The sequence below is a fragment of the Daktulosphaira vitifoliae genome, unplaced genomic scaffold (genome assembly GCF_025091365.1).
Source record: "Daktulosphaira vitifoliae isolate Bord-2020 unplaced genomic scaffold, ASM2509136v1 Scaffold_2, whole genome shotgun sequence".
Taxonomy (NCBI): domain Eukaryota; kingdom Metazoa; phylum Arthropoda; class Insecta; order Hemiptera; family Phylloxeridae; genus Daktulosphaira; species Daktulosphaira vitifoliae.
Window position 1 is genome coordinate 46960243 of NW_026099573.1, and position 67192 is coordinate 47027434.

General features: G+C 32.1%; 1 protein-coding gene across 7 annotated transcripts; it reads left to right on the forward strand.

The window, feature by feature from the left end:
• Positions 1 to 28337: 28337 nt before the first annotated feature.
• Positions 28338 to 59010, forward strand: LOC126899137 (uncharacterized). Of its 7 annotated transcripts, none has more exons than XM_050673705.1 (3): positions 28338 to 29182; positions 33529 to 33551; positions 58028 to 58998. In XM_050673705.1, the coding sequence occupies exons 1-3, from the start codon at positions 28338 to 28340 to the stop codon at positions 58900 to 58902; spliced, it is 1743 nt and encodes a 580-aa protein (XP_050529662.1). In that variant the 3' UTR covers positions 58903 to 58998. The 7 variants fall into 7 exon arrangements, with proteins under 7 accessions (XP_050529662.1, XP_050529666.1, XP_050529660.1 ...); XM_050673709.1 differs by lacking the exons at positions 33529 to 33551; positions 58028 to 58998 and adding exons at positions 45672 to 46408; positions 47461 to 47647; XM_050673706.1 differs by lacking the exons at positions 28338 to 29182; positions 33529 to 33551 and adding exons at positions 39738 to 40227; positions 56333 to 56751 and having other exon boundaries at positions 58005 to 59006.
• Positions 59011 to 67192: the final 8182 nt, after the last annotated feature.

Consider the following 67192-nt stretch of genomic DNA (forward strand, 5'->3'; position numbering starts at 1 on the left):
AGTCTTTTCTTCGTTGATACACACACTTATGTTTTTGCTGGCTTCTATTAGTTTAGAAAGTAAGTGGGTAATATCATCCCGCGTATTCTCTAAAAGAACTAGGTCATAAGCATATGATAAAACAGTTTTTTCACCAATAACTTCTATTGTTCGGCCTTCATAAGATTCCCTTATAACTTTTTCCAGTACAAGGTTTAACAAAGTTGGGGATAAAGCATCTCTCTGTCTCAGTTCTGAATTAAACTCAAAGGTTGGCGATTATCTCTGTAGGAAACATACTTTAAGTAACGTCTTGTAATTACATATTTTTACTAAATTTGCATAATTTTGTGGGATTCCAAGATATATCATTACTTTTCATAGTTCTTGTCTATTCATACTATCATAAGCTTGTTTGTAGTCAACAAATATTATATATAGGTCCTTATCGAACTTATAGTATTTCTCCATTGTTTGTCTTAAGGTAAATATGTGGTCGACGGTGGATTTCCCCTTTATAAAGCCACATTGGTATCTTCTATTATTTCTTCTGCGTACGGCATTATTTATAACAGATATCCAATAAGGAAATAACTGTAATTTTTTGGGTCTAGTGTGTCTCCTGTTCTTACAGCTTCCGATTCTTCTCTCCTCAAAACATGACCAAACTATCTAAGTCTATTTTCTCTCATCTTATCCACAATTGACGCTACATCTATACTCCCTCTTATATGCTCGTTCCTTATTTCTAAGTCACCCTTGAGGAGAGGAAGCTGTGTCGCAGTCGTCATCCAACGAAAAAGCCAGAAGTGCGATGCGACGTGTCAATATGGTCTTTTTAATACTTTGCTCAGAGTTGTTTTCAAAATAATGGTGTAAGAAGAAGTGACTAGTTCGCTGAAATAGCTCTCCTTGGATTCATTTATAAAATATGGTATCCCTTCAATTTATTCAACCAATGAGAATGCCGCATTTCATTTTTTGTTCATTACTTGGGATACGTTACAATTTTTGTGTCGTTTACTAGACGGTATATAATCGTAATTGTCTTTTTTTATAGCACTGATAATGACCGATTTATCGACGTTTTATTTCGATACATGATATCAATAAATTATTCCCGAAAATAAATATCTGCGATTTTTTAGTTTTTTTTTGTGGCTTTTTATGTTAAATATTTTTTAGTTTTTGTACATTTTTATAATTAGGAACTCAAAATGTTATCAAACTTCACTAATATAAGTTCCTATACATCGAAAATTGAAACATTACAAGATACAAATGATACTCTGAAACATCGAATAGAGGATTTAACATCAGAATTGGAGAATCGAAAATGTAGTAATGCTAGGCTACATGATTTGTATAATTCCGTAGTTCAAAGGTGTAAAAATTTAGAAGAAAATGGTGATATTCAAAATGTAAATTTTTATAAGGCAAAGATAGACAAAATTACAAAAGAACTTGAAGATGTTAATGAACAAAAAAATTTAATCGAAAATCAGTAATTATAATATTTTATATACAATACATACATGAAAATGGGAAATAGGTTCCTATTTTCATTAGCATTCCAAAGTTAGTTTGTATTTTAAAAAATCTCCTCCTTTTTCAACTTCCTCCCATAATCCCAACTACTTGGGGTCGGTTCCTTATCCTAAACATCCATTTGACACGATCTACCACATATTCTACGCTCCCATCAGCTGTCCTCATATCGCATTCATTAGCATCCCTCCATCTCTTTTTGATCTTCTTCTACCTCATCTTTCTACACCATTAAATTCAATAACTGTTCTTATAGCTACCGATTCTTCTCGTTTCAAACATGACCAAACCATCTAAATCTATTTTCTCTCATCTTATTCACGATTGACGCTATACCTGTACTCCCTCTTATATACTCGTTCCTTATTCTATCTTCTATAGTCACTCCACTCATCCATCTAAGCATTCTCATCTCTGCTACACAAATTTTCTGCTCTAATTTCTTATCAACCGCCCAACACTCTGAACCATACATCATAGCTGGCTTCACTACAGTCTTATAGAATCTACCTTTCAGCCTCATTGAAATTCTTTTATCGCATAAGACGCCAGACGCTTCTCTCCACTTCAACCACCCGCACTTAATTCTGTGTCTTACATCCTCGTCAATACCACTACTCTTTTGCACAACTGACCCTAAATACTTAAAACTTTTTACCTCATCAATCCCTTATATATTGTACATGTATATAACTCAACAAAATTTGAATCTTTAAACGTTTATGTCTAATAATAAACAATAAAAATATGTTTATATATATATATATAATATTAATGACACGCACGCATACGGGTACAAAAATCAAAAATAAAATTATACAGAATAGTGTCCCCGGCGTGTGGTGAATGCGCTACGACAGTCTAGTCTCAAGGCCATAGACGACGCAATACGCGAGAATAATAACACATGGCACGTGGAGATTTACAAACAAACATACAGGTGAAACTAATATAAGCGTGTTAATAATAACATAAGCCGCACTTTACCGCCAGTTTACATTGAAAAATCTTAATAACTTCTGAAACAGTCTAATTTATAGACATATTTATGTTCAATATCATACTTCTTAAGTTCATAAATAATTCATTCTTCAATCAACTATATTATTATCAAAGAACAATATGTCCAGATTCATCAATTACTTCTTATAGTAATTTTGTTGTAAATGCTTTTGAGTAAGGTTCCCTAAACAATGCTTTCTCTACCAATAAGAAAAAAGATATCATTGACATAATCATAAAGTTCTATTTAAAATATTTAAAGTAAATGGTTTTGGTGACCTATTTTATCTAGATTGACTGTTATATAAATTGATATTTCATGATAACAATAAGAAAATTTTTCAAGTTACAATTAAATTTTGTAAGATTTTTCTAAGAAAAAATATCGAATTCAATTATAATAGTCTTACCTTTCAATTTGTATGATTATTATTTTTTTTTTTTTAGCTTTTAACGCCCATTTAGGGCCAAGCGGTCTCCCCCAAAGGAGGAGGTTCCTAAACCAATGATACTCCGGACGGGTGGTTAATCCGTCGACAGAGAGAGGGATGACGACTCTAATTACTGAACTGATCTCTCATTTGGCAGATGAAGCCGCCCGTGACCGAGTTTCCAACCCGAGGCAGTGCGCGTTAAGCACTGCCACGTTACCGACTCGGCCACATTGTTCCACTAGTATGATTATTATACGTGAATTATTATGTAATTACAGACACTTAGTATTGAAAACCACTAATGACAATTTACATAAAGAAAAAAGAAATATGATAAAGAATTTTGACTTGAAAATTTTGGATATAACTGAAAAATTAAATTCACTAGAAGAAGAGTTAATAGACTTTTTTAGAAATTATTTAAACATTTATTACTAATATCTATTGTATTTTAGAAAATTTGAAAGAAATAATTATCAAAAACAACTAGAGGAATCCATTGAAAAATTCCAAAAAGCATTGACTAGAAAAGATCAATATATCAAGCAAAAGGAATTTGAAATAGAAAATCTTATGAAAGAAAAGCGAATATTAGAAAAATCCGTTGCTGTAGAGACCTATAAAAATGAAGAATTTCATACTTATCAAAGTCAAATTGCAAATCTAGCTTCATCTATTTTAGAGATGAAAAATGCTTTTGTTATTACTGAGTCAGCCTACAACAAAGAAATCAAAGAAATAAAGTATGTTAAAGAAATTTATTAATGACAATCTAAAAAGTTATTCAATAAATATAAGGAACATACTTTTTATATTTATAAAAAATATATACAAGTTAAATTATGACATGATTATAGAGGTAATATTTAGTAGGACCCAAAAATACTAAATTAATAACTACAATTTCCTATCTCTAAATTTGCAATTTTTTCGGTAAACTACTCTAAATTTTATTTAAATTTAAAATAAACATCGCCATGGCTTTTTTAACAAAATTCTTATTCAAATTGATCAGTCACTTGATTTCTTGAAAATTTCACATCCTTCCTCTGAATATTAGACTCAATTATGGAAAAAAATTTCAATTTAGGGTGACCCATCAAATTGTCCTGAAATTTCACTAGGAGTCCCGTGATATGATTTATTTTTATTTTATACAATTATATAACGATTCAAACCGAAAAAATCCTCTCATAAGGTGATAATTGTTTAATTACACAATTTTATTACGGCTTTCATTATTTATCCACGCCGATTATTATTTATCTTCCTGAAACTGTAATATAACTGAACTATTAAAATTAAAATTTTTTATTACCGTCTAATATGGGAAAATAAAACCAAACCACTATGGGCAGGTAAAGTGTCAGATTTATGAAATAAATATATCAAATGATAGGAAAAGATATCGTTTAACTAATAAAAAAAAATATATTGATTTTGTCATTTTTAAAAATGTTATTGCAATTTTAAGTAAAAAAAATTGAAAAAATGACAAAAATTTTTAATTTTTAAATTTGTAATTTTTTTGGAGATTTCTCCCATTTACGTGGAAGGAAGGTAATTTTTTCAATTTTTGAGGGTAATATCTTCGACTAGATACAATTTGTGATCTTTTGACGTATCGTTGAAAGAAATCGGTTCGGTGAGAGCTGAGAAGTGGTTATAAACACACATACTAAAAAAAATACATCATCGTAAAACTAATACCTTCTCATCGAAGATAAAAAGGGTCCAGTGTAACGACAAATTACTTAAATTAAGGGGTAATATTCACCAAATGCTTAAAAAAACAAGGCTTTTTCATGATTTTTTTTAAAGGACATTTGAGATGTAAGGTATATAACTAATATATCATTGGATTAAGCAACTCTTGGAGAATAGAAAAAAAATTTTTATTGTTATTTTTTTTACAAAATGGCGGCTGTGCAGCGATTGCCGTGAACTGTTTTCTAAAAAAGTTCTTCCGCGGCGAGCAGTAGAAGTCGTGCCCAACTCCACCTATAACAAAAGAAAATTTTTTTTCATTATCTACACGAGTGTCGCTAGTGAAGTACACATTATTATATTTATAGATTTTTTTTTTCGAAAAATGGCGACGGTTTGAAAAAAAATTTTTTTATCGACAAAAAAAATCGACTATAATTGTTTATAACTTTTTTTGTTGTTAACCAATCGCTAAAATGGTGTGTATTGCACTAGATAATCTAATGAAGAAGATACAGTTAAAATTTCAAGTCAATCGGATGTAAACTTTTTCAGTTCTACTGTTCGCCAATTTTGATAACATGGTTTTGATAAAAACTCGTTTAAAGTTTCAAAATGCTATAAATCTTAAGAATCGCAATAATATAGTCCTTAATAATTTTTTTACCTTCAATCAGCTATCCCTGCGCCGTAAAGTTGTCCTTCCTGGTCCTTATTTTCCTCTTCTTACTTTTTTTTGTCTGATGTAAGGCTGCTCCTAGCCTCTTTCGCGATATCGGACATACGATGATCAGGGACTTTGACGCGATTGGCGTCCTATCCCACGCAAAACTCGTACATGTTCGGTCAAACATACATGATAAACCTTCGTTGAAGGTAATAACGGCCACATCAGTCGCAATATCAACTATAGTCTTATCGCTAGATATCGTTTTTGGAGCAATTAACCACACTACAGCATTGAAATACTCGTTACTATTTTGAGAATACGCACCCAAGCAGCGTGACTGAAGGTTGTCGGAGCTGAGTTCTTTATAAATGGGTTGTATCGCCTTGAAAACATCCTGATACATTGGACTCTTGAGCTCGTATGTTGCAAGAGTACCAAGCGCTTTACTGCGCTGTCAAGAACACCAAGAACACTCTCTTTGTGCGAAGGGTACACCTCCTTGTACTCAGCAGAGCAGTACCTTCTTTTTTTTGCCAATATTCACACACTTTACAGTACTTTGATTTTACACACACATCTAATACCTTGCCAGTGTGTCAACCAATAAAAGTAACTAATCCAAACAAAGATGAGAACCCTCTCTTACGCCAAGATCTATTGCCTGAAACCGTAAGACTTCCTTCTTCACCTCGTTCAATAGAACGTTCTTTCTCTTCAATAGCTGATTTTTTCATAGAAATAATTTTAATAGATGAAGTAGCAGTGCCAATATTGGAAATTATCATACTGTAAGTTGTTTGAAAAACAGGCTTTGCGAGATCCATCATCGCTCAGGACTTTTTTATACCTTTGGTGCCTATGCCAATGACGCGCAAAAATAATACGGCAATTGATCTCATAAGCACGATCATGTATTAGAGGACAGTTAAAAATATCGGCATCACCGCAGTTCGAACAAGACACAACAATCTTGAAGCCTAGTCCACGCTTGCTCGAGTGTGAAAACCGCAAATCACTATTACATTTTTTACATACTAATAATTCAGAAAGAGCAGTAAATACAGCGAAAAAATGTATGAAATAGTAGCCGAAATCCTTATCAACATCGCAATCAGGATTTAAATCAGAAGTTTTTAATTTTTTCGCCGAGGTACTAACGTACTTCGAAAAGCCTTCGAACGCATGGCGGTTAGGCGGGTGTCGGTTACTAATTTTACTCCGGGTTGTTCTGGTACTTCTTGTTTTACTGCCTTTGTGGCCACTGTACAACTTATCACTCATAATTAAGTACTTTTGAATATAATTCACAGTTAAAAAGTATAGCAAAACTAAGAACGTACACAACTAGAACGGCTAATCGACTAAACAAAGGGAAATCGTGAGTAAACACGTGCTGTACAGACGCTGTAACGATCAAAATTCTATACTTCAAATTCAAAACACGATATCGATCATAGGTAACTTCTACTAATTTACAAAGCCGCGAAATTAAAAAAAAAAAATTGAGCATCGCTAAAATAAGCGAAATATGTGATTTTGGAGCATAAAAGTTGTTCAGTAAAAATTGATTTAAACGAATTTTGAGTTTAGATCAGTACTTGGGCATTGAAGATTTTGATTCTAGGATAGTTTAAACATGATTTAAGCCAATAAAAAAAAAATGAAAAAAAAAAAAATTGGTGGATATTACCCCTTAATTTTGTTTTATTAAAAATACTATTATTAACACTATTATAGCAAGAAAAATAACTTCTAGTACATATTATAAGCTTTATGTTTAACATATATTTAAAAGACGCAGATTTACCGAAACATTTACAAAAGTTAAGTTGAAAAAGTTCTACATTTTATACAAAATTTTCAAGTTTTCAAAAATTCAAAACAATTGTAGTTTTAGGGGGATTTCCGTTATTAACGGGAAACGAGGGACAAATTTTCCTATTTTTAAGGTCATGTCTTCAACTAGATACAATTTTTAATCTTTTGACGTATCGTTGAGAAAAATCCGTCCAGTGAAAGCTGAGAAAAAGTAGTCACAGCCACAAAAAAATAAACACATCATGGTAAAATTATACCTTTTCAGCTTCGCATCGAAGCTAAATATAATAAATATTTTTCCATTTAAAATGTATACACAGTATGAAGAAGTAAAGCTACATAGGTCTATATTTTTATTTATTTATTTATTGAGGACGCCTCCTATAATTTTAAAAATAAGTGTTGTTTCGTAATGATGAAATAAATATTTCCCGTGCAACAAGATGGGTTGAATTTTCATAAACTGGGGTGAAAATTAGTTTTTGACCCATTACAAAGTTTTTAAAACAAAATTTATTTTAATATGTATTTTATATAAAAAAACTTCTTGACTTTTACTCTTTATTGCATAATTCAAGAGATAATTAAAAAATCATATTTTATTTTTATAATTCTGTTTCTACTAGTGTAAACAAAATATAAAACTAAATATATATATATATATACAGAATGGAATATTATTTAACTGAAAACTCTTACAAATTATGATATACATAACATTTTACACTTTTATTGTTTTTAATCAATTTTTATACTATACGACTATTTCGATTATGTTATTTTTCGTAATTACAAAAAATAATTTTGTTATTAAAATTTGAAGATAACCACTTATTAGATAAGTTTTAAAGAAAAATTTTGATATCAAAATCTCCTATTTTAATTATATTGTTACGTTTCTATAGCATTTTGAAAATTCTTCAATTTTGAACTTTTTTACAATTTTTCTATGATATCAAACATCAATCTATGTTATGTTTATGTACAGGACAGAATTAAACACTATCTTATTACGTTATTTACTGATGACAATACGCAATTGATTGAGGTTTTCTTTTTTTGTTTTGAATTAATGTTCAAACCTAATACAACTACTGTTCCAAGATTTCCTATTGTGTTTGACTTATATAATTTTAAATGTAATTGAAAAACCCCATTTCTAATATACTTCTATTGCGATAATGATTCACAACTTCTAACTTATAAAATTTCTCCTGAGTAAAATGAATTGACTTAAAAAAATTTACATCACCATTGTTTGACCTACTTGATAATCCAGCAAACTTCGGAGTTATATGAAAAACTTTTTTTTTAAAAATATATCAGCTCCAATGAGTCGTATTTTCGTCTTGGTCGGCATCAGTTTGTTTAACATATAATAGGTAATATTTTTTTCTATTATAATTATATAATAAAAATTAATCACTTGTAGCTAATATTATTTAAAGTTAAAAATCACAAAAAGAAAATTACTAAAAAATCGCGGATACGTTGTAATGTTGCAGAATTTATACTAGTTTGTTATTATGAGTCTTATCAGTTAGTGGTTTGTGCATTAGGAGAAAAGTATTTTTGATAGTAGTGTATGGGATAACCTCCACCAGTCAACCGGTCCGATATCTGTTATTCTATTATCATCAGCTTACTGTACACTGTGCACCTGTTTCAATATTCTCGTACTTCCCTCCAATTACTTATTCAAAGTTGGCATCACCACCACCGGCCTCTATACTATGCCATGACTACTCGATACTTCCCAGCTATACTACCAAGGCGACAAGTTGGTTTTTTATGTGTGCATATTTTTCTACGTTGAGTTGATCAGCTGCCACTTTTGTTCCTCAAACTTGTTGGTTACAAGGCTGTTTTTTTTGTTCTCCGTTTTTTTTTTTTGATAAACGAAAACATTGAGACATGAGAATAAATATATATATATATATATATATTTTATTAAATTATAAATATAAATTTTAAATAATTAAAAAATATGTTATTATATTATACAAGGTCTATGTTTTTTTATCATACTTATCCCTCATTTTTACCATCAATTGTTTTTTTTTTTTAAATCAAAACCTAGTAGCTCCGTCAACAAGTACTAATCTTGCTTGGCTCGGCTACTAGGTCACTGTTCAGTGTTCCCCTGGATAGTGTGTAAATAGTAAACCCTCTGATTCGACTGAAACCTTACAACGTGTTTCGAGAACACATTTTAATAATTTAAATTGTACTCTGATATTTTTGGTTATTTTTTGAGAACAAGTAGCTAACTGAGTACACTATTGTCGATCACCAATCCCTGTAATGACCTGTGTGTAGGCTAATTAGACTCGACCCTAAATGCACTCGCATAGAATCACTTCTTCTTTAAATATTTACCTTTGTTTCATAATATTCATATGCACATTACCAAACTATATTATTTCATTTAAAGTTTACTATGATTATTAATTACTCATTGACACAACACCATTTAACGTTATTACTGCTACACCCACCCCAATTAATCTATTGCCTAGTACGTCAATATCCTCAACAACATACAATGGTTGACTGGACGGTGTTATGACATTACCACATTCTATTGCCACACTAGCTCGAACCAAACATATTAAACATAGCGTATCGATTAATCCCCTTAATTTTTTATCTTCTAACATAAAATCTTATTTATGTGTATGAACAGGTATAACTTGTTGTGTATTGATGTCCGTCTAAAGCCTTTGAACTACTTTTAACTGAGTAGCAAACTGTTGGATAGTATATCCAATTTTCTCAACATTCCGTTGGCGTTTCCTTTGTCGCGTTGAACAATCAAAACAAAAATATCCTATCCTAGGACAATTATAACTGCCTCTAGTTACTACAGCCGTTGACTTCGACTCTTCGTGTTGATCTTCAACAGGTTTTATATTATATATTTCATGTTTATACAACAAATGATGTTTTGATAAAAGATAAAGCCAAATTTTTAAGAAATAATCTGACATTTAATCACTACATTCCTGGGTACGCTTTTTCATAGCATTCCATATGTCAGATTTACTTTCAATTTTAACGACCAGCAAAGGGTTAGACAGTTTTATCCAAAATCACCTGGAAATCATCAACGTCTCGTTAACGTAGTGAATTTTTCAACTAGTTCAGATAATAATATATAAGTGATTCCTTCGAAGACATTTCTAGTAGTAATAATCACTAGTTATCTCATTATATAAAATGTTTGACCGCTTGGTATATATCATGAGGCAACAAACGTCATCGACCAGTAGCCACACACTATTGACCTTGACGAAATTTAAAAGTTGGCCAACTCACGGGTAAAACCAGTTTCGCACTAACTTTTCCCGTACAATTAAAAATTAAGTTGTATTGCACAACAAGAATCAAAACATAAAATACCACACTATCAGGTGACAATGAGCGTTACAGCATAAGATATTCCACTTCTGTATCAATAGAGATAAATGAAAATAATAAACATCTGATGTTAAATAAATTATTGTTTGAAGTTAAATTAATATACATATAAATAATGAAATATAATATTAATAGTATCATAGAAATGTAAAATAGTAATAACTTCACTTAACAATTTATAATTTTATAAATGGGAAAAGGACGCCAAAAGCGTATACAAACTTACTAAAAAGTACCCAACAAACCCTATTACATGTTTTCTTCCTTCTTATATATCAGTTTACAATTTTTTAACTTTGAAGCAGGCGCATGTTTTTTCTTAACGTTCATAGTCGTATGGAGTTCTATCAGACACCATTTATAAAAATGTGTAAAATATGTATAGAAAATTAATTTTTTTAATCCAAAGGAATAATGGTTGGAATAAAAGTAATAATGAATAACCCAACCATACCATACAATGCATAAATATGGGCAAAAATATAAAAATAAAAAATTGAATTAAAGTAAACACTAAATTTTGAGCCTTACTAAAAAATTATAAAAAAAAGACCTAACTTTAAAATTGTATAATATAATGTTGGTTTGTAAAAATCTTATTTCGTAAAACAATAATCAAAAGGTTTTACTTTAACAGAATTTATTTTATACTAATATGTCTCATATATCCCAAACGATGTGTATATTTATTAATTTTTTGTGTATTTCATTTATACTACCATTTCTATTAATTTATTTTTATATTGTATTATTATTACAAAGCACTTTTTTATTATATTTTTAATTATTCTGAATCTGTTAAACAACGATTTTCCTCTCAATAATCATTACATACTGTTTACATATATTTATGACACATGTAAAATACATGTTTTTGTTGTTTTTATAACTTTGTTCCTTGGACAAACAGTACATCTTCATCATATTCCTAGAGCTTTAGAACATTCAGGAAGTTTTTCTTTGCCATCAAATTTAGACGCATTTTGTCTGAGAGATCTGTGAAAATATTTTGAAACCGATCGTTTTTTTAGTTGAACTTGAAGTTCTATATATATATACGAGGTCTGTAAAATAAGTAATGAGACAAACAACGTTGCGTTTGATCTAGCAACACTGGAGGCGCTATGTTTGGAGGGGCGACAGAGGAGCATGTGATCCGCCTTTAGTACGAGTTTGACCTTGCTCGAGTTATTCGGTTGTGCATAGCGATTTCTTTTGTGAAACGGTTTTTTCTATTGTGTTCTAAAAATGAGTGACAACAATTTCGAGCAACGTTGTGCTATCAGGTTTTGCTTTAGACTGGGTACAGTGCAACGGAAACACTTGCTAAACTTCAGCAGGCTTACACAGATAGTGTTTTATCAAGAGCACAGATTTTTCGATGGTAATGATGATAATATTGACAGAATCTGGGATCTTGTGTTCAGATCGTCGGTTGACAATCAAAATGATTGGGGAAGAGTTGAATTTGACTCAAACTGCTGTTCATCAAATTTTGACCAATGATTTGGGGATGAGAAAAAGACTGCCAAAAATGGTTCCGAGAAACCTTTTGCAAGACCAGAAGAACATCAGGAAGGAAAGATGCCTTGACTTTTTGGATTCAATTGAAAATGACCCCCATTTTCTGGAACGTGTCATTACTGGTGACCAAACCTAACCCAACCCAACCAAAGCTGATAGCACACCGTTGCTCGAAATTTTTGTCACTCATTTTTAAAACACAATAGAAAAAACCGTTTCACAAAAAAAATCGCTATGCACAAGTGAATGACTCCCTGAAATCTGTAGTTTTTGACCCAGTCATTAGCATTATTTTGAGTACATGAGTATAGTTTTGATAAGATATGATTTTGATTTTCGGATATCAATTTTACATATATTGTTAATTAAATTTATACATTTTATAATTTATTACATTTATTTATATAAATTATTTACTTATAAAAATAAGTAAGAATTTAAAAAAATTGACTTCCTAGTATTAAGATCTGAAAGACGCATTGTTAATTATATAATTTTTTTATAATTAATTGTAACTGCTAAATAATTGGTAAAATAATGTTATTGTGTAAGAGGTTTTAATATCTTGGTACATCAAAACTAATTTTTGGAACATTCCTCTTTCATATATTCTTTTGTTGTACAATCATTATCAATCTTTTATTATAAATTGTCATCATGATAAGAAATCATCCAGTTAATCACTACAGTACTTATCAACAATTCAAAGTGTGACAGGTGTCTGTTGAATATGCGTGGACTGATGTCAACATTGTTCTCTTTTCGGTTGGGTTGGGTCGACGTGTAGTGACCTGGCCGTTTGTTTCAAATGGTTTATTTTCGACTAATCAATTTTTCTCTACAACCACCTACATCTTATTTTTCGTTTTGTACAATTAAAATTGTAGTGGCTGTTTAAATTTCATTTTTTGGCTCTGACAATCAAGCCATAGGTGAATACTCATTTGTTGATAACTGCTTGGACATCATTTGTATTATGATTGTGGTAACTTTAACGCGGTCGCATCAGTTTATCACTGGTTGGAAACAGTGACATTATTAACTCTCTCCGTTCGACAGATCACTCAACGCCGAGTGACCACGGGTGACTCGAATCGGTCCGGCGACGGTTACTTCACTTACTTACGGAAAACCACCGTAGTATTTCTACGTCAATAATCAATTTTTTGCATAATAATACGGTTAACGTCTTCGGGTACTCGTCATTCATCAAATACAGTATTACCACTATAGAATGGCGGGTGTTCACCCCAAATAATTGACCAGATTTAAGCAGTTAGACTTAATTTGCAAGACGTTGGTACATTACGGGATAAAATTCCCTGCGTCACTACATTGTTATAATAATATAGGAACATTCTACATTCTAAAGTTATAATTTATTGACTTCCAAATGTCTTATTTCTAGATTGTGAATCATGACTATCATGTACTTTGTTTTTCTCTCATTCATTATTAATCCATTTTTTTCAATCTCTTCTATTAGTAGATCTTTATTACTACTATTACTAGTATTACTAGTATTTCTCACTCTCCGCCATTATCATAACATCGTCTGCGTACCCTTCCTCTACCAGTTGCTGGCCACTTGGATTCTTGTTGCTCCAGTTAAGGTTTCACTCATAATAACTGTCTTAACCCTGTTCTTACCACAAATTCTTCTGATTCCTCCCCTCTGTACTTTATTTTAAATTTAAACCAATTCACACATGTTCGAATCATTCTTATGATCTTTCTTGGTATCCCCAATTGGTCCATTATTTTCCAATGTTTTTCTCTATTAACTGAATCATATGCAGCCTTGAAGTTAACAAACAGTAAATGGACGTCTTTGTGAAAGTCATGACTTTTTTCGATTATCTGTTTGACAATATGAATTTGGTCTTTCATAATTTCTTTTATGTACGGCTTTAAACTATTTTTTATTGTATTTTATCTATTATTTACGTTGTACGAGGTATTGAGTAGGGAGATCTCTCTTTAATTTGTACAGTTCGTGGTGTTTCCCTTTTTAAAATGACAAAATTTCCGCTAGCTTTATGAAGTAGGGGTCAACAAATTCGATTAAACCCAATGCCAGAAGTTACAGAAAAATATAATGAATGAATATTTATGACTAGGTGACAATAAAGTAGAGGATAACAAATTTTATTAAACAACGACAGAAATTATAAAGAAAAGTTTGAATAGATCATTATCATAAAGCAATAGTATAGGTAGTGAGTAGTGCAAATGACGTTCTAGATAGGAAAGAAGCGGGGTGAATGTATATTTATTCACGAACCGGTCCGAATTAGTAAACAGCTGAATATATCGGCCGCACACAAACAAATCACACTACCTTATGGGGATTATTTAAATGATAAACGCCATCACAACACGTAATCGGCTCAACCAAAAGATACGGGATCTTTTCGATCATGTCGACACTTAAGCTGTTTAACTTACAAATATTGAAATTCGCAAATAGTGTTTCGGGAAGGTCTGGTCGAGAAGCGATTAGAGTTTAAGCTTATATAGTAGCTGACTTTGATTTTAATAATTATAACATCTATAATATAACTGATGTTAAGTTCGTTGGATTTCAGAGTTGGCAAACACAAAACGACTTTTTGGATATACAAAAAGAGTTAGATGGAGGAAACTCTTTAAATTGGTTTAATATAGAATTTATTATTTATGTTGAAAAAACCCAGCACTGTGAGATCGCGGCACAGTAGGGACGTGGCATAGTTGAGCCCAGTATAGATTTAATCTAACAGTGATTAAAATCACTATCATAAGAAACGCTTAGATGCAAATCTGTAGATAATGTTTAAATCTAATAAATTGGTGGATAATTACAAAAGCAACTATTTCCTTAATTATATCTAGTTTAGTAATTCTTAGATTCAAAAATATAATATAAGCTTCTATAGCCCATGTAGGGCTTTCGCTGCTTCTACTATTTGATGCCATCTTTCTCTATCTACGCACTCTTCTAATTTTAATCCTGGTGCACATTTTCCAAGGTCTGATTTGAATATGACTATCCACCTCTGCCTTGGTCGCCCTCTAGGCTTTTTCCCATTGATAGTGCCAATCATTACATCTTTTATTATACCAGTGGATCTCCAGGCATGTCCTGCACATTCCAGCTGTTTGCCTCTTATAAAGGATTTAATATTGGGCTTTGAGTATATTTGGTAGATTTCTCTATTGATTCTTCTTCTGTATTCCCTATTTTCTATGATAGGACCATAAATACGTCTCAATACTTTCCTATCGAAAGTCATAAGTTTGTCTTCATCCCCCTTTGAGATCGACCACGTTTCGCATCCATAGGATTGAACTAGTCGCAGATAGCTTGAGGAGTAAAGGGTGGATTTTGATTTTATAGATAATAACTTTGATTTAAATAGTTTTTACAGAGCAAAATAACCTTTGTTAGCGGCAGCAATTCTTAGCTTTATCTCATTATGCATATTATTTGCCTTATTTATATTTGTTCCTAAATATTTAAAGTCAATTATGGCCTGAAAAAAATAATTGCCGACTATTAGGTCCTGTGTATTTCCAGCTTTTCTGCCTATGATCATATACTTGGACTTATCTTGGTCTATTTCAAGTCCCATTGGTTTAGCCGCTGCGATGAGGTCAGCCGTTTTTGTAATAGTTTCTTCACGTGAACACCCAATCACCATGATATCATCCGCATAAGCAAGTATCGTTTTGTTTCCAAATAATTCCATTCCTTGATGAACTGGCAAAAATTTTATTACTTTCTCTAGAGCAACGTTAAACAAGATTGGTGATAGAGCATCACCTTGTCTGAGTTCTGTACCTACTTCAAAACTTTCTGATATTTTTTTCCCAAATTTAACTTTGCAACAGCTGTTAGAATTACATTCTTTCACCAGTTGAATTAATTTAGCCGGTACTCCAAATTCTTCTAGAACCTTCCATAACTCTTCTCTTATAATACTGTCATATGCCTGCTTAAAGTCTACGAAGCATATGTGTATTTCTTTCCCAAATTCGTAAAATTTTTCCAATAACTGTCTGATTGTGAATATGTGATCTGTTGTCGATTTACCTTTTATGAAACCGGTCTGATAGCTTCCTATTATGTCGTTTGTATATTTCTCTATCTAACCTATGTAGTACAGCAATTGAAAAAATTTTATAACACGTATTAAGGAGCGCCATCCCCCTATAGTTTGTACAGTCCATTGGATCTCCTTTTTTGTAGATTGAGCAAATGATCGAAGTTTTCCATTCTTGAGGGATACTTCCATTTTCCCAAATATTTTTAATAATTCCGTATATTTTCGACAATATTTCTGGGGTCGTTATTTTGATTAATTCTGGGTTTATATTAACTTCTCTCGGTGCCTTGTTATTCTTCAACATTTTTATGATATCTTTTATTTCTTCAAAGTTAGGTGCCAGTATTTCTGGATGTACCATATAGTAGATTGGGTAGCTTTCATTCTTCTCAATAAAATTCTCTTTTGTTACGTTCAGAAGGGTGTAAAAATGTGCCTTAAATCTATTCACAATATTTGTTTCATCAGTTAACAAGTGGCCCTTGTCATCTTTTATCATCGTAGTTTGAGCTTTGAAACTGTTTTTAATTGATTTACACTTCCTAAAGAAGGTTCTAGGGTTGAATCTATATTCTTCTATACTTTTAAAAAATTCCTTTCCGGCTTCTCTTTTTTCTTTCCTTATTGTTTTACTTCTTCTGTTTCTCTGTAAAATATATTCTTCTTGGTTTTCTGGAGTTGGGTTCTGTTTCATTTTTTCCTTGCTTCATCTCGTTTTTGTAATTCTTCTTTGCATCGTTTATTAAACCACGGGTTCTTATTGTTTTGTGGACTAATCTGAAATATTTCAGCAGCTTTATTGACAGCTTCTTTAAAATATATTCTCACAATATTTTAAAGGTATATTTCTAAAATTTTATAAAAAAAATATTGTGACAATATTTTTAAAATGTTTTATGAATATATTAAAAAAATGCAAAATTCAAGCCCGCTTCGCAGGACTCGAACCCCGTATTTCAAGTGCTTCAGACTCGTGTGTTACCAATTGACCCATAGATTGCTACGATCAGTTTGTGTTCGACTCCCAACTGAGCAACACGTTTGTTACTTCCGAGCGAACCGCATTTATAGGTATCGATAGCGTACAGATGAATCTACACTACAGAAATCAGGTATTATGCAATTATTTCATATCACAACACACTGCTCACTAAAATAAACCAGTTTCACAACTTACTACAAAACAAACGGCCGCCGACGGTACGAGGTCAATTACTTGAACATCTTATATTCTATAATTATCCCAACAACTTAAACAAATAATTCAACTATGAATACTACAAAAAAAAAACTATTTCACCGTTAGTCTTATCTAAATCAAGATTTTCCCAGTCTGCCGATAAATCGCTCTTTGAATTCTCGGATAGCGAAAATGACTGGCAAACAGTCGATAAAAATAAACGCATCAGATTGCCTAATAACGTCTCACCCCAACCAAAAAAATCTGATACGAGTATATTCATCTCTCAAAACAGATACACACCAATCTCTCCTGCGACTGAAAACGTTCCCATGGACAGCTATAATGACCAAAATGTAGAAAATATCACTAACAAAAAAAGTCTACCTCCACCTATATTCATCCAAACACAAATAAATTACAATTCTTTTTGCCTCAAAATGAAAGAACTTACCGACACATCTAGTTTTTCCTGTAAAAGCTCTACCAAAGGTGTTAAATTACAAACATTTAGCCCTGATTCATACAGATCAGTCATTAAATTTTTCAAAAGTGAAAACATCTCCTTCCATTCCTACCAGTCAAAAGAAAACAAACCGTTCAGAATTGTCATCCGCAACCTTCACCCTTCTACTGATAAAGATTTTATCTCTGACGAATTAACTAATCTAGGGTACCAAGTCAAAAACATAACGAATGTCTTCCACAGATCTTCTAAAACGCCGCTGCCCCTCATCTTTGTTGACCTTAAGCAAGCTGAACTGAATCAAGAAATATTCAAACTCACTTCCCTCTGCTATTCTAAAATAAAAATTGAAGTCCCCTACACCAAAAAAGAAATACCCCAATGCCAACGTTGCCAGTCCTATGGCCACACCCGTAGTTACTGTAATCACAACCCTAGATGTGTTCGCTGTGGTGAAGATCACGAGTCCTCTGTTTACACAAAAAACCTGATGTAATCGAGGTAATTAAGTAAAAAATTTAATGACAATACTAACGCAATAATACTAAAATCGTTTATTCCGTCGGTATAACAATTTATAAGTTAATATTAATTAATAACAGTAATACAATATATTTCAAACAATATTCTTAGTCAATGTGACAGATGGAAAAAGACGATAATTGAATTAAGTCACAGTGTCCGTTGACGTGATAAGGTGAATTAAAATTCTAATCAGTCTCTAATGTTTTGTCCAGCGCCGAGCGACCGGTTCTCACCGCCCGTCGGTCACCGCGAATAGCGCGACCTGTCGGACGTGAAGAGGAAGCGCCGCGATCGCCATTAGGTGGTAACACCGGAAATGAGATGCGACCGCGACAAACCGAAATGAACCGGCCAAATGCGCCCTATGCGGAGGCNTACTCCCCCCCCAGTCCGACCGGTCGGCCCTACAGTGTGCCTAGGGCAACTGGTCAGGCGGAACGTCCTCCAGCCCTTCAACATCCGACATATAGATGGGGGGCGCGTTCAGTATGGAGTCGACGTCCGGCTCCACCTCCATCTGCTCCACCGTGTCGGGCTGTATTAACGTACATAAGGTCGCATCTGGCCGGTCACCTCCCACAAATACGACCGGCAGACTATGGCGACGGTTTCCGTTCGTATCTAATACGTCCGAAACCTCGTGTCGCCCTCCGACCACCCTCTCCGAGATCACTCTCTGGCAAGGTATTTGACTTGGTGGCACAGTAATTGTCTGGGTTGGTGCCCCAGCGTGTAATAGCGCTGGTTCTTGAATCCTTGTTCGAGCTGGGGACTGTGTCCGTTCCGGAGTCTGGTTGGAACGAGGACGGAAACGACCGTTCTCGTCGCGCACATTGAGACGATTAGTCACCGGGCGACTTACTGATGCAGGTGGTCGATCGAGACGTTGTTGAGCCGGCTGCCGGGTACGCGGGGTGTGAGATATCGTACGTCTCACTTGCGTTCTCCTGCCCCGTGGTACGTGGCCTTCCATGACTCCTGAGCTGCGACCACTATCGGCGACTCCCCTATCGTAGATGGCCCAGAGTAGAGGGTTGGCTCGGATTTCCCATAACTCCGCCCGCCTTGCCCTCTCGACCGTCCATTTCGTCGGAACGTCGTCGGCGGGTTCCCCCATTAAGGTGGATACCCCTCTCCTCATCTTCCGCATCACGATTCGCATCATCGCGACGACCTCTGCACTGGCGGCACGTGATAGACGATTGGGTCGGTTTTGGCCTCCCGATTGCCTGGAGCGTTGTCTTGAGACCGTCGGCTGGTGATCTGCCATTCTGTAACCAATCAAAATCGTTAGAGTACTCCAATTGAGCTACACGTTTAAGGGCCGAAACGTGAAGCTTCAACTGACTTTTACCTTTGGTTACATAGACCCCCTCACCTAATCTTTTACCAATTTGCACTGGACCTAGCCATTTTGGTGCAAAACCCGCATGAAATTTCTTTTCAGCGCTAGACAGTGGATGTGCGCGGTAATAAACCCAATCCCCTTCCGTAAAACGATCTAGGTGATTTTTTAGCCGGGTAGGTGTGGTCCTGCGATGACTTTTACCGAAGTTCAATCCGAGTTCATCGGAGGGTTGCTCTCCCCCCCCNTTCATCAGAGGGTTGCTCTCCCCCCCGGATAAAATTTATTTTTCCACCGGATCGTAAGCTGTTTTCAGATTTTCCCGGTTCCTCTGTGGAAAATTGAACTTTTTCCGGTAATTCTTCGGTAAAAGTTTCTGTTCTACTGGACAATTCCTCCTTTCTTTGGGTATCTCCTAAATTTTCCGGTTTTTTACCCGTAGAACTGATGTCCAGTAGCCAATCACCGGGAGCTTTTGCTTCGCGTCCAAAAGCTAAGACTGATGGTGTGCATCCCGTCAGTCTGTTCCTGCGGTTTCTCACTGAAAAAAGAATACTTGGAATGCAACTGTCCCACTGGCTATGTGGTTTTTCAATCAGCGCAGTCCGTAATCCTTTTTTCAAGTCCTGATTTCGGCGCTCAACTGGATTTGCCCTGGGGTGATAGATCGGTGTCGTCCAACCTTGTGTTCCCCACTTCTCCAGTGCTTTCTCCATTGCTTTGGAGACAAATTGCGTTCCGTTGTCAGACAAGAGCGCTCGAGCGTAACCGAAACGTGAGAAGAACTCTCTTTCNTCGTGAGAAGAACTCTCTTTCTAACCGTTAGAATCTAACGTATCGGTGATTGACTTGGTAGTGGCCTGGCCAAGTGGATAGGCCTCCACCCATCTACTATAGCAGTCCGTTGCTACTAGTAGGCATGTTTTCCCGCGCGCAGTCCTGGGATATGGGCCCATAAGATCAATACTTATGACCTCCCATGGCTGGCGTGGCTTTCTCGGTGTCATCGGATCTTGCGGTTTCCGATTCAAAGGCTTGACACATGCGCAAATGTGACACCTCGCGACGTATTGTCTCACCGATTCCCTAATACCGGTCCAGTAGAAACGCTTACCGATGCTACGGTAGGTTTCTTTCCAACCTGGATGCCCGGCTAGTTCATGGTCATGATACCTCCATAGTAGGTGATCAGCCATGTCCGACNTATACCTCCATAGTAGCTGATCAGTCATGTCCGACGGAACGACGATGATGTTTTTGCCGGATCCCTCTGGTCCTTTTAGTAAAATACCGTTTTTCAGATGATATTACCGAAAATGTACCATTGAATTGTATTTTTACCCCGGAGTGTCCGAACATTTATGGGTAAACTTTTGTCTTCGGTTTGTCACTGTTTAATGTCCGAAACACTAATATTTTCCGGGTGGTTTCCGTCAAATATTGCCCCTAGTGATCTTCTCCAGAAAAATCATTTGTTGATGGTGGATCAAGGAACTTTTCGTCCAAACTTCCCTCATTTACCGGTACTTGATCCACGGGGCTTCTCGACAACGCATCTGCGGCTTGGTTTTCGACTCCAGGCACATATTGGATGTTGAAGTCGAACGATCCCAGTTGTAACGCCCAACGAGTAAGCTTACTGTTGGTGTCCCTGGTGTGATGAAGCCATTTGAGCGCTAAGCTATCGGTAAGTAATGTAAACTTACCGGTCTCTAAGTATGGACGGAAACGATCAACGGCCCACACTATGGCTAAACACTCTCGTTCGACGGCAGAGTACCTTGTCTGAGCGGGAGAAAGTTTTCGGCTGGCATATGAGATAACCCTTCTCTGGCCGGTTTCTTCCCGCTGGAACTGTACGGCACCTACTCCTACTTCACTTGCGTCCGTTTGTAGAAAGAACGGATTTCCTTGAAGTGGAGAACAGAATTTAGGTGCGGTAGCCAGCGCTTCCTTGAGCTTGTAGAATGGTTCTCGCTCCCGTACTGTCCATCGCCATTTAATTCCTTTTGCTAAAAGATCTGTTAACGGTGCGGTGATTTCCGTGTAGTTTGAAGCAAAATGACTATACCAACCACATACCCCGAGAAACTTTTGCAAATCTTTTACCTTTTTTGGTTCAGGAAAATCGGCTATTGCGATTAACTTTTCTGGTTCCCGATCAATTCCGGTTGAATCAACAATGTGCCCGAGAAAATTGATCTGTGAAACCCCAAAATTACATTTTTTTGGTTGAACAGTTAACCCGTGTGTTTGTAACCGTTCTAGGACTCGTTGTAGGTGATTGAGATGTTCGTCCATACTCAATGAATACACCACAATGTCATCCAGGTATACAAACACGAATTTACCAACGTATCCACGCATAACCTCGTTCACCAACCGTTGAAAAGTAGCCGGGGCGTTTTTAAGGCCGAAAGGCATTACTTTAAATTGGTAGAGGCCCATCTGTGTGCGAAACGCGGTGAGTGGTCGTGACGCTGGTGTCAGACCTACTTGCCAATAACCGGACTTCAGGTCGATGGTGCTGAAGACGTTAGCGCCACCCATCCCTCTGACCATGTCATGTAAGTCGGGCATTGGATGTGCGTCGGACTCCGTCTGAAGATTGAGTCTTCGGTAGTCGACGCATAACCGCTGAGAGCCATCTTTCTTTTTAGCGAGAACTACGGGAGCTGCCCATGGCGAGGTACTTGGTTCTACAAACCCTTGCTCCTCCATTTCTCGCACCATATTAGAAATGATGTCCTGTTTCTCGCGATTATATGGGTATGCATTTAAGGCANCGTCCTGTTTCTCGCGATTATTTGGGTATGCATTTAAGGCAGCTGGCGTATTTTTGTTTAACCGGATATCATGTTCAATGATACGGGTTCTTCAGACTTCCCCGGAGAAAACTTTAGGGTACTTTCGTATAATTGACCGCACTTCTTCAGGATACTCTCCTTCCGGTACAATTACTTCTTGAACAGACCCTTTCTTCGATTTATGTTTTCTCCAGCACACCGTTGTACGTTTTTCAGTACCCATGTGAATGGTACACGCCTGGTAATCCCATGATACTTCCTGTTTCACCAAAAAGTCATGTCCTAGGAAGATGTCCCCAATCAAGTGGTCGAGTACTGCGGCTCTGAACGTCACCTGAAGTTCAGACACCCTTGCTGTGAATTCAGCGTACTCGTGAACCTGCACGGTCCGGTTGTCAGCCATAGTGACCACATGTGGTTCTTCTTCTACCAATTTCCCATATTTGCGTGCTACCCACGGTAAAACGTAAGATCTCGTGGCTTGAGAGTCTAACGGCGCAACAACTATTCCCGTAGGGAACTCCAGTTCAATTGCCGGTAATGGCACATTGTAACTTTTTGGTGTCCCGGTTGATGTCGCTTTTTTACCGTTCTTGGTTGGGTTTGAATGACGCATGGTTTCTACCGTGATCTTCTCCGGTTCCGAAAACATATTTGAATCCTGGTCGGATTCTGTTCGGTTCCCGTTGTCGATAGAAACATTTTCTCCGGAGAAAAGTTTAGCTGCCCGGAGACGTATATTGTATAACGAATCCGTGTCTGATTTTCTCCGTCGATTTTGAATTCTGCGGGAAGGAGTGAACTCCTCAAAGAGTTTTACCGGGAAAGACTTCGGGACTGACAACAAAGTACTTGTTAGAAGGTCTTGTTCCGGGTCTTCCGGGATTTTTTCGGTAAATGGTCCTCGGAATGTGCTGTTAATGTTCCTTGGTCAGGACGCGTTGAGCTACATTCCAGTATTTCCGAAACTTCTCCCTTTTCGGTTTTCTCCCGAAAATTATCCTTTCCTTCGGANCTCTCCCAAAAGTTATCCTTTCCTTCGGATCCAATTGCGGCAAACTGCATTTTGGTTTGTCCCTCCGATCCCTTTATGTGTCCTTGAGCAGAACTTTGGACTTTGGGACTTTTTTTTCGGCGGTTTTCGGGTTTTAATACTTTCTGTCCGATCGATTTTCCGTGGATCGACCGGAACTCTTCCNTGGGCTTTGGGACTTTTTTTTCGGCGGTTTTCGGGTTTTAATACTTTCTGTCCGATCGATTTTCCGTGGATCGACCGGAACTCTTCCCGTTTCCCGAATCCTTCCGGTTTTTATCCGGGCAGTTCGCCCACCAGTGACCGTACCGATTGCAGTTTTTGCATCTAGCCGCTTTATCAGGCTTTTTCTCTGGCAGTTTACCGTTTGAACTCGGCGGTGGTTCTTTATTAGGCCATCCTTTATATAGGGCCGTACCCACCAGGCGAAAACCTATTTTCTTCGGGTTGCCGTGAGAAGTCTTCATTATCCAGATCGTTAGCCAGCTCAAACAGATTGTCTATTGACTTCGGTCGCCTAACACGCGCGTGTATCCGATAGTCTCTGTTAATCAGCGCCAGGATAAGATCGACTAGCTCGTAGTCCGTAAGCCTAGAGTCTAGTCGGCGGGCTAGCTGGCACTTCCACATAATGAACTCGACTAACGACTGGTTCTCTCCCTGAGTACCATTGTGGAAGTCGTTGCGAATTTGTGTCCGGATAGACTCGCTATTGAACCTTCGCATAAACTGTTGTCGGAACATATGCCAAGTTGGGTTCATACAGCGTATGGTTCCCCACCATGTTCCGGCCTCCGCCTTGAGTTGAGGTGCTAGAACTTGTACCCATTTGTTTAATGGTAATCTAGCCTCATCAAGGACCGCTTCAGCCTCCGATATGAACGTAGTCGGATCTTCCTGTCGTTTGCCGGAAAACTCCGGCAGAGAAGCTCGTGCTAAAGACAGACTGTCTAGCGAAAGTAGCGAAGACTCGTTAAAAGTCACTTTTCTCCTATTCTGAGTCTTTTCCTCAGCGTAAAGGTGACTTTCCTGGACATTTTCTCCGTGGATTCGGGTTGATTCACGGTTTGCACCGGAGAATCGTAAATTTTTTCCGGAGAAATTGTCATTTTGACCGGAGTAAATAGGTTCCGGCTGACTCAAACGGGAAAACGATGGGTTTTCCCGGAACGGAACGATGTTTCCACCGGAGAAATCCTTATTTTCAGCAGGCTCATTCCTTAGCCGTGAAAATCCACCGGAGAATATAAAGTTCGTCGGTGCCACAGGTGGGGGGGTGGGAGAGGGATTTCGACTTGTCCGGTCAAAATCGCTCTGCGTACCCGTACGACGGTTTTCCCCCGTTTGGAACCGTGGTTCTCCCGTCCTATCCGTCGGAATTTGCTGTACAGAGCCGGATTGAGGGACGGTTCCCTGGTTCGTAGTACCTGTGACCCCCTGTTCATCGTAGTTGGACAAGTTGACCTGCTTGATCAAGTTGTCCAACTTTGCTTCGAGCTGGGCAATCTGTTCGCGTTGCTGGGCGACTGTTGCTTCCAGTACCTCGTTCCGCTTGGCGTTGTCCTCGACGTACCCACATAATAGCATATATGTGTCATATGACAGTGACCAACTGTCACGGTCATCTTCGGAGCGCCTATCCTCTTCCGTGTCATCCGGTTGCCCGGGCCTCCCGTTAGGGATATGTTCGTCCTGGGGGGGAGGATTACTCAGTGGGTCGGGGTGAAATCTTAGATTCGCCGCGTTTGTCCCCTCCTCCTGTAAGATATGGTCTTCCAGCCGAACCATAAGGTCAGCCTTGGAGCCCCCAGTTGCGAGTCCCCGTCGCGTAAGCTCCCCTTGCAATTCTCTTATTGTTAACTCAAGTATGGTCTTACCTGACATAATGAGTGGTGATATAACTAATAATAGAATGCAAGTAGGTCAATGGGAGATAGCGATGCACTGATCACGTGTACGGGAAGTGTGGGTTTGCCTAATTTATTTTTAGCTCAAACCACTTTTATGGGCTATACTTAATATTGCCTGGAATTACTTACTTATTCACTTATCTACCCCAAAAGTTTAAGACTTATCTTAATTTGGGCCCTTTAAAGATTAAGTCAATAGAAGCTTTAAGTTCCTTATTTTGCAAATATTTTATTAAGGGTGCTACAAATAATAATTGCTGTAATTATTTAGCACTGACCTTAATAAATTCAGAGTCTGCAAAAAAAATTCCTTATACGACTGCGCCACTTGATGTGTTCGGGGTAGTAAATATAAGAATAATGACAAAAATAATAACAATAATAATAAGTAGTAAACCAATAGCGTTTTTTATTAGTCACTACAACAATAATCTTAATTATACAATAATTAAATAAAGTTATCTTTTGTTCCTCATAAAAGGTCAACGTGACAGATCGAAAAAACGAGTGTTGTCCAGCACCGAGCGACCGGTTCTCACCGCCCGTCGGTCACCGCAAATAGCGCGACCTGTCGGACGTGAAGAGGAAGCGCCGCGATCGCCATCCGGTGGTAACACCGGAAATGAGAAGCGACCGCGACATAGTTTTTAAATTTAGTATGAAATTGATATTTAATAATTTAATATTGTAATTTAAACGGAAAAATTATAAAAATACTAAAGAAGTTATATTTTGCTTTACTTTTACGTGTATAAAAATTTAAAGGGCTTGATACAATAATTATCAATAAAAACTGTTTGTTACTATAAATGAATGCACTGGACTTCAAGGAACTTTCATCAGAAGCAAAAATATACTTTTCTAAATCAAATTTTCGCGTTGTTTTCAAATCTGCAATTAGACTTTATGTATCAGTTCTAATTTTTTTATATTACTACTAATTACATATAAAAAATAATTAAAAGAAAAAAAAATTATTTTCAAATTATTACTGATTTGATTTTTAATATGTTAAAAATAATCAGTCCAAATTTTCATTTTTAACCTATTTTTTTGGTTCTTTAAAGTTGATGAAAAATTTTTGATAAAGATTTATGAAAGTTTATAGTAAAAAAAATTGAATATATTACCATAACTTTTAGCTCAATTACAAGTTTAAAATTGACATCTAGGCCAGTCAACAAAGGAAAAATTTCTTAAAAAATTCCCAACCAAATTTTGTTTTATTAATAGTTGAATTAAAATATGTATAATGACATACTAATAGTCCTCATTGATTGAAATTGAGCATTTTTTTACAGCCTCGCAAAAGTTCAAAAATATGAGCTTTTTTAATTTTCTTAAAAAATATTTAACTTTCAAAAAAAGTTTCGTACAAAAGTTGTTTAAAAGACAATTAAAAACAAAAAAATTATCTCATATTTTTTCATTTAAACAAATATTTTTCGAGTTACATTACATTTAATATGAGTACTAAAATTTATATTCCATTTTTTTCATTTTACGGTTGCTTTTTATCATGTTATACATTAGACACAATGTTATAAATGCATACGCGTGTATGTGTGAGTTNTTAGACACAATGTTATAAATGCATATGTGTGTATGTGTGAGTTTATTTATTTATAGTATCATTAAAGTGTAGTGTATATTAATATACAAGCGATAGAGTAGGTAATTGATTTGACGCTATATTGTTTAAACCCAACTAAACGCTGAATTGTACATTCCCAAACAACAACCATATTATGTCAATTACCACCGGAATTTCTGGTAATATTTTTCTTTTTCTTTGCCTTAATCCCAACTACTTGGGGTCGGGCACCCTTATCCTAAGATTCCACTTGACACGATCTCCCACATCTTCTACGCTCACATCAGCTGTCCTCAAATCGCATTCAATAGCATCCCTCCATCTCTTTTTTGGTCTTCTTCTATCTCTTCTTCCTTCAACATTCATTTCTATAACTGTTCATACAGCTTCCGATTCTTCTCTCCTCATAGCATGACTAAACAATCTATGTTTATTTTCTGTCATCTTATCCACGATTGACGCATCTCCTTTACTTCCTCTTATATGCTCGTTCCTTATCCTATCTTCTCTAGTCACTCCACTCATCCAACTAAGCATTCTCATCTCTGCTACACTTATTCTCTGCTCTACTTTCTTATCAACCGCCCAACACTATGAACCATACATCATAGCTGGCCTCACAATTTCATACTAAATTTAAAAACTATAATTAGTATTTATTCATATATTATATTTTAAAATCAAAGAACTACTAATCAGGATATAATTAAAGAAATAAAGTTGATGTTGCTTTTAAAATATTTCACCAATTTCTGTTAAGGAAACACTATCTACAGATTTGCATCGAAGCGTTTCTTATGATAGTGATTTTAATCACTGTCAGATATCATCTATACTTGTCCCATCTATGCCTCGTCCACACTGTGCCTCGACCCCACTGTGATACCTTTTTTTTTATTCTTATTGTAATAAATAATTTTAATAGAAGTCTTAGTAATAAATTCTATATAACTCTTGGTGTTTCAATGGATGCTACAATTAAAATATTCAGAACAATATTCCGTTATTCCGTGTAAACTATCTTCTATAGAATTTTTTAAAATACTAATTTGGACATTATTTTTAGATATTATATAGTACATATTTACATTTACATAATAATTTATTAGAAAAAAAAACTAGCTATATTGCATGCAATGTATTCTTATCGTCTTAAAAACAGATATATATTCCACACATTTTAGATTATAAATTATATATAATAATAATTATACATTTGTAAATGTTCATTTTTTAAATTTTCATTAGTTTCAAACAAGTTATCTTTAATATTCGTATTTTTTTACAATGAAATTGTATACATTTATTTTAATATTTATTGTCGTTTTTGTATTGATACTAAATGAAGGAGTTCATTGCGAAAAAAATGGGGATTATACAATTTATATCAAAAGAGTGGTGAGGGACATATATTTACAAATTAAATCGAAACAAATACAAAATCTAAAACTAAAACAAGATTTAATTAATACTACTGGTATAGTGAAAGCTAGCAAACCTATCAAACTTCTCAATTTCCCGTATATATATTGTTATACAATAAGTGTACTCAATTTCAAGTACACAGAAATACTAAAAAAATTTCTCGATTACCTGGATATCATCATCCGTAAATGTCAGCGATTTCAAGAAAGAAATTCATCTGAAGATTTTAATCGTTGTGTAACAATACTTGAAGACGCAATGAAAAATTCCAAGACTATGATTAAAAGTCTCCACAGTGCTATGAAGTTTATCAGTTATATTGACATAAGATTTTTGTTTTCTGAAGGAGTCGTGCCGCATGCTATAATTGATGAGATAGACTTTATATATCAATATATCGTACAGATTAACTGTTTTGATCTAAACAAAACACCAAATTTAGATTTCAAAGAGAAATTTCAGAATTTGACAAAATTTTACGCAGACGCATTATATATAGTAAATGATCTTTTTGAAAATAGTAATATCATTGACACTTCCGAAAAAACAGATTTGACAACAATGAAAATTGATGAATGCTCAAATGAAAATAACTATGATGTCGTATTTTCTACATGTAGTGAACTTAAAAAGTTTTGCAATGAAACCATAGAAATTTGGTACGAAAGCCTAGGTTTTGAACAATTTCTTAACCCCAAAATATATAAGTAAGAATACCTACATTCAATTTTTTTTTCTAATTTATATTTAAACAAAGTATAATGCAAGGATTTTTCTTGGCTAAATGTTTAAAATTCTAAACTATCTAATGTGTAACTTCGCCATATTATAATTATCGAGTTATTCTAATCTACATTAATTGAATTTTAAGCTTTTATAACTTACACGATGCACAATATGAATTTTACATTAAAAATATTATTCAGGAATCATATAATAACTATAACTAGTAAAATCCAAAATGGTATATGGTTAAATTTATTGGGTACAATTTTGACATTTATTGTCTCAGGTCATGACAAAAATATAATAATATTCTAAAGGTTTAAATTGTTCCAATGTTTTGTAACAATCGATCTGTCTCTTGAACAATCTGTTTATGATCTATTCTTTTTTGTTTTTGACAAGATCTAAATATTTTATTATTAAAAAAATTATACCTTCCAAAGAAAGAACTTTCTTAACCATTTATGCTCCAGGAAAGGGGGTTAGTTTGTCGCTGGAGAGAAGGATGGCGACTCCAATTACCGAACTGATATCTCGTGTGGCAAATGAAACCGCTTGTGACTGAGTTTCGAACCTGAGGCAGTGTGCGTCAAGTACTGCTCCTTTACCGACTCCACCAAGCAGTCCCACATTTATTTAGATTGATATATAATCAAAAACTTATATAATTACTTTTAACATTAAATTTATTTTATATAAAATTAAATATCTTGATGTGTAATACAATATTTAAAAAAAACCATCTCAACAATTATTTTTTATGAGAAATTGCCCGTCCAAGTATATATATATCTAAAACAATTAAAAAAAAAAATTACATTATTTTTAAATTTTAAAAATATTCCAGAATGTCTACATTCTTTAAATCTATATTCAATAAGAATTTTTTAATAGTATTTTATGATTAGAAATATAAAAACGCTCCTATTCTAAATCTTTTATTTAAAAAATCCTATAGTGGGGTCGCAAAACAGTAAGGACGTGGTATAGTCGAGTATAGATGATATCTGACTGTGATTAAAATCATTATCATAAAAAACGCTTCGATGCAAATTTGTAGATAGTCCTAAATTTTAAGAAATTGGTGAATTATTCTAAAATCAAAATTAGCTCCTATTTTTATCATTATTCCTAATAAGTAATTGATTTATAAGTATAATTTATAAATAAATATCTATTAAAGCAATTTAACGTAGTATGAAATGGATATTTAATAATTTAATATTGTAATTTTTTTGGAGAATTTATGAAAAATTTTAAGTTGTTATACTTCTATGGCAAACGTGTATAAAAATTGACGGGCTTGACACAGAACTTATTAGATAATAATTTGTTGTTATTTATGAATAAATGGTCTGCAAAAAATTTTCATTAGAGTCAAAAATGTACTTTTAATATTCAATTTTTCGTGCTAATTTCAAATCAGCAATTATATGTTTTCCATCACAAATAATTTTTGATATTATTGCTCATTTGTTAAAAACTAAAGGATATAATTATAAGGAAAATAGCTCTGGATATTTCAATTGTATCATCTATTTAAACACCAAGAGTTACATAAAAGTTATTAATATGTCTTTTGAGATGATTTATTTCGATAAAAGATAATGAAAAACACAAACAAATTTTTTTTAAATTATTACAGAATTTGATATTAAATTTTTTAAAAATAAACAGTGCAAAATATCATTTTTAACCTATTTTTTTGGTATTTTAAAGTTGATTATTTGAAAGTTTATTATAAAAAAAAAGTTGAATTTGTTACCATAACTTTTAGCTCAAGTTCAAGTTTAAAATTTATATTATTAAATAGAAATTTTTTATGAAAATGAAAAAAATTGTATCGTTAAGATTAATATGCAATCAGGAAGTTGCATTATTACTATTTACTGTAAATTAATCAGTAAAGCTGAATATTTTTTTTGCATTTTTATTGTAATAGATCACTTAAATAAAATCATAGTAATCATTTTTAAGTAAATTTTGGTCTTTAATAAGATTCTACAATTGAAATATGCAGAACTGAATTAATTTTAATGATTTACTTTAACTAAAAAAACCAATCAAAAAGTTGCTAAAAAAATCTACTTAACTGAGCGTATTATAAAATTTGGTTATAATTATGAAATTTTTTTGTTAAATTCAGGTGAAAATAAAAATCATTTTTTTTTAGATTAATGATTTATAAAGCAACATGTTACCAAAAAATTTGGAATGTTATAAACTGTTAGTAACACACAAATAAAGTTAAACATTAATATGTTACAAAGTAAAATTATTTAATTTTGTAGTTGAAACCTATTATCATATCAAACCTAATTCAAAAATAAATACTTTAAAAACATTAATAATGAATGATTTTATTATTTAATGAATTATCTACAGAGTGATTTTTTTATCATAACCCACTCAATTACTTGCAGAATATATATAATTTAAACATTTTTTTTTTGGTTTTCTTTAGTTACTCATTATTCTTGAATCATTAACTATTTAAAACTTTTCATGTTCATCCCTTATGCCTTGTAAGGATGACAACTTTGTTTTTTTAAATAGGAAGACATATTTTGAATTTAATAAAATGTTTGAGTTTTTAATTCAATAGTAAATGGCATTTGAATATTTAGTATAACATTATTAGTTTATTAGATATAAGCGTTTAAATTTTCAAATTTTTAAATTAATATACATCTATAATACAGAAGGGATTACAAATACAGGTAGCTTATTGGATTTTTATGACATAACAGTCACAGTTACGTATTGTTTATTATCAATTATTACTATCAATAGATAAACTTTCTGTATTGTCAGTTAGTGTATTTATAAACTCACAACAATGTGCCTTACTACCATTGATAATAACAATGCTGTGTCCTTGCTAATATCGATGTCATAAAAAACCAATTAGCTACCTGTATTTTAAAACCCTTCTCTATTATATATTTATATTAACTAAAGAATTTTAAACTTTAAGTGTTTATATCTAATAAACAAATAAAGTTATACTAAAAATCCAAATGTCATTAATTATTAAATTAAAAACTCAAACATTTTATTAAATTCAAAATACGTGGTTCCATTTACAAAAAACAAAGTTGACACTCTTACCAGGCATAAGGGATGAAATTATAAAGTATTACATGGTTAATAATTCAAGAATAATGTGTAACTAAAGATAACCAAAAAAAATGTTTAAATTATATTTATTCTGCAAGTAATTGAGTGGGCTATGATAAAAAAATACTCTGTATATGAAGAATGTGAGCCAAGCAAATTTTTCATTGATTAAGTGAAAATTTTTAAGAGTAATAATTTTAACTAGGTAATATATGTGATTATTTGATGTATCGTTAAAAAAAAATGATCAAGTGATAGCTAAGAAAATAAATGAAAGCCATAAAAAAAAAATCACATAGTAAAAAAACTTTAACATAAATAAGAAATTTCTTCAAACGAGGGAAATTACAGTGATGGGGTCCTTTATTTATTAAATAATATTATTTATATTATTAATATTAATTATTTATTAAAGTTATTGAATATAAATGAGATAAAAATAAAATGATTTAAAATTTTTTCTTATCTCAAAAACTTTTGTAAGGTATATTATAATAAAATAAAATACAAAATCGAAAATTTTAACAAAAAAAACAAACAGTAGTCATTTCACCATGAAGACAAATTAAAATCTGAAATTTTTTTTTCATATCTAAATATATTACATAAGCTTTAAAAGTGTCAGTATTTCGGGAACACTTTCAAAAGTTAATTTTCTGTGAAAAAGTTGTCATTTTACTTCTGTGAGCAGGTAAAGGGTCAACTATATAAAAAATAACACAATGCTAGATAATTATCTCATGTATCATTTCAAAAAAAATATATTGATTTTTAAATAAGTTATAGTAGTAAAAAAAATTGAACAAATGTCGAAAAATAGCGATTTTTAAATTTGTAATTTTTTTGGAGATTTCCCCCATTTACGGAGAACCAGGGAATTTTTTTCAATTTTTAAGGGTACTGTCTTCGACTAGTTACGATTTGTGATCTTTTGACATATCGTTGAAAGAAATCCGTTCGGTGAGAGCTGAGAAAAAATGGTAACAGACACAAAAAAAAAACACATGGTAAAATTAACATCATCTCAGCTTCACATCTAAGCTAAAAAGTAATCATTCAAGCCAAAATTTATATAAGTTGTTGACATTGTATATCGCTTTGGTGTAGTATTCATAAATTTAAGAAGTTATTTATATAATTAGTTTGAATATAGTAGATGATACTATTTTAATAAAAAAATTAACAGATTCGGATTTTTTTATTATAGATATATACCTCCAATAGATGCAGCAATAAATCAAGACGATGGTATTAAAGTTCTTAATATTCTTCTTAAGGAACCAGGTTGGAAATCAATGAATCATATTAATATAATTTATTATAATAAATTATTCAGTGTAGATTCTATAATTAATGACCAAGTATGTGACATGAATTTTCGAATAAAAAAAGAACATGTAACACAATTATTAAGATGTAGATATTCAGAAATACTGAAAAACTACTATACATTATTATCTTCTATATTGTATGTATGCAGAACAGATGCCTTTGACTACTACTTCAAATGTTTGATTGAATTATTTAACTCATTCAACAAATCTGAAATAATGCTTCAAAGATGGCATACAGCTTTAATTTCTTTAAATAAAACATCATTATGGAGTGTTTATGTCAAATCTAAATCGAATTTATTGAAAATATTAGAATGTGTTACAGATTATCTCAGATTCTTAAAGAACAATAAATTGTCTCGAGATAATTTTTTCGATGAACATGATAAATTAAAAACTGAAGTTGTTGAAAGTATTCTAGAAAATTTCCAAAATTTATTAAATGATATTAGTGATATTTTAGTGAGCGATTTCAAAAATATATACACGCGGTGTTCAATGAATTTCAAAGAATTTTTTTATTATAAATTCGATAAAGTAAATGAGTTCAGGGAAATAGCACATACATCAGATAATCCAAATCCTGAAAGGGCAATCCAAGTTTATCTTAGTGCGTGTAAATATTTTGAAGATTTTTGTAAATTTGCTTACAAATCTTGTTATGAAGATCTGGGTTTTAACAAAGTTTTAGATTGTCAAAACAAAGAATTAGATGACAAACTAATTCAATTCACTGTAAATTTATCTACATAGACATTAATGCATAGTAAAGGATAAGAATCAACAGGTTCACTTTTAATAATACATTTCATAAAACATAATTTATTTTTATTGTTACTTAATAATGTTTTCAGATAATTTGTAACTTCGCTAAATTTATTACAATATAATATTAATAAGTTCTAAATATATAAAGTATTATAGCTAATAACTTTGTGAATTATTATACTTTGGTCAACCAAATTTTTAGGCTGCTTTCAAATCTGATAATACATTTTCTCTATTACATATTTTTTGAAATTATTATAATTTAGAGATCAAGTATTTACTATTTAACACAATTTTCAAAACAAATTTGTTTATCAAGTAAATGTAAATTTTTTAATGATTTTTTTATGTTAATACTTGTTTTTTAGTAGTTTTTAATAATGTAAAAATTAGTGGCGATGAAAAAAATCTAATTGCATATTTCAAAATCAGAACGAAAAATGAGTTTGGAAAATATATTTTTAATTGTTTTTAAATGATAAAGTTTGATGAGTATTTGAATTCATTAATAATGGTACTTAATTTTATCATTATGTAAGAAAACATGATGGATACACATTTTAAAAAATCCGAGGAGCAAGTTGTTCATGCTGTTGCCCGCGCTACTTTAGGCAAATAAATCCTTTGGATCATTCTTTTCCCTTTTATTTTAACATTATTTCGATTTACTACATAATAGAATAAAAAATATAATAAAGTGTTGTAACATAAACAAAAGCCAAATGGAATAATATATTAGATTAGTGTAGTGTGTACGAAGATTATGTTGAGTCAGTTGACTGGGTATTTACGTACCCATTACTGTGCTCGACTGACACTCCGGTTGAGCTGTGGGTGTCGAAAGGCCGTTGTTATAGGAAGGGAATAAGGGTAACATTTCAGTATGAGGTGCAGATGAAGTGTTGCACAAACACTTTTGGTATAGGAGAGAATAAAGAACAAGGGTAGCCAAATATGAGGTGCTGAAGATGTGCGAAACACTAATATTAGGCGTACCAGGTAAGAAAGATAACAGAGTACGAGGTGCACACAAAGTGCATGGCACAAGTACTCTGAAATGTTTTATAATAAAAATAATAAATAGTTAAATGCTGTAATTCACTTGTGACCTTGTAACTTGTGAATTTACATCTAGCCAATAACACATAAGAATATTATTTTTATAACATAATCATCAAAACCTTTAGATCATCCTTTTCCCTTTTATTTTTTTTTACTTTGAATTACTATATAATAGAATAAAAAATAGAATAAAGTAAAAAAAAAATACATTCATTATTAATAGAATAATAAATACTACTAGACTTTTGTTTATTACTTTTCAATGTGCAACACTATACTGTCCTAATGTTAAAATATAAAATATTTCATGTCTCCTGCAAGTTCACTCATATATCTGTTACACAAGCTCCTATCAATAATATACAATAGTTTTATAAAGCCTATAGTGGTGACTACAACACATTGTATTGGCTTTAATTTTATATAAGAATAAAGAATTCAGGTTTTTTAATATGATTTTTATGCCTCTACACAGTGGTGGTGGGAGTGCGACTTTTAATATAAAACCTATTACGACTCACGTAGTAAGAACGATGAATAGAGGACACTGGTTTTACATGACAGAAAGTGGCGTAAAGCCGTATATTAATAATAAAGACAATTACAAAAAAATGATGAGCACATATACAACTAAGTGAGCGGACGTGATTTCGATGGTTAACCAAAGTTAAAAACAAATACATATATAAGTATATCAAAATTAACGATATCGCATTGAAAGGACGAGTTCCGTATAGGGCGTTGCCACGAAGGTGACTTCCTCGATATATATTTGTGGTGGGTCGTAGCCTGACGTGCGGTACTTGCTAGACTTTGTACCGAGACGTATCGCACGCGGTGTTAGTCAGTCAAACTACCATATACACATAGTAGTGCGACGTCTGATAAAGGTGGCACGGGTCGCGGGGCTCCGTGTATCAAGAAGTGACGTGGGACCGTGTTAAATATCCTCCCGCCAAGCCGCTGGCCGATTCAGTGAATTGAGAAACGCGCAGCACAGTCATAAAATGGAACAGGTAGTTAATCATACCACCTATCACAGCGAAGGCCGCATATACTTACGTTGTTTGTTTGAAGTGGAGTTTGTTTGCGCGGTATCGCTCTTTGTGGAATGGGTTGTGGAGGAGTGGTTGCTTGTTATTCCTCCTTAGGAGGTTCAGGAGATGGGAAGCAGGTGAGAAACAGATCGATCCTCCAGCATGACCTCCTCTAACTCCATTAGTTCCTCCAACAGGGGTTCTTCTGCTGTGGCTAGCACTGCAGTGTCCATTGTTGGTGTCGTAGCCATTGTGGTTGTTGTTGTTGTGTGTCGGTGGGGGTCGTCTCGCCAACGACCACTCCCCAACGCTTCAGCATATACTCTTTGTATCGTTTTTTACGCGCTTCTGTTCCAATGTTGAGTACTGTTGAGAGTAGCGCGTTTGATTTCGTTATCGTCGATGAGCGAACTGGTCGTTCGCGCTGCGTTGTATGTTTAATTGGTGGTGAAAGAAATAGTGTCTTTGAGCCAGGAAAGCGGACTAATTTCTCCGTTGCTACTGTTCGTTTCCCGAAGCGCAAAAGACTTGCTACCCGACCTACGACATGCTGCTTTAAACAACTGGGGCGTGCGCGTATCGCCAGCCGTTGTTTATTTATAATAAACTCCTTCATTCGCTGATGGGCCTCTGTTGTGTCGTCATGAGTTCGTTTTCCAGCTCCGCTTGGATGCTGTTATTATCGAACACCACGAAAATTGGCGCCAGGACATGTTGTTCAGCTTAATGAACTCCCACCCAGTAAATTCCGTGTCCCTTAAAAACTGTACCCCGGTATTCACCCACAAATCGTAATGAATGCCGCCGGATTGAGTCAGGAAATTTTCTAGCTGCTCCAGAAACTCCCTCGGGTCCTTGTCAAATTTTTTCGTGAACTCGGGGGAAGGAGGTCGTATAACAGGCGGATTTTGGTACGGTACAGTCGCAATATGTATATGTGACCGGGTTGATGGGCGNAATTACTGTTTTGCTTTGCTAATGGGCGCGCGTACGTTATATCCGGCCGTGTAATCAGAAAACTGTACTGTTGCTGTCAAGGTGAACGCTATACACACAATATTCTTTATCAGTTTAATAATCGTTCCTTAAATGACACATACACTGGCCACCACTGTCAATACCTGTATAATTTTAATATTGTTCATATTTTTATCTGTTTTATATTTTGTAAATTGTTAAGCCGATACCCTCTCCCAAACGTAATCGTCGTCGTCCTTATGTCTCACCCGGTGTGTAAGAAAAATTTGTGCTCTCTTCCTTTTGAACCACCGTTGTGGTATATAGTGTGCGTGCAGCCAATAATAGTTTTTTTTCGTGTTCGTCGTGTAAAAATCATGTATTGATTTAACCAAGCGTCGGCCATTTCCGGGGCCGAGATCCCCATCTTAGGATGAGTCCCATCCGGGACTGAGTATCGTATATTGTTTTTTTATTTTTATTTAATATAATGTATTGAGCCTTTTTCTGTTGTAAATTTATTTTGTTATGAACTATATATGGACTTTAGCATTGCTGTTTATAAGGTTATTGGTCAGTGGTGTGTCATGTATATTTAATACAAAGATAAAGATTGGACGGGAAAACAACTGGTTAATCTACTTGTTAATATTTAAAATAGCTAATAAAATGGAATTCCACAATCGTTGCGCTATTGACAATTTACGATTGTAAATATGTGGTTGTGAATTCACAACTGTCACCAGCGAACTGTGTGATCAAAATATCCCGTAGCACAGGTGGCTAAGGAAACCTAGCTGTCTCTTATATGAAAAAATTAAGCAATAAAATAAAAATCAAGTCAGTAAATGGGTTTCTTACCTTAGTCATGTAAATCCGGTTTAATCCTTTGCCGGGGAGCCAGTTGTTACGACTCACGTCGTAAGCACGATGAATAGACGACACCGGTTTTACAGAATAAAAGGTAGTGTAAAGCCGTTTATTAATGGGGCTCTGTGTATCAAAAAGCGACGCGGGACCATGTCAAACCGCTATTTATAGGTATAAAATTAAATATAATTTAAAATTCAAATTAAATATAATAAAATAAAACACAAACACATATTATCATTTTAAGGTCGCAGTAAAAAATAGAATACTGGTCGTCCAAACACTTGACACGGTACCGTATATTTTGCGATGCACGGTCACCTCGTCTCTTCCATCAGCCGCCTTATTACATCGCGAGCTCAGCCTGATAAAAGTACCCCCGCTATCTATTTAGGGTGCAAAGTCTATCTACTGGAGCGCGATCGACCACCGAGCACCGGCGGTGGTGAACGCTCTATCTTGTTTTTGACGCCCTACGTGAATTTTCTGCATCCGACGTCGTCACGTGTTGTACATTAAAAAAGGTTACTTTTATACATTTAAATTAAAACCTTATGTTGTATCATCTCTTTCATTTAAATCGTAAAATATAAATCTATATATATTGGTTTATTTAAATTTCTCTTTTTTTTTTATATATACATATACATATATATAATATTATCTGGTTTTCTTTTGCTTTGGGCCAGTGCAATTGTAGCGATACTTTAGACATTGTGGTGAGTATTTGTGTCACATATATCTTTTTTTTTTAAGAAACAAACTTTTATTGATACTCGAATTTACCGTGTCACACTGCTCGTGTGAACACGGATATACCGAGGGAACAACATTAATGTTCGCAAACGACAAATGTATTATAATTATTTTACTATTTAAGAATTGGAATTTTTAATAAAAATGTATAATTAAAAATATACAATTAATTTATTTCTCTTAATTAATCATCCAAGCCACGAGCCACCACTTCAATGTCATCATTGAATTATAGAATTATATAGATGTATGTTGAAAAAATAAATAAATCGCATAAATACCCTAACAGAAAATTGAAAAATCAGTATGTAATTACAATAAGAAATGTAGCGACAACGTTATTTAGACTAAATTATAAGTTTATTTCTAAAAAAATATTGGTTTTTATTTACTACGTAAAATTTATCATGTTTAATATGATTAATTTATAAGTGTAAACAATAAGATTAAATTGTCGAAATTTATTTCTAATAGTATTTACATTTCCCATAATAATTTACAAGAAAAAAAAATTGCTATATTGCGTGTAATATATTCTTACTGTCTTAAAAATAGTATTACATTCTACACATTGATATTTACACACATTTTAGATTATAAATTATATATAGTAATAATTATACATTTGTAAATGTTCATTTTTTAAATTTTCATTAGTTTCAAACAAGTTATCTTTAATATTCGTATTTTTTTACAATGAAATTGTATACATTTATTTTAATATTTATTGTCGTTTTTGTATTGATACTAAATGAAGGAGTTCATTGCGAAAAAAATGGGGATTATACAATTTATATCAAAAGAGTGGTGAGGGACATATATTTACAAATTAAATCGAAACAAATACAAAATCTAATACTAAAACAAGATTCAATTTATATTACTGATATAGTGAAAACTAAACAATTTAACAAACTGCTTGATTTTCCGTATATATATTGTTATACAATAAGTGTACTCAATTTCAAATACACGGAAATATTAAAAAAATTCCTCGATTACCTGGATATCATCATCCGTAAATGTCAGCGATTTCAAGAAAGGAATTTATCAGAAGATTTTAATCGTTGTGTAACAATACTAGAAGACGCAATGAAAAATTCCAAGACTATGATTAAAAGTCTTCATAGTGCTATGAAGTTTATCAGTTATATTGATATAAGATTTTTGTTTTTTCAAGGCGCCGTGCCGCATGGTATAATTGATGAGATAGACTTTATATATCAATATGTCGTAGAGATTAGTTGTTTTGATGTAAACGAATCACCAAATCTAGATTCAAAAACGAAATTTCAGATTTTGACAAAGTTTCATGCAGACGCATTAAAAAAAGTAGTTAATCTTTTTGAAAATAGTAATATCATTGACACTTCCGAAAAAACAGATTTGACAATAATTATAGTTGAGGAATGCTCAAATGAAAATAACTATGATATCATATTTTCTACATGTAGTGAACTTAAAAAGTTTTGCAATGAAACCATAGAAATTTGGTACGAAAGCCTAGGTTTTGAACAATTTCTTAACCCCAAAATGTATAAGTAAGAATACATACATTTAAATTTTTTTTATAATTTATATTTAAACAAAGTATAATGCAAGGATTTTTCTTGGCTAAATGTTTGAAATTCTAAACTATCTAATGTGTAACTTCGCCATATTATAATTATCAGGTTATTCTAATCTACATTAATTGAATATTAGGCTTTTATAAATTACACGATGCACGAAAGGAGTTTTACATAAAAAATATTATTTCAGGAACGGTATATCAATAAAAAATTGTTTATAAATGTGACCTTTTACCTGCTCTCAGGAGGGGATTTAAAATGACAACTTTTTCAACTTAACTTTTAAAAGTGTTACGGAAATACTGACATTTTTTTATATGTCTTAAATTAAACTAATGTAATATACTATTATGAAAAAAAAAATTTCGGACTTTATTTTATCTTCACGGTGAAAATGGCTACCAAATGCTATTTTTGTGTGAAAATTCTCGATTTTATTTTTTACATTTTTAACTTTATAAAGCTATAACTTATTGAAAAGTGTATGGATCAACATAATTTTTTATGAGAAATAATATTTTTTAATAATCCCTTTTTCATTCGATATACTTTATCTTAATCAGGATATTAATAAGGAACTAGCAGATCATGTAACTTTTGGAATAATCCACCAATTTTTTAATATTAAACACTATCTAAAGATTTGCATCGAAGCGTTTTATTTTGATAGTGATTTTAATCACTGTCAGATATCATTATACTTGATTCAACTATGCCATGTCACCACTGTGCCGCCACCACTGTGCTTGGTTTTTTTTAATATACTTTTTCAGTATTATTATTTTAAATCAATTGAAGCTAAGTTATAATACAATCTTATTTATTTTTAACCATAAATCGATGATGTCTTTATATTTTAATTATGACAATTGTATATTTAATAAATTTATAAGGTGTTCAGTAATTAAGGATTACTAATGTTCTTGTTGTCTGTTACAATTACCTGTTTACTTATTTACTGAATACGTTGTATAGTTATAAAAATATAGAGAGGCGCTCTCATAGCAGATTATTATTGGATGTTATGTAAAACGTGATCAGACACAAAATGTTAAAAAAAAAAATAAAATAAACGGAGTTTTTATATACAAAGTCAGTGGTATTAAATAAAAAATGTTTATAAAAAATTTGTTAAATAATAAAATATTTAGACCTTTTCTAAAATAAAAATGAATACATCTTAAATAGATTATTCAAGAGACAGGTCGATTGTTACAAATAATTGGAACAATGTAAACCTTTTCATTATTTACTGAATATACTGTAAGTCTGTCTTAATATGTCCAGCAACTTAAGGCTAGATTCACATGTACGCGCAAACACGTGCGTCAATCCCGAAATATTCTTGTTACATACAGTTGTGTTATACATTCAACGGAAATGGACGTGTCAGATGTCGTGTGTTTGTGGGTTGTATATCGAAGAATAAGAAGACTAAGACAAAAAGAAGAATAAAAATATTGGGTCCATCCAATCGCTGTTTCATTGTTAACGCGCGTGTCAACTGAACGGTCCGTATTGTAATAACAATACATCATTTCGCAATATTACGCGCGAAAACAGAAACTTGCGTCGCGAACCATTTGAACGATGTATGAGAAACTCGTATATCTAAACACGCGCGTCCATGTGAACTTAGCCTAATGCAAATTTTTTATCGTAAAAAAAATAAATTTATGAAGGCATAAAAAAAATATTCCTTTATAGTAATAATGATAATAAGTAAAAAATCGCATCATTATTTTCAATAAAATATTAGTTATATTCATTGAATAGAGTGGTACACTGAATAATATACTCTATTTTACCAGTAACTTATCATTATGTAATAGTTGAATTGTAAACCCCAAATCAGAAATGATCTTTTGCGATATTCAAATTGTTGATGGCAAAAATATAGAAGAAAAATTCATTCCCTCTTTCGCTATGAAAATCATTAGGACCACATTCAAACATACAATTTATTAATAAAAATATTTCTTTTTTAACTTTAATAAATAATATAGATAAAACTTGTGGTAAATGTCAAAATAACTTAAAACAAATTGTCACAAAATTGAAAATATAACAAACTACCAAATTCAAACAATGTATGATATTTAGACATACATATAGGCTGTTCAGTAAATAAGAAAACAGACATCTACTGTTCTCATTGTTTGTAACGATTGACCTGTTACTTGCTAATCGACCTATATATATTATTTATAAAAGCAATAAAAACACATAGCTCTAATTTTTCCATAATTTTATCGTTAAAAAAAGCCAGCACAGGGGGGTTGCGGCACAGTGGTGACGTGGCATAGTTGAATCAAATATAATGATATCTGACAATGATTAAAATCACTATCAAAAAAAAAAACGCTTCGATGCAAATTTTTAGATAGTGTTTAATATTAAAAAATTGGTGGATTATTCCAAAAGTTACATGATCTGCTAGTTCCTTATTAATATCCTGATTAAGATAAAGTATATCGAATGAAAAAGGGATTATTAAAAAATATTATTTCTCATAAAAAATTATGTTGATCCATACACTTTTCAATAAGTTATAGCTTTATAAAGTTAAAAATGTAAAAAATAAAATCGAGAATTTTTACACAAAAATAGCATTTGATAGCCATTTTCACCACATTAATTTTAATTTAAGATATATATAGAAGTGTCAGACCTTCCGGAACATATTCAAAAGTTAAGTTGAAAGAGTTCTACTTTTTATATGCATTTATAAGTCCACCTGTATATAGGGAAATGATCCGATTTAAAATAATAGAATGTCAAATGAGAGTTGTATATAAATACTACTTCTCATGAAAAAATTGTATTTATCCATACATTTTTTAAAAAGTTATTGCATAATAAAGTTAAAAATGTAAAATACAAAATTGAGAATTTTCACACAAAAATAGCATTCGGTAGCCTTTTTCACCGTGAAGATAAAATAAAGTCCGAAAATTTTTTTTTCATAATAAAGTATATTACATTAGCTTTAATTTAAAAGTGTCAGTATTTCCGGAACACTTTCAAAAATTAAGTTGAAAAGTTGTCATTTTAAATCCCCCCCTGTGGACAGGTAAAGGGTTAAATTTATAAAAAAAATAAACCAAATGATAGGTAATGATATTAAGCATCTATATAAAAAAGAATTATATTGATATGTTAATTTTTGAAAAAGTTACGGCAGTTTTAAGTAAAAGAAATTGAAAAAATTTCGAACATTATCGATTTTAATATTTGTAATTTTTTTGGAGGTTTCCCCCATTTACGGGGAACGAGGGAAATTTTTTCAATTTTTGAGGGTAATATCTTTGACTAGATACGATTTGTGATCTTTTGACGTATTTTTGAAAGAAATCCGTTCGTTGAGAGCTGAGAAAAAGTGGTAATGGACACAAGCTTCGCATCGAAGCTAAAATAGTATTTGTTGCAAATTTTTGAGATTTTCCGAATTTTGGATTATTTTAAAGATATAAGAAAAACGTAGATTTTCGTGCTGCTATAATTTCTAATTTAGCTTAATATGGAAGCTGAGAAGGTATTAATTAATGTACCAAATTAATTTTTTTTATATTAACACCTTACGCATTTGATTTGATATAAAAGTTTTGAAAATTAGACTATACCTGCAAATAGGATGGATTAAAAACCGAAATTTTTGCTCAAAAAGTTAACTTATAAAAGTTTTCTGGAGTAAATGGGTCTTTTAAAAATATGATAAATTAGAGCTTATGTTATGTACTATAAGTAAAAAAATCTCTTTTTCTATTGGAAAATCACTGCTGTAGTTAAAAAACGTGCTATTTTTGTGTTTAATTTTTTTTTGTTTTGTTTTCGATAGTCATGAAATAATGTAAAAGTCTACTCTTCCAAAAAAATTAAAATAAAAATTTTTCAATTTCAATTTTACAATAACTATTACTTTTTAAAAAATACAACTAGGTGATTTCAAAAAAATATCCTACGAGGTTTCATCATAGCAATGAGTCTAAAAGTTGCATGAATCTAAATTACGTTAAATACAATTTTAACTTATATTTAATATAATTTTTCCATGTAGACAATTAAAATCATTCTTTTCTTATGTCTTTTTTTAAGTATTTAGTGTCGAATTAGGTTTAATATAATGACAAATTTGAATAATTTTACTTTTTTATGAACTACATGCTTAACTTATTTGTGTATATAACTGCCATTCTATAATATTTCATAATTTTTGGTAACTGTATAAATAATTTCTAAAAAAATGATTTGAGTTTCACTTGAATTTAACAATAGATTTTTACGATTATAATCAATTTTTATAATATGCATAATTGAGACAATTTTTTTAACAACTTATTTTTTTTTAGTTTCAATACAAAATTAAGAATGTATGAGTTTTGTGATGCTGGCGTTTATTTTAGAAATTAAACAAATATTTCAAAATTACGCTATTGTAAAAAATGTTAAATTGATAACTTTTTTTAATTAAATATCTCCATTAATAATAGGAGTATGAAATTCGTATTAATATTAAATATAAAAACGAACTGTAAATGACGTTCACGTCAAGCAAAGTAGCGTTACCAACTCGGCCACACAGAACCATATTTATTTATTTAAATTGATATGTGATCAAAAACTTATATGATTAATAGTAACATTAAATTTATTTTAAAGTATATAAAATTAAATATCTTGATGTGTACTAGAATATTTAAAAAAAAACATCTCAATAATTGCTTTTTATGAAAAATTAGTCGTCCGAACGTCTGTATATAAAACAAATTAGAGATTTTTAAGAGTATTTTATGATTAGAAAATGACAAATATTCCTATAATTTATCTTATATTTAAAAAATCACTCAAACTAAAATTTTTATAAATTGTTGACATTTTGTATCACTTTGGTGTAGTATTCATATATTTAATTTTTAATAAGTTGTTTATATAATTAGTTTGAATACTGCACTATTTTAATAAAAAAATTAACAGATTCGGATTTTTTTATTATAGATATATACCTCCAATAGATGCAGCAATAAATCAAGACGATGGTATTAAAGCTCTTAATATTCTTCTTAAGGAACCAGGTTGGAAATCAATGAATCATATTAATATAATTTATTATAATAAATTATTCAGCGTAGATTCTATAATTAATGACCAAGTATGTGACATGAATTTTAGAATAAAAAAAGAACATGTATCACAATTATTAAGATGTAGATATACAGAAATACTGAAAAACTACTATACATTATTATCTTCTATATTGTATGTATGCAGAACAGATGCCTTTGACTACTACTTCAAATGCTTTATTGAATTATTTAACTCGTTCAACAAATCTGAAGAAATGCTTCAAGGATTGCATGCAGCTTTAATTTCTTTAAATAAAACATCATTATGGAGTGTTTATGTCAGCTCTAAATCGAATTTATGTAACATATTAAAATGCGTTACAGATTACCTCAGATTCTTAAAGAACAATAAATTTTCTCGAGATCATTTTTTTGATGAACATGATAAATTGAAAACTGAAGTTGTTAAAAGACTTCTAGAAAATTTCCAAAATTTATTAAATGATAGTAGCCATAATATACGAAACGTTATAAAACATATACATATCGGGTGTTCAATGAATTTCAAAGAATTTTTTTATTATAAATTCGATAAAATAAATGAGTTCAGAAAAATACCACATAAGTTGGATAATCTAAATCCTGAAAGTGCAATCCAAATTTATCTTGGTGCGTGTAATTATTTTGATGATTTTTGCAAAATTGCTTATAAATCTTGTTATGAAGATCTGGGTTTTAACAAAGTTTTAGATTGTCAAAACAAAAAATTAGACGATAAACTTATTCCATTCACTCTAAATTTATCTTCTTTGCCTTCAATGATAGTATAGGAGAATTAACAGTTTCAGTTTTAATAACACATTTCATATAACAAATTATATTTTTATTGTTATTTATTAATGTTTTCAGATAATTTGTAACTTCGTTAAATTTGTTACAGCATAATATTAAAAAGTTCAAAATTTATAGAGTATTATAGCTAATAACGTTATTCATCATTATTGGTTCTAATATTAAAATAAAAATTTAAAAATGTATTATTTCTTAGTTTATGTCAACATTAACATGCTTTAACATAAGCTTTAAAAATGAATTCAAAATTAATATAGTAATTAATATATTGCAATAACATTTGATTATTAAATACATAATATATTATTAGAACTTTACATCATCAATTGTGATTTTAAAATATTTTAACTTCGATGTGAAGCTGAGAAGGTATTAATTTTTTGTATGATGTGATTTTTTTGTGTCTGTTGCCCATTTTTTCAAATGTCATTTTTTTCAAAATTTTCCGGAAATACTGCGTCTATTATACATATGCTAAATAATAAATTATGCTAAAATATAATAAAGCTTACATTACGTACTATAAATTAAAAAAAAATTGTTTCAATGATTTATCTTCTACGTACAAATGGCTGCCGTAGTTTAAAACATGTTATTTTTGTGACGATTTTTTTTTGTTCATTTTTATACACCTAAAAAGATTTTGCTATAGTAATGAGTGCATCAATATTTATAAAAGAGCTAGTAAACACTATTAGTTTTAAGCAATTATTAGTGTATTCTGAATGTTCAAATGAAGGTATATTAAAGTGTTTTTGGGTAGCTTGAATAGCATTTAAATTTTTATAATAATCACTATGTTTTATATTTTAATATGGCAATTAACATTGAATTTAATGTTTTTGTAATAATCTTTTATTTTTATTAAGGGAATACAATTATTCGGAAATCCAAAAAAGATATGTTGTAGAAAAATAAAATTCAGTTTAAAGCTATACGTGCATATTCCATACTCTAAAATATAAACGAAGTCATGAACTCACAGAAAATTTAATTTGTATTTAGCATAATATACCTTAGGGATGATTTAACATGTATGCGATTGTTTATAAACGTGTTTATGAGTTGTAAGTAATTTACTGTAGGTGTCCTTTTGTTTAAAAAATAATTCATTAAAAATAAAAATAATAATACAATTATATTAATAAAAAATTTACCAACAAAATGTCTAATTTATAGTAAATCTCGAGTTTTTATGTTTTATTGCGTGTTTTTAAAAACACGTTTTTATTGGAAATTTTTTACATATTTCATATCAACTGGAAAATGATAACATGTTGTTCGTACGTAATCAATTATTAATTAAAGATATTAAATAAAAATTAAAATCAGACGTTAAGTACAAAAAATGGATATGCGTGTATTTACGTACGCGAGCGGTGCGCTGTATAAAGGTAGACTATTCTATTATAAAAAACCTGACGACTGACGACTACACTTATTGTATAGGTTTAAACATACCTTCCGCCGTAAAATATTAGATTTAACGTAAAGAGATAACAAAATCAACTATAATCTAAAAACAAATTTGGTAATAAATAAATACAAAAAGAGCAATAATTAAATACATAAAAATTAATATACAAATAATCATTATAAAACAAACATCATTATGGAAAAATAAATAATTAATCCTAGATGGGATATGACACATATATATAATACATGAACTACGAATTCTAAGAAATTAAAATAAATTATAAAGCTTGGAATACCTTAATCAGTTAATCGAGGATACAAAAGCCATTAGACAACATATTAATGAACAGAAAATCAAGTCGCACATGACCTACTCAAAAATGGTAAACCTGAAAACAAAACAAAAGAATACAAACGTCCAGGGACAAAGATAATGAAAGATCACTTATTCAAGTAGACTTTAACAAAGAAGAACAAATACATGTAATAAAACAGATGAATGAAGATAAAGCACCCGGAATATAAATAGAAATAATAAAACGCTTTGAAAAAAATACACAGGAATGGATATTGAAGTTTTTTAACGAGTGCCGTAAAACAGCAAGAATCCTAAAACAATTGCCAAAGCCAAAAGTGATGCACTATTAAAACCTGGAAAAATATCAAACGACCCAAAAAATTTCGGTACTATGTTATATGTAAAAGTTATATGAAAGATTAATATTGAACAAAATAACCCCAAACATAGATGAAAACCTAATTAAAAATCAAGCTGAGTTTTGACCAGGGAAATCCTTTTTTTTCCCTCTTCTTTAACCGACTTAATGTGGACCGGCCTGGAAATGCCGTGAGACATTGTTTCAGGGCGGCCCACGTTGCCTCAAAACCACCGCGTTGTGATACAACCCAAATATCGTCTAGAGCCGAATCACAACGCGGCGCTGCCTCCCCCGTTAGCCGGCCCCAAACGATGAGTCTGTTGCCCAGGTTGAACTACATGGAGGTGGGGATAGGCCATTGCAGCTATTGGTCGGGTTAAAGTCTTAACCATCTCTTCTGCCGGGGCAGTCTTTAGAAAGATGTTCCTCCTTTCTGCTTCTATAGTTGGCCTTAGACCTATCCGGTGCCTTATTTGCGTGGGCGATATGCTCACGTTCCAAACACCAGTAGCACTGAGAACCCTTGTTAAAAATACTCAGCCTATAGGATATCCACCCATCCGTTTTGCTGCGCTACAGTGTTGGTGTGATCGGGGTCTATGTGGCTACGAAACGACGACACGAGCGCAGTTTCCCTAGCTCGGAGAATCGGACGCATCCTCAGGTTGCGAATCGAGGAACGGCCTGCAGATATGCAGATTAGCCGCGAAATAAGCAGTCCATTCATTTGGATTGACAAATAAGCAGTCTTGGACAGCGAGACGCCCAACGTTTGTTAACTCTATAGATATACAAGGTAGCTGTGAAATAAGCCTTATGGACGAATAAACGGTAGCGTTTGGGTGTGAACGGAAATTAATGGCAACGCAACCAGTGAAATTAGCAGTTCACTGGCCGGAGGGATAGACTATGAGGGCAGCTCTCTCACATATATACCTAAATGACAAATGGATCTGAGTGAGCTAAAGGTTACTGTATTAGGGGATTCGGATGACCCAGTGCCGGCGGTTGGTGGGGGATGTACCCACTAGGTGTCGTTATCAAGCGAATACGCGCTAAATGCAGGAGTGTTGAAGCAGGCTCCTGTAGCTAACCACGAGGTTGGTATAGCGACTGCTTGGAGTCGTGGTGACTAAGCGTGAGGGCCCTTGGTGATCTTCAACTAATACGCACTCCGGAGCGGGAGTCGCCGACGATTGATCTTGAAGTCCCGGCTACCAAACAGGACGGGTCCTCTAAGACGGATTATTAGTGGGACATATTTTGTTCACCCATCGCAACCGTTTGAAACACAATGCACGTCTCGAGTAGTGGCCCTAGTGTGACTGTGGATGAACCGCCAAAGGTCACCGCTACAAATAGCAGAAGAGATGGAAGGGGAGACAAAAGCGTACAACGCGTTGTTCCGCATTCCGCTACCACCACACGTGCGCGTCGTCTGTTATGCGAACGACATGCCTCGCACCGTGAGTCCTATCAACCCACCTGTCCAGTCGCTACCGGAGCATAGTCGAATTCGAGGGCCGGCCGCGTTCTCGGCAGAGCTAATGCCCGTTAGCGTGTTCCTTGGCTAGCAGGTCGGCGGGCGTCAATGACGATAAGGTACCCGCTGCCACTCTGGACACCGTTCAGTACGCAGAAACAGCCCGGATAGCCGTCCGCCTCTGCACCCTAAGCAGGGCTTTTAGGTTTTTGGACGAATACTCAAGAGTATTCGTCCTAACTGGGAACCCGTACAGGAGGACCGAGTGTATGACGCTGGCTAATAGTCTGTGACGCATCTCTCTCGGCACTTCCAGATTGAGCATGAGTCCCGCCAGGCTATTCATGACTTTCTGAGCCCGCTGGGCCGCACGAGTAATGTGCGGCCCGAACTTTAGACGCTTGTCTATGACAAGGCCATGATAAGTCATGGAGTCCTTAAGCGGGATCTCCACCCCCAGCACGGCGAGCCGTGGAGGAGTGAACTTTTTGTACCTGCCCGTACACTGCCTCTATCTTGTCCAGGGCGAAGCTCAGTCCGCTCCCCTTCTGCTGGATCCAGGTGGTGACTGCGCTGAGCGTGCAGTTCGCACGAGATCTAGCCTCCTCGGACGAGGCACCTTCCGCCACCACCAGCGTGTCGTCCGCATATCATAACGGAACGCGGAACACCGTGTCGTACGCGATGCTCCACAGCAGAGGCCCGAGAACCGACCCTTGTGGGACGCCACCCGTCACGGGTCGCATTCTCGGGCCCGCGGCGCTCTCGTAGGACATGAGTACGCCAAAGTACGACCGAATCATCCTCATTTTCATTCTCATCAAGAGATAATTTTGAGGGGCTGCTCTCATAACCAATCCATTCGGCCAGTGAACTTCACTGGTTCCGTTGCCATTGTTCTCCGTTCACACCCATACGCTACATCTTATTTGTCCTTATAGGCTTATTTCAAGGCTATCCTGTATATTTACAGAATGACAAGCGTTTGGGCGGCTCGCTGTCCGAGATCGCTTATTCATCATTCCAAATGATTGGACTGCTTATTTCACGGCTAACCTGCCGTTCCTCTATGCGCAACCTGAGGATACGCCCGATTTCCCGAGCTAGGGAAACTGTGCTCGTGTCGATGTTTCGTAGCTCCGTAGAGCCGATCACACCAACATTGTAGCGCAGTGAAATGGGATGAAATTATACCTGTGTTCTTGATTAAAATATTTTTCATAAACGCGATATTTGTGGTCTCTCTTGACGTATCTCGTCAAAATGGCCCACTTGAAACAACAGTGATCTGTATTGTTTTGTGGTTTGATGATCGCTTTTCTATAATTAATTTCGGGTGGAATCGGAATATATGATGAGTCAGCTAAGGACGTATTATTGTATACGTTGAACATAAGGCCATCGATATACGATAGAGTAAAGCCGCTACTCTTTACCGAGAATATTTTTTCCTCAGCGAGCATAACCTCAACATTTTCATCAACCGCTTACCCGATGTCCGTATCGTATAGTAATACCCTAGCCCATGTCTTGAATGCACCATCCTCGGGTGGTGCTTTCAATTGCGGTATATGGTATGAGGCTTCCAATTTGAGATTATACATGATCGGACGGTCACCAACTATTTTAACGGTGCGCAGAAAATCTCGATAGCTCACGAAATTTTCTGTGTTCTTCCGATAAAACCAAACAGCTTCTTTCCCAATGAGAAATCAATCTCGATGAAATCACGAGCATCCGTCAGTTGCATACGTAATCTTTTTGACCTAACCGTTCTGTTGTTAGCTCTACTACACATAGCCGCCTGACGTGACGAAACAAATATAAATGATGTAGCTTTAATAAAAAATAAAGTGAATAATTTATTTATTGAAATAATAGGGTAAAGTATACAGTTATTGGCAGAGGTATAATTATTGTCATTGTTTTAACTAATTTATCAATAAGAGATGATGTTTTTGTCTAATAAATTCAATTTGTTTTTTTAGTAACTAGGCATAATATTGGCTTTATGTTTCTATCAAAATTTTATCTCAACTGTAATTTTAACTATAAACAATTTAAAAAGGGCACTAATTATAAGAGTGTCAATAACTGTATATTTTTGAAAATTTTTCAATAATTCATTTTTTACAAAAACAAAAAAAAAATTTATTGATTTTTTACAAATTCTAAAGGCGTCTTTCGATTGCTAACAACAGAATTAACTTATAAAATTAAGTGAAAAAAATTCCATTTATTAACACGCTTATATTAGTTTCACTTGTATGTATGTTTGTACATTTATTGTAACTCTCCACGCACTACATGTTATTATTGTCGCGTATCCCGTCGTCTATGGCCTTGAGTCTAGACTGTCGTAACGCATTCGCCCCACTCCGCTCACCACACGCCGACAACACTATTCCTGTATAATTTAATTTTTGGTTTTCGTACCCGCACACGCGTGCGTTTCATCAATATTATATGTATATATATATATACAGACAAATTTTTATTGTGACACGGCCCCGCTACTCGTGCCACCTTTATCTGCCATCGCCCTACTATGAGAAGTTTCGTTTGACTGACCAATACCGCGTGCCATACGCCACGGTGCAAAGTCTAGCAAGTGCCGTACGGCCGACAACAACCCGCCGAAAATGATACGTTGAGTCTTTTTCCCGTTATTAAAGTGACAACGTAGATGATGTACGCCACCGGCTCCGGACGTGCCGCACGACCAAACTCGACGAACCGATACGCACCCGCGAACCATCACCATTAACGCTGCTAACTTTTCGACGCCCGAGGATCATACCGGACACCGCTTTTAGTCGGTCCGGGTACGCACTATAATATTTAGTGTCCCCGTCCTTAACAATATTTTAACCAAAAACATACATACCGAGCTATTTATGTAAAAAAAATATAATTTAAAAAAACACAATTTTAAAGCACATCGAACTAAAAATTATTTTTAACTTTTTAGTTCAATGTACTTTAAAAGCGTGTTTTTTTAAGCTATATTTATATAAATATACTAATTACAATTTAGATATTTTCCTTAAGGGTTAATAACTGTATACATTACAATATTAGATTTTAAATTAAACCTAACAGAATCTTGAATATAATTATGAATAAATGCTGCTAAATATTAGTTTCGACTTTCGCACAACTTCAGATTATTTTATAAATAATAAACAACTTAACCAATGAAACACGTAATAAACGTAATAAACTATATCAAATATAAATTTGATATAGTAAAATTAGATATAAGATTTATTTTATTAGGTTTTGTTCTCATAAAAATTTTTATTATAATTATAATTTAACTTCTCATTTTAGTACGTCACTTTAATGCTTCATTATAGCACCTCAATTTTAGTACCTTATTTTAACACCTCATTTGGCTACGTCTAGTGTCCTTGAAGTGGCCCAAAGTTCCCTATTTTAACCTACCAACGTCATTAAGACTTAAATAAGTATTTATTTCTAAAAATATATCGGTTGCTATTTAATAAGTCAATTTAATCATGTTTAATATGATTAATTTGTAAATGTAAACAATAAGAATAAATTGTCGATATTTATTTCAACAAATACAAGTGTGAAAACAAAAAGGTTATATATTTTATGAGTATTGAGCATTTGATAGAATCTTAAGACAGAGAAACTAAAACTACTAATTCTATAATATGATAATTAAATTAATTAACATTACAGAATGTTACTGTTCGGTCGTGTCAAAGCGAGTTCATTGGAAAGCGCTATGTGAGCGACCTGTCCTAACCGGTTTTACTGTTGGGGTAGTGTATGTCTGTTCTGTCCTACTCATGTCCTCGTATGCTTCGGATTTCTGCAGCCGCAGCAGCANGTCCTCGTATGCTCCGGATTTCTGCAGCCGCAGCAGTAGTATTACGGACACTGTTGTGTTGTTTTGACCTCTGGTAAGACGTGTCGTAGTTCATGTTGGATCACTGTTCGGTTTAATTTTTTGGGTATTTTAATGTGTTAAATTCACTTTATGTACGTTAGATAATATGAATTAATGCGTATTAGTATTCAGTTCTTCAGCGACAGAAGTATATATTTTATAGTTGATTGCGTCGGGTCGACTGTAATACAGAATGGACTAAATATTGGGTACTGTCCGATATCATCTATTACTATATATTCGTCATTTTTGCGGTTGACATTGAAACTTTTCATCTTGGGACGAAAAAGCACTATGTCAGATTATGCATTTTATGTTTTTTTGTCTAAATATTAGTTGTAATGAATATTTTATGTTGTTATATTATATTTGTTTAAATGTAAATTACTAACCGTAGATTCCTGGTTTAAAATATTGTCGNCTAACCGTAGATTAATGGTTTAAAATATTGTGGTTATTGAATTGGATAATATAAAAAAAGGAATACAAATTACAGTACACAAAACTTCATTTGAATTTTATTTTTTATTAAATTTAAAAGGAACTGACAAAGTCGAGATTTAACTGAGCGAGTGGTCGTCCGAGTTTTCGCGTTGCACATTTTGGTCCTTGAGGCTGGATTTTTAAAATTATTACTTTAATCTTGTTAACGTAATTTTTAGAATTTGTTTTTAATTGCTAAGCTTACAGGATTTTTTAGTAAGTGCTTATTTTGTTGTTTAAATCCTATTTTTATCTTGTTCCTTATTACGCAAACGAATAATTGACGATGCCACGCAGTAAAAACGTGAACATTGTACCGGAGCAATCGCGAGTTTTACTGCTTGCGCGAGCGGCTTGGGACGTTATAGTGAGGTCGGTATGAAACGTTTATACTCTGTCGGAAGAGACGTACATCGATGTGTCTAAACTACCATTATTTGTTTCATTTGCGGACACTATAAAAAAATACACGATGCAATTTGAAGCACAACAGGATGTTGTATAATACTAAATCATAGATCCGTGCACTAAGTTTCTTTCCCGAAATTTGATTTGCCTAAGTTTGACGGAAATAGAACAGATTAGTNGGATGTTGTATAATACTAAATCATAGATCCGTGCACTAAGTTTCTTTCCCGAAATTTGATTTGCCTAAGTTTGACGGAAATATAACAGATAAGTGCAAGACNGTGCAAGTCGTCATTCGTAACTATTGCGTCATCAAGGTCAAACAAGTATATCGTTGTTTTGCTTCCAAAAGGAAATTGGTACCGGAAAAAAAAAAATTCATCATTAACAAGGGGCTAAGCTTTATTTGCTTGAAATCCGGACATTCGGCCAGTATATTTACCGAGGGTTTTAAATGCAAAAAATGCGAGGACACACATAGACTCTTCTTCATGAAGAAAAAATAGATTTAATAGGGGACGACGCGTAAGTTGAAGAGGACAAAGCCAGTTGCACAATTATAGAGGATAAGACGCCACAAAAGTTCTCGGCCTCAACACATGCGTAAGAAACTGTTGTTATAAGCATAGGATTTCAAAGAGGAAATTTGACAATATTTTTACATTATAATAGTATTTAGATTTCCAAAATTATTTATTAGAAAAAAAACTATTCCAAAATATTGAATGCAATGTATTTTTACCGTCTTAAAAATAGATATACGTATATATTACGCATTTATATTTATACACATTTTAGATTATAAATTATACATAATAATAATTATAAATTTGATAATGTTCATTTTTTAAATTTTCATTAGTTTCAAACAAGTTATCTTTAATATTCGTAATTTTTTACAATGAAATTATATACATTTATTTTAATATTCATTGTCGTATTTGTGTTGATACCAAGGGAAAGTGTACATTGCACAAAAAGTACGGTTTATAAAAAATATATTAAAAGAGTAATCAAGGAAATTCATTTAAAAATTAGATCAAAACAAATACAAAATCTAAAACTAAAGCAAGATTCAATTAATACTACTGGTAAAGGGAAAAATAAGCAATCAATAAAACGGTTCGATTTCACGTGTGTATATTATAATACAATAAGTGTACTCAATTTCAAGCACACAGAAATACTAAAAAAATTTCTCGATTACCTGGATATTATCATCCGTAAATGTCAGCGATTTCAAGAAAGAAATTTATCAGAAGATTTTAATCGTTGTGTAACAATACTAGAAGACGCAATGAAAAATTCCAAGACAATGATTAAAAGTCNAAGACGCAATGAAAAATTCCAAGACTATGATTAAATACCTCCACAGTGCTATGAAGTTTATCAGTTATATTGACATAAGATTTTTGTTTTCTGAAGGAGTCGTGCCGTATGGTATAATTGATGAGATAGACTATATATATCAATATGTCGTAGAGATTAGCTGTTTTGATCTAAACAAATCACCAAATTTAGATTTCAATGAGAAATTTCAAAATTTGACAAAATTTTACGCAGACGCATTATATATAGTAAATGATCTTTTTGAAAATAGTAATATCATTGACACTTCCGAAAAAACAGATTTGACAACAATTAAAATTGATGAATGCTCAAATGAAAATGACTATGATGTTATATTTTCTACATGTAGTGAACTTAAAAAGTTTTGCAATGAAACAATAGAAATTTGGTACGAAAGCCTAGGTTTTGAACAATTTCTTAATCCCAAATTAAATAAGTAAGAATACCTACATTCAATTTTTTTTTCTGATTTACATTTAAACAGGGTATAATGCAAGGAATTTTTTCAGCCGAATGATTGAAATTCTTAACTATCTAATATGGCGAAGTCACACATATTATAATTATCGGGTTATTCTAATCTACATTAAATGAATATTAGGCTTTTATAAATTACACGATGCACGAAAGGAGTTTTACATAAAAAATATTATTTCAGGAACGGCATAGCAAAATAAATAGTAGAAATTTAATAACTAAAATTATTAAAATATAAAATAGGTAAATGGTAAAATGTATTGGTACAAGGTTGACATTTATTGCACGGGTCATGTCACAATATAATAATATTTTAAATTTAATACTATTTTATTAAAAATCATGATGAGATTTTTTACTCACTATTATTATTATAAGTCATATTTTTTTTATGCCTTTATAAACTAATTTTTTTTAAGAAAAAAAATTTGGATTAAGTTGCTGGATATATTAAGACAGACATACAGCGTATTCAGTAAGTAAAGAAAAGGTTTACATTGTTCCAATTATTTGTAACAATCGACATGTCTCTTGAACAATCTATTTAAGATGTATTCATTTTTACTTGTGAAAAGGTCTAAATATTTTATTATTTAACAAATTTTTTATTTAATACCTATATATTCTATATTTAATTCTAATATAAAAGTGTCAGTATTTCCGGAACACTTTCAAAAGTTAAGTTGAAAAGTTGTTATTTTGAATCTCTCCCTGTGAACAGGTAAAGGGTCACATTTAAATAATAAATGTTCAAAATGAAAGGTAAAGACATCATGTATCTATAAAAAAATTTATATTAATTTGATCATTTTTTTAAATGATTTTAAAATGAAAAAATGTCTTCGACTAGATTCTATTTTAAATATTTTGATGTATCCTTGAAAGATATCAGTTCGGTAAGAGTTGACAAAAAGTGGTAACAGACACAAAAAAAAAAAACAGATCATAGTAAAATTAGTTAAAAAAATTTTTTAAATAAAACAAACAATTTTAACAATAAATGACTTTATTTTTAATTCTAAAAAATATTTCAAATTTTTAAGAGTATTTTATTATTAGAAAAATTTTTTATAAGTTGTTAACATTTTCTATCACTTTGGTGTAGTATTCATAAATTTAATTTTTAATAAGTTGTTTATTTAATTAGTTTGAATATAGTAGACGATACTATATTAATAAAAAATTAACAGATTTGGATTTTATTTATTATAGATACATACCTCCAATAGATCGGTCAATAAATCAAGACGATGGTATTAAAGCTCTTAATATTCTTCTTAAGGAACCTGGTTGGAAATCAATGAATCACATAAAAATAATTTATTATAATAAATTATTCAGCGTAGATTCTATAATTAAAGACCAAGTATGTGACATGAATTTTCGAATAAAAAAAGAACATGTCTTACAATTATTAAGATGTAGATTTACAGAAATACTAAAAAACTACTATACATTATTAACTTCTATATTGTATGTATGCAAAACAGATGCCTCTGGCCATTACTTCAAATGTTTAATTGAATTATTTAATTCATTCAACAAATCTGAAATAATGATTCGAGGGTTGCATACAGCTTTAATTTCTTTAAATAAAACATCAATATGGAATGTTAATTTACACTGTAAATCAAATTTATGTAACATATTAAAATGCGTTACAGATTATCTCAGATTCTTAAAGAACAATAAATTGTCTCGAGATAATTTTTTCGATGAACATGATAAATTAAAAACTGAAGTTGTTGAAAGGCTTCTAGAAAATTTCCAAAATTTATTAAATGATAGTAGCCATAATATACGAAACGTTATAAAATATATACATATCGGGTGTTCAATGAATTTCAAAGAATTTTTTTATTATAAATTCGATAAAATAAATGAGTTCAGAAAAATACCACATACGTTGGATAATCTAAATCCTGAAAGTGCAATCCAAATTTATCTTGGTGCGTGTAATTATTTTGATGATTTTTGCAAAATTGCTTATAAATCTTGTTATGAAGATCTGGGTTTTAACAAAGTTTTAGATTGTCAAAACAAAAAATTAGACGATAAACTTATTCCATTCACTCTAAATTTATCTTCTTTGCCTTCAATGATAGTATAGGAGAATTAACAGTTTCAGTTTTAATAACACATTTCATATAACTAATTATATTTTTATTGTTATTTATTAATGTTTTCAGATAATTTGTAACTTCGTTAAATTTGTGTAGAAAAAAGCTCTAAATATATAACGTATTATATCTAATGACGTAGTTTATTTATAAAAATAAAAAAATTAAAAATTGTATTATTTTGTAGTTTATATCAACATTAATATAGTTAATATAATTAATAATGTAATTAATTTAATAACTATGTTCAAAATAAATATAGTAATTAATATATCGCAATAGCATTTGTGTATTCAAATCATAACATATTATAAGAACTTTTCATCATCAATTGGGAATGTATAGTATTTTAGCTTCGATACGAAGCTGAGAAGGTATTAATTTTTTTCTATGATGTGATATTTTTTGTTTCCGTTTCCACTTTTTCTGAAAAGTCAATTTTTTTTAAATTGTCTTTTGAAAATTTCCTGGAAAATTTGCATCCATAAACATATGTTAAATAAAGCTTACATTACTTACTATAAATTAAAAAAAAAATTGTTCCAATGACTACTCCTACGTGCATATGGTTGCCGTAGTAAAAAACATTAAGGGAATATAATTATTCGGGAATTCAAAAAATATATGTAGTTTAAAAATAAAGTTCAGTTTAAAGCTTTACGGGCATATTCCATACTCTAAAATATAAACGAAGTCCTGAACTTACAAAAAATGTAAATTGTATTTAATATAATACACCCTAGGGATAATTAACATATATTTGATTGTTTATAAACGTAATTTTGAGTTTCGAGTAATCTACTGTAGGTGTCATTTTGTTTATAAAATAATTTATTAAAAATAAAAATAATAATATAAATATATTAATAAAAAATTTACCAAAAAAATGTCCAATTTATAGTAATCTCGAGATAACACGTCTTTATTGTTAATTTTTTTCATGTTTCATATCAACTGCAAATTATAACATGCTATTCGTACGTTATCTATTATTTATTTATTTATTTAATTCAATATTTATTTATTTTTTTAATATAGAATACACAACATGATCAAATAGAAAAAAAAAATAAACAAATAAATATTGAGTACACCACAGACGGCAATGAGTACAGAATATAAATACAAAATATTTAAATAATTAAATAAGTACAGCATACATACAAAATGAATAACTAAAATACATCGCTACAAATAGATTTTAACTTGGTTAAATGGCCATTAAGGAAATCAAAATTTTTAATTAAATTGCATAAATGTAGCATTCTATGGACCGGCGAATAATAACTATAATTCTGACGATATGAGTTAACAAAAATAAATGATTAGATTGGAGATGAAAATTAGGAACATTAAAAGGGATTAGACTTAAAATTTCTGGACAATCTATATTATTATTAAGGAGATTATAAATCCAAAAAACATGATTGCATTTTCTCCTGCAAGCAAAGGAAGTTAAACCAAGAGAGAATCGTATTTCATCGAACGACACATCATAATTCCTAGACTTAAAAGAAATGAAGTGAAAAAACATCTTTGTATAGATTATATTCTATTAATTTCACCTATTTTATATGGACACCAAATAATAAATGCATATTCTAAAATTGATCTTACAAAAGAAATGTACAAGGTTTTGATACACAAAATATTATTGAATTCATTACATTTTCTTCTCAAAAAGCCAAGTGTTCGTGACGATTTATTGTAAATATAATCTATATGGTTATGAAAAGATAAATCGCTGGATAATATAACTCCTGAATCTTTAATACTATAAATATTAAGCAAATTACAACCATCAATCGTGTACTGATTAATATTTACATTTTTAGAACGAGTAAATGTTATCTCATGACATTTATTTGTATTAATTACTAATCCATTTTTTTTACACCATAAACTGAATTTAATTGTAATTTACCACAATCATCAATTGATTGAATGGTCATAAATAACAAGGGGTAATGTCCACCAAATACTAAAAAACACAAGGCTTTTTTCATGATTTTTTTTTAAAGGACTTTTGGATGTAAGGTATATAAATAATATATCATTGAATTAAGCAACTCTTGGAGAATAGAAAAAAAATTTTTATTGTTATTTTTTTTTACAAAATGACGGTTGTGTAGCGATTGCCGTGAACCGCTTTTTTAAAAAGTTCTTTCGCGGCGAGCAGTAGAAGTCATGCCCAACTCCACCTATACCAAAAAACAAATTTTTTCATTATCTACACGAGTGTCGCTAGTGAAGTACACATGATTATATTTTTAGAATTTTTTTCGTAAAATGGCGACGGTTTGAAAAAAAAAATTTTTTCCGACAAAAAAAATTGACTTTAATTGTTTATAACTTTTTTTGTTGTTAATCAATCGCTAAAATCGTGTGTAATTCACTAGATAATCTTATGAAGAAGCTACAGTTAAAATGTCAAGCCAATCGGATGTAAACTTTTTTAGTTTTACTGCACGCCAATTTTGAAAATATGGTTTTGAGAAAAACGCGTTTAAAGTTTCAAAATGCTATAAATCTTAAAAATCGCAATAATGTAGTCCTTAATAATTTTTTTACCTTTAGTCAGCTATCATTGCGCCGTAAAGTTGTCCTTCCTGATCCTTATTTTCCTCTTCTTCCTTTTTTTTGTCTGATGTAAGGCTGCGCCTAGCCTCTTTCGCGATATCGGACATACGATAATCAGCAACTTTGACGTGATTGGCGTCCGATCCCACGCAAAACTCGTACATGTTTGGTCCAACGTTTAACCCAAGAGCATCGTAAACGCCAAACAGACCTGACAAGCCTTTGTTGAAGGTAATAACGGCTACATCAGTTGCAATATCAACTATAGTCTTATTGCTAGATATCGTTTTTGGAGCAATTGACCACACGACAGCATTGAAATACTCATTACTATTTTGAGAATACGCACCCAAGAAGCGTGACAAAAGGTTGTCGGAGCTGAGTTCTTTATAAATGGATTTTATTGCCTTGAAAACATCCTCATGCATTGGACTCTTGTGCTCGTATGTTGCAAGAGTACCAAGCGCTTTACTGCGCTGCCAAGAACACCAAGAACACTCTCTTTGTACGAAGGGTACACCTCCTCGTACTCAGCAGTACCTTCTTTTTTTTGCCAATATTCACACACTTTACAGTACATTGATTTTACAGACACATCTAATACCTTGCTATTAGNAACCCAAGAGCATCATAAACGCAAACATACCCGATAAACCTTCGTTGAAGGTAATAACGGTAATATCAGTCGCAATATCAACTATAGTCTTATCGCTAGATATCGATTTTGGAGCAATTAACCACACTACAGCATTGAAATACTTGATACTATTTTGAGAATACACACACAAGCAGCGTGACTGAAGGTCGTCGGAGCTGAGTTCTTTAAAAATGGGTTGTATCGCCTTGAAAACATCCTCATGCATTGGACTCTTGTGCTCGTATGTTGCAAGAGTATCAAGCGCTTTACTGCGCTTGACAGGCTTTGCGAGATCCATCATCGCACAGAACTTTTTTATATCGTTGATGCCTATGCCAATGACGTGCATAGCAAAAATAATACGGCAATTGATCTCATAAGCACGATCATGTATTAGAGGACAGTTAAAAATATCGGCATCACCGCAGTTCGAACAAGCAGCAGTTCGACTGTGAAAACCGCACATCACTATTACATTTTTTACATACTAATAATTCAGAAAGAGCAGTAAATACAGCAAAAAAATGTATGAAACAGTAGCCGAAATCCCTATCAACATTGCAATCACGATTTAAATCAGAAGTTTTTAATTTTTTCGCCGAGGTACTAACGTACTCTGAATCGCCTTCGAACGCATGGCGGTTAGGCGGGTGTCGGTTACTAATTTTACTCCGGGTTGTTCTGGTACTTCTTGTTTTACTGCATTTGTGGCTACTGTACACCTTATTACTCATAATTAAGTACTTTTGAATATAATTCACAGTTAAAAAGTATAGCAAAACTCATACTAAGAACGTACACAACTAAACGACTGATCGACTAAACAAAAGGAAATTGTGAGTAAACACGTGCTGTATAACGCTGTAACGGTTGAAATACTATACTTCAAATTCAAAACACGATATCGATCATAGGTAACTTCTACTAATTTACAAAGCCGCGAAATTAAAAAAAAACGAGCATCGCTAAAATAAGCGAAAAATGTGTTTTTGGAGCATAAAAGTTGTTCGGTAAAAATAGATTTAAACGAATTTTGAGTTTAGATCAGTACTTGGGCGTTGAAGATTTTGATTCTAGGATAGTTTTAGCATGAAATAAGCCAATAAAAAAAAAAAATGGGAAAAAAAAAATTTGGTGGATATTACCCCTTAAGATCATCCGCAATAAGCAGATAGTTGCAGTGAAGAAAAATTCGACATAAATCATTAATAAAAACGATAAAAAGTAAAGGAGACAAATGACCACCTTGTGGTACTCCTGAAGTAACNAAAAAAAAAAAATGGGAAAAAAAAAATTTGGTGGATATTACCCCTTAAGATCATCCGCAATAAGCAGATAGTTGCAGTGAAGAAAAATTCGACATAAATCATTAATAAAAACGATAAAAAGTAAAGGAGACAAATGACCACCTTGTGGTACTCCTGAAGTAACATTAATTATATTCGAAGTAAAATTAGCTATTTTGATTCCTTGATTTCTATTTTTGAGAAAGGAACAAAACCACGGAAGCATTGGATTACCTACACCCAAAAGTCTTAGCTTTTTTAACAAAATTGAATGATCAACTTTATCGAAAGCTTTTATGAGATCAGTATACACAGCATCTACGCGGCCTCAAGAGATTATATCAGATATTTAAGTAGTGTAAAAAACAATAAGATTTGTTATAGTTGATTTTGATGAACGGAAGCCATGTTGATTATTAATTAAAATAGGTTGAAATGTGTATGCAAGCTTAGGTATTAATACTTATTTAAATAACTTTGGTAAGACATTAAACTTAGATATAGGGCGATAATTAGTTACTTCACTTCTATCACCAGATTTAAAAATAGGATATATAAAGCTTAATTTCCAAAGATCTGGAAAACAACCAGATGATAAAGAAAGGGAATAAAGGAATTGAATCGGCCGGGCAAGAGCACAACGACACTATTATTAAGAAATATTTCAGAAATTAAATCAGGTTCAGTTGAAGTGGTATTTTTAAGATGAGAAAGACATTGAAAAATATCTGATAAAGATAAATCACACTTGGAAAAATCAATTTTATCACCTTCGTAATTATCCAAAGACAACGGATCTATATTATGTGCTGAGAATACTGAACCAAAATATTCATCAAAAAAATTAGCAATGTCTCTCATACTATCAAAGTGCGAATTGTCATACTTCATTACATTAGGTAAGCGGTTTACATTTTTATAATTCTTTGTATACATCAAAAGTATTTAGGATTATTGATTAAACTGTTTTTGAACTTTATTTAAATAATCAGAATAGCATTGCCTAGATAAAAATTTACAAGTTGCACGGGTAGATGAAAATTCATTATAGATTGACTGTAAACTGTATTTTTTAAAATTTTTATGCAAATAATTTTTTTTGTGTATTAAGGACTTTAATTCTTTTGAAACCCATAGTGGAAAAGAAGATTTATAAAGGTTGATTTTAGGCCCATTAGCACCTAACACTCTAGAAATTATTTCATAAAACTTACTTAATGCTGAGTTAATTTCATTTAAATTATAAAGACATAGACCAATCTACATAATTTAATAAATTAATTAATAAAGAAAAATTAGCAAGGTTAAACTCATAATACCATGTATTATTTTTATGTCTTGAATTATAACTATCAAAATTGTATACATTACTAATTAATAATGACCAAAAATTGGACAAAATCCTTTAAATTTAGCTATTTAAACAAATATCTGAAACATATGCTATTGTAAAAATAAACACTTCAAAAACACATTTTTAAATTAAATATCTTCAAATTAATAGGAGTATAAAATTAATTTTTATACTGTATAACAAGGTAAAATATGTCATTAAAATTAAACATTTTTTCTGTGCAAAAGCTTATAATTTTAAAATGTTAAACTTTTAAATCCTATTTTAGGTCATCTTACAATTTTAGAACTTATATATCATTAAATAGGAAATTTTACGAGAAATTAAAAATTGTATTGTTTAGATTGATATGTGATCAGAAACTTTTTTTAGCTTTGATGAGAAGGTATTGGTTTTACTATGATGTGTTTTATTTATTTATTTTTTTTTTGTCTGTCACCTTTTTTTCTCAGCTCTCTATGAAACGATTTCTTTCAACGATACGTCAAAAGATCACAAATCGTAACTAGTCAAAGAAATTACTCTCAAAAATTGAAAAATTTTCCTTCGTTACCCGTAAAAGGGGGAAACCTTCAAAAAATTACAAATTTAAAAATCGCTAATTTTTGACATTTTTTCAATTTTTTTTACTTAAAACTGCCATAATTTTTTCAAAAATGAACAAATCAATATAATTTTTTTTATAGATGCATGATATCTTTACCTATCATTTAGTATATTTTTTTATAAATCTGACCCTTTACCTAACCACAGAGGGGGATTAGAAATAACAACTTTTTCACAAACAAATAACTTTTTCAACATAAAATTTGATAGTGTTCTGGGAACTCTGACACTTTTATATATATCTTAAATTAAAGCTAATGTAATGTATTTTGTTATGAAAACAAAAATTTTGTACTTTATTTTGTTTTAACGGTGAAATTGGCTACCGAATACTATTTTTGTGTGAAAATTCTTGATTTTGTATTTTACATTTTTAACTTATATATGCTATAACTTTTTGAAAAATGTATGGATCAATACAATTTTTTCATGAGAAGTAGTATTTATATATATCTTTCATTCGATATACTTTATCTTAATCAGGACATTAATAAGGAAATAAGAGATCATAAAATTGAACACTATTTAAAGATTTGCATCGAAGCGTTTATTTAGATAGTGATTTTAATCACTGTCAGATAACATTATACTTGAACCAAATATACCACGTCACCACTGTGCCACGACACCCCTGTGCTGGGTTTTTTTATTCTTATTGTAATAAATAATTTTAATAGAAGTCTTAGTAATAAATTCTATATAACTCTTGGTGTTTCAATGGATGCTACAATTAAAATATTCAGAACAATATTCCGTTATTCCGTGTAAACTATCTTCTATAGAATTTTTTAAAATACTAATTTTTAAAAATATACCATGCCTAGTTTCAACTATGATTTTGTCAATTGTTGTAAATTTTATATTAACCTATATTTTATTAATGATTTTTTACATATTAATTTTGTCAAAAAAATTGGACATTATTTTTAGATATTATATAGTACGTATTTACATTTCCATAATAATTTATTAGAAAAAAAAACTAGCTATATTGCATGCAATGTATTCTTATCGTCTTAAAAACAGATATATATTCCACACAATTTAGATTATAAATTATACATAATAATAATTATAAATTTGATAATGTTCATTTTTTAAATTTTCATTATTTTCAAACAAGTTATCTTTAATATTCGTAATTTTTTACAATGAAATTGTATACATTTATTTTAATATTTATTGTCGTTTTTGTGTTGATACTAAGTGAAGGAGTTCATTGCGAAAAAAATGGGGATTATACAATTTATGTCAAAAGAGTGGTGAGGGACATATATTTACAAATTGGTTCGAAACAAATACAAAATCTAATACTAAAACAAGATTCAATTTATACTACTGGTATAGTGAAAGCTAGCAAACCTATCAAAATTCTCAATTTCCCGTATATATATTGTTATACAATAAGTGTACTCAATTTCAAGTACACGGAAATACTAAAAAAATTTCTCGATTACCTGGATATCATCATCCGTAAATGTCAGCGATTTCAAGAAATAAATTCATCTGAAGATTTTAATTGTTGTGTAACAATACTAGAAGACGCAATGAAAAATTCCAAGACTATGATTAAATACCTCCACAGTGCTATGAAGTTTATCAGTTATATTGACATAAGATTTTTGTTTTTTCAAGGCGCCGTGCCGCATGCTATAATTGATGAGNTTCAAGGCGCCGTGCCGCATGCTATAATTGATGAGATAGACTTTATATATCAATATATCGTAGAGATTAGTTGTTTTGATCTAAACAAAACACCAAATTTAGATTTCAAAGAGAAATTTCAGAATTTGACAAAATTTTACGCAGACGCATTA

Coding starts and splice junctions, on each gene's coding strand:
- LOC126899137 (XM_050673705.1), top strand. CDS start 28,338: ATGAAATTGTATACATTTATTTTAATATTTATTGTCGTTTTTGTATTG. Junction 29,183..33,528: donor CTTAACCCCAAAATATATAA/GTAAGAATACCT, acceptor TTTTTATTATAG/ATATATACCTCCAATAGATG. Junction 33,552..58,027: donor TATACCTCCAATAGATGCAG/CAATAAATCAAG, acceptor CAATAGATCGGT/CAATAAATCAAGACGATGGT.